Below are 71541 nucleotides of genomic sequence, written 5' to 3'. Positions count from 1 at the left end.
TCGGCTATTCCTGCTTAACGCGGCCGAGTTAAGGCCAGCCCTGAGCCCCTCGCCTTGCCGCCCAGGACAAAGCTGGCGGACAATGCCTGGTGATTCATCCTCCCTCCGGGCTCTTTGTCCGCCAGGGTTTGGCAGCCGCCCAGCAGAGGCCTTTGTCCCTGACTGATTGAGACTTGGCTTCCCAAAGCCGACCTCCTCTGCCTGTCCCCCCCACCGGCCTCTGCCCCCTCCTGCAGGCCGGCGCTGTGTCAATAAGGGTGTGTGCTCTGCCAGGTGCGCTGGGCGGGCCGGGAGCCGGTTACCTGGCGGGTGGGCGGGGCGCCCCACCTGGCTCGTGCCGGCACTGCCGCCGGGCGACCTTGAGCCCAGCTGTCTAGGTGGGGGGTGGGGTCTGCTTGAGCCCCAGCCCAGCTTCCACTCAGGCTGGGCATTTGAGGCCTACTCTGCACATGGGGACAGTGAGGTACAGGAAAGGGTAGGGACTGAGTGTGACTGCGCCGAGGCTGCTGGAACGCCAGGGTGCCCAGCCCTGGACCCCTGCAGTGGCCCGGGGTGGGGGACATAAAGCTGCCTGTTCAAGGCCATGTTTCTCCTTCCAGACGTTCATTTTCACCGACGGGGAAGATGAAGCCCTGGCCAGGCACACGGGTGAGCCCTGGACTTGGGGAGTGAGGGGCTCCATTCCTGGGAGGAACTCCTCCCTTCCACCCTTCCCTCCTGAGGGGTCAGGAGGCCACTGGCCTAGCAGGGCAGTTTACTCAACTGGTTTGCTCCATGCCCCGCCCCACTACTCGCCCCCCCCACCAATTCTCATGCTAATGAGGCCCTTTCAGCTCCCCAGGGCCCTTTGAGCTGATGTGACTGCAACAGGTGGCTGGTGCTGGGAAAAATCTGCCTGAATGGGCAGGGGCTGGCTGGGCCGCCCTGGGAGGGGTTTGTGCTGGGGGTGGGGAATCACCAGACCTTGTGTCCTGCACTGGGAGGGAGTTGGAGGGTTGAGGAGGCCTCTTAGGGGCCCAGCTTGGACCCAAGGTGCCCTGGGACAGAAAGTCATCCCCACTATCTGGCTCTGCTTTCCTTGGCACTGTGGTGTGACCCCAGGCCATTGTACCCTCTCTGAACCAGTTCCTATCCACTGAGAGCCCATTTCTCTTATTCGCAGGCAACGTGGTCAATACTAACTGCTCAGCTGCCCACAGCCGCCAGGCTCTGTCCTGCAAGATGGCTGTGGAGTACGACCGCTTCATCGAGTCAGGGAGGAAGTGAGTGTTGGCCTTCCATGGGTACCCTTCCCTCCAGGTTCAGGCCTTGGTAGTACCTCCCCCTGGTCTGCCCGCCCTGATGCCCACCTTGCTCTCAGGTGGTTCTGCCACGTGGACGATGATAACTACGTCAACGTGCGGGCTTTGCTGCGACTGCTGGCCAGCTTCCCGCACACCCAGGACGTGTACATAGGCAAGCCCAGCCTGGACAGACCCATCCAGGCCACGGAGAGAGTCAGCGAGAACAAGATGGTGAGTTCTAGTCGCAGGCCCAGAGTGGGGAGGAGGCTGAAGGCGTCCTGCTGCGGAGGGTGGTGCCTGGAAGTCTCATGACACTCCCCGTTCTTGCAGCGTCCTGTCCACTTCTGGTTTGCCACTGGCGGGGCTGGCTTCTGCATCAGCCGCGGACTGGCCCTGAAGATGAGTCCGTGGGCCAGGTGAGTGCTCCGAGGAACAGGGGAGGTAGTTGGCCTTCTGAGGTCTAGCCCTCCCCACTCCCTCTACTGTGGGGCCTGGTTTGGTCACTTTCCAAGGGCAGGTGTCCTCACCCTCACATGCAAAATTGAGGGAGGGTTGAGTTGTGGTCCCATGACTGCCTGTGTCCTGCCTACCAGGCACCAGGGGTGGTTAGCTCCCAGGCCCAGGTACCATCGGCAGGATCCCTTCCTGTACTCAGAAACCCCGACTGGCAGAGAATCATCTGGCTGGTATGAAGGAGGGTGCCTGCTGGGGCTCAGGGAGGGAGGGAGCTGCTGGGTGAACCCCATTGGGGGACACATGTGGTCTACACCCCACTCCACGAGTATGTTGGCCTCCTCTTTCTGTGCCATGTTCTGCCTGGCGGGCTCCTGCCCAGCTCCTGCCTCCGCTCACTGTCGGCCCTTCCCCTCTGCAGCGGCGGTCACTTCATGAACACGGCTGAGCGGATCCGGCTGCCGGATGACTGCACCATAGGCTACATTGTCGAGGCGCTGCTGGGTGTGCCCCTCATCCGGAGCGGTCTCTTCCACTCGCACCTGGAGAACCTGCAGCAGGTGCCTACCTCTGAGCTCCGTGAGCAGGTGTGGCTCCCTGCTGGGGAGGGAGGGACTGTAACCAGCACAGGAAGGCACAGACTCAAGTAGGGTGGGAGGAAGGGTCACTTTTAAAGCTGGATGTTGGGAAGGAAGCCCTCTCCTGTTACCCTCATCTGCTGCTACCCTCCTGAAGCCCTCTTCTGCTACCCAGATGCCCACAACCCCCTCCCCACACCCTTCCTGTCCTATCTTCATTGTGACACATCTGCTCTGTGCCTTTTGGGTCGGTAGACGCTCTCTTGCCTATAGCAAGACACTCTCTTGGCCCCAGCTGAATCTCCCACTTAGGACTTTATTCCTGGGAGGGGTGTGGGGGTGGTGGGGACCATTAGACTTTCCTCCTTGTTCCAAGGGAGGGCAAAAGGCAAGGCAGCTGCAAGTGTCCAAGAGCCACATGGCCAATCTTGGACAGAGCTGGGGGATGCATTGGGGCCCCTCCCAGCACCACTCTGCCCTCTTCTTACAGGTGACCCTGAGCTATGGCATGTTTGAAAACAAGCGGAATGCCATCCACATGAAGGGACCCTTTTCTGTGGAGGCTGACCCATCCAGGTAAATAAACTGAGGACTGGATGGGGGTGGAGCTTATGTCAGGTGCTTGGGGAGCTGGCAGTCACAAAATAGCATGACAAGCATGTCCAGCGTGGAGTAGGCCCCTTTACCGGTACTGTGGGTGCTCAGTAGCCCTAACCACATGGATTAATCCCTCACTTTGTCCCCACAGGTTCCGTTCCATCCACTGCCACCTGTACCCGGACACACCCTGGTGTCCCCGAACTGCCATCTTCTAGTAGCTGTGGCTGAGACCCTGTCTCTGGGCGCCCCTGGTATCCAAAGGGCCCAGGGACCCTGTTGTGCTGCCCTGGCCTTGGCATTCGAGGCTCCCCCAGGGCTGTGCCACGCACATGTATTTAGTGTCCCCGTCCGTGTAGCAGACTGCTGGGCAGTTCTGCTCTGCTGAGGAGCAGTCACAAGTGCCACTTGTCTGCCTTTCCTAGCTCTTCAGGTCTGCGGGCTCCAGAGCCCATGTCCGGAAGGATCTGTGCATCAGAGGTGGCTCTGAGGGCAGTTTTACTGTTATTACTTTGAGGTCTTTGGGCTGCTCTGCAGGATGTGCAGGTGTCTTTACACTCCTGCTGCTCACAGACTCTGTGCTGGGGCCCCTGCACCCTGAGATCCTGACTCTTGCCTTAGAACCCAAACCCCAAGGATAGCTGGGCCATGCTCAGTACAAGAAAAATGGGTTTTGGGGTGAGTGGCTTGGGTCTCCTTCTCCCCCTGAGCTGTAGGCTGGGCACTCTGTGGCTCTGAGTAATAGCAGCCACTGTCTGGGCCCAGGGCCCCATTAAGTCTCCAGTGGCCATGTGGCTGGGGGAATAGTGACTTCCTTCCCTGCCCTCCTGGGTCGTGGGGGGGGGGGCGGGGTGTCTTCCCTTTGTCTCCTCTTATTGGGGAGTCAGAGCTAAGCATTTTATCTCCTCTCCAAAGTAGAGAGAAAGTCACCCATAGTGGGTGTGTCTGTAAATATTGTGACAGTATTTTTTTACTGTGCTTGTTTTTCTAAAGGGGGTGGGCAAAAAGTAGGGTGTATTTGTTTTTGGGGGGTAGGGGAGGGTGTTATTTTATCTTTTCTGTGGATCAGAAAAAGCAGAAGCCAAACTTGGGATAATCTTTGTTTTTAAAGCTGATGGAAATGTCTGATACTTTATGTATTTATGTGTCCCAACATCTGGATTCTCCCTGCCCTCCTCCTGCATATTCCTGTCTCCTGGGGCCCAGTTTGCTCACCTGGCCTCCAAGCTGTGTTGTGTCTTCTGTTTTTCTTTCTGCAAATACTTAGCTAGGGAAGCAAACGATAAGGGAAAATTTCTCAGGGAATTGATGTGTGGTTGCTATGGTGACATCCTTTGCTGTGAATAAAGGTGCTTTGGGGCAACCTGGGGGTTCTGGTCTTGGTTAGATGCTGGGCCTGAGCTGCAGGTCCAAAGAAGTGTCTGCATTTGGGATGGGAGCTCAGTCCTGTTTCCCTTGCCACGGTGGGAAATGGTGCAGAACCCTCTGAGCCAACTATTATGGAAGAAAACTTGGGATCTTGCAGGTGCCTGAAAGGTGTGGTCAACCCAGGACACCTATGATGTAGTCAGGGGGTTACCAGATCCCCAGTTTCTACCCAGGAGAACAACTCCCAGACTCTGGTACCCCTGCCTGATCTGAATCTACTGCCTGGGTGTCTGTTGCTCTTTGACCTGGCCTGAAACGTCTTTTTCCTCACTCCATTCCCATCACAAACCCTCAGAGGCCACAACCTTGTCCCATTTTGCACATGGGGACACTGAGGCTCAGTGTAGGTGATCCCCAAGCCCAGGCAGCTGGGCTGGTAGGGTGGTAAAATGCTCAACCTCAGAGGATAGTCTGGCCTTGGATTCCAGCCTCCTCTCCCTCCCTTGTTTGGGGAGGTTAGGGGAGTCCCATGGGGCTGCCCCGTTGGGTCTCCAGCCCTCACCTGGATCTATCTCAGGGGTGTTGGCCAGGATTTAGACTCTCTTTTTTTTCTTCAGAAAGTAGCTTCTTTGCCCTTTCTTCTTGAAATGCAGCCTTTGGGGGGTGGGGGGCAGGGCTGCACTAGCCTCCATCTGGGGAATTCCCTCCTCACCCCGCTCCTGGCAGCTGGGGCAGCCTTCACTTCCTCTTCCTCCAAATGAGACACCTCCCTGCCCCCCTGCAGGTCCTTGCTCTGTGGCCTGAGCTCCTGGTTCCCTGTGACTGCCACACACTCCTGTCTTCCCCCAACTCTGATGCAAGCTCATCCTTATCAAAACATCAGAAGGCAGGTGGGCTTTGAGACGTATGTCCCCCCATTTGCTGAGGACAGCATGCCAGCCCTCTTCCTCCCAGACACATGCTCACATAACACCCCCAAACAGGCTGGGGAGGGTCCTTCCCTAGCCCATGCCGGTGGCTGTCCTGGCCGGGGTGGGGGTGTGTGTGTGACTGATTGGGGTCTGACCTCTTGTCATAGACAGCCCTGAGTCAGCAAGTATGGTTTCCAGAACACCCAGAAGCTTTCCAGGCAAGGCCTAGGGTGGTGGGAAGGAAGATAGCCAAACCTATACTTGGGGGTGCCCCCAGTCTCAGCACCCCCTGTGTGCCAGGTGGGTGGAGGTGGTGACTGCATGTCATTGGGCGGCACCAGGCCCTGTGCTACAGACTAGGAAACCAAAAGTGTACTTGTGTGTGGGTGTCCGAGCAGAACCGCTGCTATGCAGTAGCCTTCCCGCCTCAGTGAGTAACAGCTCCTGACTTGGCGGGTAGAGACCCAGGGCCCCAGCACTACCTCCCACAGCTGCCACAGCCTCTTGGCAGAGCTGGCACCTGGCCTGAGGGTAGAGGTGTGGCTCTGTGGCCCCCATGGGGCTATTGGTAGATCGTAGCACTTGGTCTAAACACTTGTAGGGGCTGGGGCACCAAATGGAGATGCCAGGGCAGGTGGGGAGGACCACCGTCTGAGAAATGGGGATAAATGTGGTCAGGGGCCTGGCCGCGGGCCTGGGAGGAGTCCGGAGGAGCACAGGCCCTTTCCTCTTCTAAACAAGCAGCTGAGGGAGGAAGGGAAGTTTCTCCTTCCTTAGAAGGGAAGCGGGCGCAGGAGAGGCCTTACAGGAACTGGGCAGCCTGATTTCTTCCATCCGCAGCCCTCAGGGGTGTGAGGAAGGGGCCCTCCCCTCAGAAGATGAGTCACTGTGACCTCACTTCTCCTTGAGACAAGTGTGGGGTAGTGACGGGCCCCACCCTTGGTGGCAACAATACCCCACACATTGGGTTAGTGGCTGGTGGGAGACATTCCTGGCTGGCCCACGGGGCTCCACATCCCCTAGCCTGGCTCAGTCTGGCTCCTCCCAAACTGCTGGTAGTTTGTGGACTTTCAAAGCCATAGGGGCTGTTGGGGTCTCAGTGGGGTCCAGCTCCCTGAGTGCCTGGGGAGCCCGCTAGAGCAGGGGTTTGGGAGGGGCCAGAAAGGGTGCAGGGTGGGCCCCTGCATACTCATTTGAAACAACTTCCCTTCCACTGGGGCCATGCCCAGAAGACGGACTTCCCCAGAAAAAGTGTGTCTGAGCTGGAGGAAGGCTTTGTAGAGGAAGGGTAGGGAGAGCTCCAGATATCTGACAGTTGAGGGGGAAGGTGGGGTTGGGAGTCTTTGAAAGAAGGTGCAGAAGTGGGGCACGTTCTACTGGAAGGTTGAGGGGTCAGTTGAGACTCCACAACCCTCCCCCATGGGCCCCACTAGCAGTAGGTAGCCAGGGCTTTCCATAGGCCCCTCCCAAGCGCCAGGTGTGTGTGTGTTGGGGGGTTGGGGGGTGGGGGATGGGAGTGGGGATGGGTGGGGGCGTGTTGTGGGGGGAGGCAGACTCTTGCTGTAGCGCCAGTCAATGTTGCCTCTGGGCCAAGAGTCAGAAAGGAAGTGGGTGACCTGAGTCAGCTTCATCTTTTTGTTAGATTAACTGGTAAATCCTGCTGCCACCCAGGCCTGTCTGCCATGCTGGCCTTGGAAATGTTCTTGGAGGTGACGCCCTCTCCAAACCCTTACTGACGCCAGGGCTGCACACACAGAATGTGGTACATTTCTAGGAGGGACCCAGGCACCTAGGAGCTGCGCACCCCTGACCCTGAAGGCTGCCTCGAAATCACCACACCGAGTTGGAGGCTCAGAGCAATGGCGGCTTCCTCCTTACGCCCCCTACTGCCCCAGCCAGGCCTCTCGGCCTCCTCCACCCGCTGTGGTCCTTGGGCGCCGGCTGCTGGTGAGAGCTGGTGCTTCCCGCCCCCCATTCCCCACCCCGCACAAATCCACCTTTCCCGGACCCCGCCCAGGGATGTGCGCAGGGATGCGGCACCGTCGCTGCAGCCTCGTGCTAGCTCTTTACAATTCACGTCATGGATCTTAAAGTTATTACTGAGGGTTGGTTCATGCTTTATGTATAATGTCAAGAAGCAAGCTTGAGCTGGCTGCGGCAGGCCATCCTAGGTCACCCCCACTGCTGTCCCGCCCCCTGGCCCTGGTGTGGGGCTCGACACTTCATCTCCTCAAGATCCTGCCCGGAGGATCCTCCTCAAGATCCTCCTCAAGATCCTGCGACGTCCCCGACCCCCCACTGCAGCCGAGTGACAACTCACTTCCTGCGCTAACTTTGTGGTTGCAGCCAGCCAACACTGGGAACGTGCTGGGAATGCCGATTCTGGGGCCAACTCCCCAGGCTAGGTCACCTGACTCAGCGCCCCAGTCTCTTCGTTCTCTGAGGACCCAGCGCCCCCTGCTGGGACTTGCCTTCATCTGACCCAACTTCGGGAGATGCTCTGGTTGCCACTTCTAGACCCTCTCCCTGCTGAACACCCACTCCCCCCGCCCGCGCCATGGATCACACCATCTGCTGCCCCCTGATTGTGGGGAGCCACAGGGCACCTTCTGGGGGATATTTCAACTCCTGGCTCACTGCCACTTTCTCCCACACAACTCCCGTGTCCAGTCCTGGGACTTCTGGTGTCCTTTTTTTTTTTTTTTTTTAAGATTTTATTTATGCATAGAGGAACTGGGGTACAGGCCAGAGGTGGGGGGGTAGGTGAGAGGATTCACCAGAGATAGAGTGGGGAACAGAACGGGCAGATGGACTGAAATACACTGCTGAAGGGAGGAGCGTGTAGACAGGAGGGGTCTGCTGCGCCATGTGGGTTGCTCCCTGGCCGACTGCAGATCAAACTCATTCTGCAGAGGCTGTGGATAGCTTCACAGTGCTGTGCTTAACTCCTTGTGCCACCAAGGAGGCCTTACTTTTTGTGTCTTGGCACTTCCAAAATCCTTGGCCTTCCTTCTATTTTTTCCTCACCTCCAAATTCATGGTACCTCCCCAGATCTTCCCTGCCCCAGGGCAGCAGAACCCAGGATAGTTCATTTCTTCTCTGTCCAGCTTACTGCCTCCAATTTTCTGACCTCCCCACCTTCTCACACTGCTTGAAGGCTTATTCTAACCTGACTGAAATCCCCAGTGTGTCATGCCCTTGAATTCACCCTATATAAATAATAGATATATATTATTCATGTTTCCATGGTCTCAAGTCTCAGTGCTACCCATGAGAATGCCTTTAGATGCACACAGTGTAAAGAAGAGCTTAGGGTGGCGTGGGTGCCCTGAGTGCCAGGAGCACTGGGTGATATGGGTGGAGTGATATGGTATGGGTGATATGATATGGGTGATCAGAGCAGAGGCTGATATGGGTGGAGTATTGGCCACTTGAGTCCTAACTCCCCTAGACCTCATTATTCATCTGGAAAAACAGGATGCCCCCATCCTGCCCACTTCAGAGGGCAGCTGTGGGAGATCAGTTGGGGCAGAGTCCAGCTGTTCCTTGAATAACACACATTTGGACTGCACAGGCCCACTCATCTATTGACTCAGCGTGTGCCAAATTTACTCCATCCCAGGTTCCACATGGCTAGGGTCCTCCTACCCCCATGAAACTCCTCATCTAGTTGCTAGGCAGGTGCCATATTTTCATCCTATCCTAACCCTTAATCCCTAACCCTAACACTGACTCTAGTGCCAGCATGCACAGGGCAGGTTCACTATGGATTTGGGCAGACAGATGAGTCCAGGAGTTTTCAGTGCATTTCACAGGCTTTCATGCTCTCTCAGGGAACCAAGTACACAGGTGCACCAGGCAGGGAGGCTGGCATGTAAGGAGGTAGGCACAGGTGGGTCAGGGGGTGGCTGGGAGGCAGTCAGGAAGCACCCCCCACAAGAATCTTTACACTTTTTCTGGGTTCTCTCATGGTCTCGCCTCTTCTGTAGTCATTCATCCTCCTATAGCCACCCTTTGTCTCTGAGTGACGTCGCTTTTATATTCCTGGCCTCTAGGCTCAGGTGTGCACACTTACACATGCCTGCACCCATGCTCCAGATGTCTACAATCAGGCACACGGGCCTTGCGCCCACACTCCCAAGCACCTTCTGCAGCAACACGATCAAGGCCACAGGTGATAACCATAGAGGCTAGTGATGAAAAAAACCTGATCAATCCATTTACCTTACACTGACCCTAAACCTGATCCTTCACCCCTAACCACTGAGCCTGACCCCTACCCACTAACCCTAACCCTGACCCCTAATATTGAACCAGAACCGCTAAACCTAACCTGAACCCTGAAATATAACCTTAGTTTAAGGGAATTCACCGGCTTTATTTTCCCATAGATGCATCTATTTGGAGATTTATGAAGAATGACTCCCCGAAGCTGGAGAAATGAGTATTTTTAAATTACAGGTGCAATATAGAGATCTCATTTTAGATTGAACATAACTGTGGGGCACAGAGCCCAGAGTTTGATAAAATTCTCCACTTACAGCAAAGTTTTACTAAAAGTTACTAAGTCAGTATTATGTGCTTACAAGATACCAAATTGAGTTTGCCTACTCTTCTCAAAGTGGTGGAATAAGAAAAGGGTTCTAACAGTCACCTGCAGTGACTGCTTACATCAGGCACTGGGTTTTCATTTAGAATGGAGTGAAACAAAGCAACAGAATTTTCAGAGGATTTTCTCTTTAAACAACATTAAAGGGCTGTTTTGATGAGGTGAATGCCTACTTTTCACCAGTAGGTGGCACTGGGAGTTAAAAAGTTACAGAACAAACTGGTAAATTGAAGTTTTTCCTTTTGGGGGAACATGATTTTATTTTTATTTTATTTTTATTTTGTGTATTCTTACATCATTTTTCATTTTTGCACAATGTATGCATTTTCATCTTGGTTATATTCCCCACACAATTGCACCACCTCCCCCCTTATTTTGACCCCAAACCCTCCTCTCCCCTCCCACCCTCCCCCACAGTGTGTCTCTGGTTTATAGTTGTTTGTTGATTTTGATTTTTTCTTTATTATAGTTATTCTTTTCCCCGGTCCCTTATTTAGGTTTTCTAAATTCCTGCTATGAGTGAGACCATCCGGTATTTTTCTTTTTCTTTCTGACTTACTTCGCCGAGCATGATCCCTTCCAGCTCCATCCCTGTTGCTGCAAATTGCATGTGTTTATCTTTTTTGAATGCTGAGTGATATTCCATGGTGTATATGTACCACATCTTCTTGATCCAGTCATCTATTTTTGGGCATTTGGGTTGTTTCCAAAGCTTAGCAATTGTAAATAGTGCTGCCATAAACATAGGGGTGCAGGTGCCCTTTTGAATTAATGTTTCTGTGTCCTTTGGGTAAAAACCTAGGAGTGGAATTGCTGGATCATATGGAAGCTCTATGTTTAGTAGGTTGAGGAATCTCCACACAGCTTTCCAATAGTGGTTGGACCCGTTTGCACTCCCACCAGCAGTGTAGGAGAGTTTGTTTTTCTCCACATCCTAGTCAACATTTGTTGTTGCTAGTTTTTTTAATATGTGCCATTCTCACTGGTGTAAGATGGCATCTCATTGTAGTTTTGATTTGCATTTCCCTGATTATAAGTGATGTTGAACATTTTTTCATATGCCTGTTGGCCATTTGCATTTCCTCTTTGGAGAAGTTTCTTTTTAGCTCTTCTGCCATTTTTTGACTGGATTATTTTCTTTGTTGTTGTTGAATCCATCAGCTCTTTGTAGATTTTTGTGATCAGTCCTTTATCATTAATGTTGTGTGCAAAAATGTTCTCCCAGTTGGTGGGGTTTCTCTTTGTTTGGGTTATTGTCTCTTTTGCTGTGCAGAAGCTCTTTAATTTGATGTAGTCCCAGCTGTTTATCTTTGCCTTCATTATCACTGCTTTGGGTGATGTGTCTGTAAAGATGTCTTTAATGTGCATATCATGCAGTGTTTCGCCTATATTTCCTTCTATATATTTTATGGTTTCAGGTCTTATGTTTAGTTCTTTAATCCATTTTGAGTTGGTTTTTGTGCATGGTGTGAGGTAGTAGTCAAGCTTCATTCTTTTGCATGTTGCGACCCAGTTTTCCCAGCACCACTGATTGAACAAACTTTGCTCCAGTGCATATTCTTTGCTCCTTTGTCAAAGATTAGTTGACCATAAATCTGTGGGTTTGTTTCTGGGTGGAAAATGATTTATTTTCCTTGTTAAAAACCCGCTAGTATCAGACACCTCTTGTGTCTTGCCTCACATCTTCTCAGCCCACTTTTTTTCCACCAGCCGTTGCTCAGACAGCTGGTGACAGAACTTAACTCCATCTGCTTTGCCTACCTTCATTTTTTCACTACTTTTTTTTTTCTCGTGGTGTAATGGGACACCTGTGAGAAACTGCTTATCACTTGTGGGTGCTCATAACTGCAAGTGTGGGGAATTTGACAACCATGGGTATAAACAGACTACTAGGGATGGGGAACATGGGTAATTGTTCCCCTTATATCCCTCAGGTGTAGCATAGCCTTTAAAAAATATCTAATATTCTGATCTCTAGCGCCTTAGATATATTGAATCTGTTTTTGAACTTCATGTAGTTAGAACAAAACATTAAATACTATTTTGTGCCTGACATATTTTACTCAACATTATTTCTGAGAGATTTATTCACATTGTGACATCTAGCAGTAGTTAATTTTTTTCATTGCTATATAGTGTTCAGTTGTGTGAATAGACCACGATTTATCCACTCTACTGTGGATAAACATTTGAAATGGTTCCACATTTTAGCTATTTTGAATAATGTTGCTTTGAGCATATTTACATGTCGGTTTAGAATATAGATGCTCATTTTTGGTTGATTAATAGAATTTTACTGCATTCATTGTTTTTTGTATTGAGGTAACATTGGTTTACAATATCATGTATATTTTACGAGTACTGATTCACATCTCCTCAAAAGTGTGTTATCACACCATGCGTGCCACCAAAGTACCAATAACCCTCCACTATAGTACATTGAAACCTCCCCCTGACTCCTGATAGAACAATAAAAGAATCCTGAATAAATGATTCCAGATCACTCTATTAACTTCGTTTCCATAATAGGAAAGTTTTATTATGAAAGTTTTCATAATAGGAAATTTATAGCAGGACCCTCTGTTTAAACTTCATGCTTTTTAGCATATGCTTTTATCTTAAATATAACTGCATGGATGTCTTTTCATCAAGTAAAGTAACAACACTTTCCGATGTTGAAGATCTCAATAATTTAAGCAAATGATTGGATTCTTGAACAGAATTATTTGATCATTCAAAATTATGCATTGAGCACCGAACACTTGCCAGGCACTCTCTTAGATGCTGAGGATGCAATCCAGTAGGAATATAGATATAACTGTATATAGAATATAGATATAACTACATATAGATATAACTCTCCAAGCCAACCACCGAGTCCAGATTCCAAGCAGGCAAACATCAGTTAAGGGTCTCCACTTTAGAAAATATTGTTTTAAGGGCCTCCCTGGTGGCGCAGTGGTTGAGCGCTGGGCTGCGAAGCTGCCCGCAGCCTCTGCAGCGCCAGTTCGATCCCCGGCCACCGGGCAAGGGTTCCACATGGCTCGCAGACCTCTCCTGCCGCCTGCTGCTCCCCTCAGCAGTGTATCATCAGTCTGCCTGTTCTGTTCCCGCTCTGGCTCTGGTGAATTCTCTCACCCTCCTGCTCTTCTGACTGTACCCAGTGCTTGTATAAATAAATAAATAAAATCTTAAAAAAAAAAAAGAAAATAATTGTTTTAAGCAAGCTTGTTGTTTTCTAAGGAATCTAAATAGTATAATAAAACTCACTCCACTAAGATTTATAGTTCTTGGTTAAGATAAAGTCATTTCATCATCAACTGCAGTATATTCACATGTAGAAGATACTTGGATCCACGCAGGTGCTAAGTGACTGATTATACATCAGTGAGTGATTATACATCAGTGGAAGTCAAACAGAGGAGAGTTTTCTTTATATGTTTCAACATTCCTTTAGTTTTCTTCATGACTACTGGTTCTGCCTTAAGAATAATGGAGATGGGGCCTCCCTGGTGTGCAAGGGGTTAAGTGTCAGCACTATGAAGCTATAGGCAACCACTGCAGCACGAGTTCGATCCCCAGCCAGGAAGCTACCCACATGGTGCAGCAGACCTCTCCTGTCTCGCCCACTACTCCCTTCAGCAGTGTATTTCAGTCAGTCTGCCTGTTCTGTTCTCCACTCTGTCTCTGGTGAATCTTCTCACCCTCCTGCACCTCTGGTCTCTATCTCAGTTCTTGTATGCATAAATAAATAAATCTTTAAAAAAAAAAGAGTAATGGAGATGGTAATATTTATATTAACAGTAGTAGTATATAAGAGTTATAGTAATGGTTGTAGTTTATTCTGTTACAAGGGTAATCATAGTGCGTTTTGAAAAAACAAGAGTCAGAGACATGCATGAAGGGGTGAGCACAGGTAAGGAATCAGGGCGCCACCACTGGAGCCTTTGGCTTTGTTGGGGTTCAGTGGCCCATGTGGTTCAACAGGACTGTTTTTTTCTATGTGGTACAGCTGCCTCTTTCCTGTTGTGGCCTTGACATAAGGTTGTAGGGCTTTGTATCTAGTGGCCACTTGAGTTTTTATTGTGACAGGCCTCGGCTGAGGATGGTTTTGCAACTCAAGTGGCTGTTTGTCTCGATGAGTGTCTTAGGTCAGTTTCTGACTGATTGACTGATGAGTGACTTAGGTCAGAAACTGATGGAGGAGCTGAACTCTGGTTCAGCTTCAGAGTGTGTTTAATGCAGCTCACAGAGAGTTCTGGAACTAGAAAGGTTCTTTAGAAACTTTCGGAAACCAGGTAATGGATTCTATCTTTCTCCTTTCACATTTGATGTTTGCACTCCTCAAGGAAGGGGAGTCCTCTTGGGAAAGACAGCCTTCTCTCGCTGATGGCGGGTCCTCAAGGGCCGCATTTGTACACAGAGCAGTTGGTACTCCCCAAAGTTGTGGGAATGAACGTATTTCTCCTGAATGAGGCACATTGGTGACTGGACACAGCCTCTGCTAGAGCAAGAATGTGGTTTTATGGAGTAAAGTTTTAATTTCTGGATCCTAAAGAAATGCACAGTCCTCACAAAGAAAGACAGTATTGAAAACAGACTCACAAAGTCAAAGCAAATCTTAGGAAATGTGCATGAGATTCTGTGCGCACTCACCTTCACCAAGACTGCCTCAGCAGGAATGGCTGAAGCAAAGATTCTGTTAAAAAAATCAGAGAGCTCTCAGCTATGGATTATTTAAATCATTTAGTGCTGTTTTTTTGCCTTGACTTTCAGTCAGACTAAGTGTGCAGCCTTTGGGAGGTTTCCCCCATTTGGTTCCTCTCTATATTATTTTGAACTAGTTTCACGGCCAGGAGGCCTATAAAGGAAGTAACCTGTAGAGGAGGTAACCTTGAATTCATCTGGCTAACACATACTCAAGAGACACTGCCATTATACAGTTTCATTTTGCTTACACCAGCCCTGTTACAGCCTAGATTTCTAAGGCACAAATTCTAACTTCACACATGAAGAACAGTAAGTTTTATTAATAAAAGATAAAAAAGGAGGCCTTATCTTTCTAGTAATGGTAATTACCTACTTTGCACCAATTCTCTTGTCAAAGACAACTATAAAAAAAAAAAGAGACGCATAAAATAAAGTCTGCCTCAAGGCACTGAAGAGCCACCAAGGAGAGATGAGTTACTGGGTTAATATTCAGAAGGTAGAAACTCACGGAGATGAACACTGAATTTTGGGATGCTTTTCCCCAGGGCCTCTGCTGAGTCCATGAGAGGCAGCTAAAGGGATTGAGATGCTAAGCAATACTTTCCATAGACTCATAAATCTTAAAAAATATCATTGGGTTACGATCTTTAAGGGCTATGTCCTAGGAGTAAGCGTGAAGCAGACATGGAGTGACCTTTAAAAAGACTGTTATTCAGTTTCAAAAGACTTTAGTTCCTGAAATTAGAAGGTAATTTTGTATTGCCAATGCCCCTAATTGATTCTGGAGGACTATAACAGTATCCTAAGTCCCAAATTATTTCTGTTTTTAAATGTAAATGATTGACACTTAAAAACAAGGGAAAACCAAAAGACAATCAGAAACATAAACAGGTGAAATGAACAAAAAATTTTAAGAAAAGGACAACAGAGAACAGACCCAGACTTATCAGGGATCTAGATAAAACAATTTTTTATAGAAAAGCTTTAAAACAACTAGAATTGGGGCCTCCCTGGTGGCGCAAGCAGTTAAGACACAACATATGAAGCTGTCCGAGGCCTCTGCAGCATCGTTTCGATCCCAGCCAGGCAGGGGAGCTACCCACATGGGGCAGCAGACCTCTCCTGACTTGCCCACTGCTCCCCTCAACAGTGTACTTCAGTCAATCTGCCTGTTCTGTTCCCCACTGTCTCTGGTGAAACTTCTCACGGCCCCCACCCCACAACTCTGGCCTGTACCCCAGCTCTTTAATGCATAAATAAATAAATCTTTAAAAAAAACAACTAGAATTAGCATCCTCAAAGAAATAAAAATAAGATGGAGAATTTGGGCAGAGAGATGGAAGTTATAAGAAAGAACAAATGGAAATTCTATAACAAAATATAAAATGACAGCAGTTAAAAAAAACGATGGATGGATATTGAGGCAAATCAGGCCTCACTGAAGAGAGAACTAATCGACCGGAAGACAAATTAGAATATATCCAGAATGACACCAGTGAGAATGGCACATATTAAAAAAACTAGCAACAACAAATGTTGGCGAGGGTGTGGAGAAAAAGGAACTCTTCTGCACTGTTGGTGGGAGTGCAAACTGGTCCAACCACTGTGGAAAGCTGTATGGAGATTTCTGGACCTACTAAACATAGAGCTTCCATATGATCCAGCAATTCCACTCCTAGGTATTTACCCAAAGGACACAGAAACATCAATTCCAAAGAACACCTGCACCCCTATGTTTATAGCAGCACTGTTTACAATAGCTAAGCTTTGGAAACAACCCAAATGCCCAAAAATAGATGACTGGATCAAGAAGATGTGGTACATATATACCATGGAATATTACTCAGCATTCAAAAAAGATAAACACATGCAATTTGCAGCAACATGGATGGCGCTAGAAGGGATCATGCTCAGCGAAATAAGCCAAAAAGAAAAAGAAAAATACCGGATGGTCTCACTCATAGCAGGAATCTAGAAAACTTAAATAAGGGACCAGGAAAATGAATAACTATAAGAAAGTGAAAATCAAAATCAACAAAAAACTATGAACCAGAGACACTTTTAGGGGGGCGGGGGTGGGAGGGGAGGGATTGGGGTCAGAATGGGGGGGCTGCAATTGTATGGGGAATATAACAATAAAATTTATAAAAAAAAAAAAAAGAATATATCCAGAATGAATTGTGAAGGACAAAGACTGGAAAACACAGATAAGACAAAGTATGAAACTGAGGGAGTATCATGAAAGGTCTAACAAAGTGAAACCACAGAAAAGTAAGAACTGAAAGCCAGGAAGCAGAGAAAGGAAAATATGTAAATAAAAATGAATGGGAACACAGACAAGTCAAAGAATGGGGAAGGAGATTTAGAGAATATCATTTTTCATAAATAATATTTTTCAACCCAACCTTATTACAGTGGGGGAATCTGAAACCTGGGGTGACGATGGGTACTTGTAGTAAGTGATCCATCAGGAGTCCATCACAGCTCTCTAGGATGAGGCCCTTGCCACTGATGTGGATATGAGAGGGAGGAAGATATAGAATATTATAGAGACTGAGACCTGCTGGAAGTCAGAAAGGAGAGAGAAGAACTCGAAGAAGGGCTGATGGGTAGTGAAAGATCTAGTAAAAGACAGATGGGTCTTTTACTGTGGGAGACAGTGGGTTTTCTCAAATAGGGAAGTGGGCAGAGGGCAAAGATTCTGCTGGCAGAGTGGGGGATGATAGAGTGTGAGACTGAGCAGAGCTGTCTCTGGGGGGGAAACCACCCAGTAAAGTGTACATGGGGGACAGCCAGCTAAGAGCTCAAAGGTAAGCATGAACGCCAATGGGAAGATTGGGAGCTGGGGCAGGCTGGTGACAGAGAAAGGGTCCCAGATAACCCCTGGATGGCCAGGCCCCCCTACTCATCTAATTATAGGATACCCACTCATCACAGATTATTCTGTCGGGATCATGAGTCTAGAAGGCCAATATAACACCTCTTTTCTCCCTGTTGCATTTCATATACTTTTCAGACTCTTGGATAATACTCATACTTCACTAGGCAAATAGCCTGTCAACTTCCCTTCTCACAGGCCCCACCATTTCTTCCTCCACTTTTTTTGTTGTGGTTTGAGATAGGTGAGACTTTGTAAATAAAATTGACTTACTTTGGAGTTAGAATTATTTTTCATGAAATTCATTGAAATATTTTAAGCATGAGCTCGATATGACACATTTCAAGCTTTGACTCAGAGTGCTGAATAATAGAGAGAGGGAAGGGTTTGGGCTGCAATGTTCAGCTGAGGGATTGTGGCAGAAATCTACATCATATATGATGAAAGCAGAACTAAATGTCAGTGAGGTGAGAGAAGAGGCAGATTTTACAGATGACAGGGAGAAATGATGTGGTGGCCATGGGAGTAAAGGAGAGGTAAGTACTGAGGGAAGGAGGGGTTTAGCTTTCCATTTGGATGATTGGATGGGTGTTGCCGTATCATGGGATGCCTGCAACAAGGAGGACTTTCTCTAAATGTTTTTGTTTTTTTCTCACTCCTATTTTTTCCCGTGAAAACAGGGTGAATTAGCTCATTGGTGAGACCAGGAAAGAAATGGTCTACAATATGCCCGAATGCCATTTTTCCACCCTTTACTTCTGGAGCTAAGTTGCTCTCAGAAGTGTCACTTCTGGCCTCCTCCCTGATTAATTCTCACAGCAACATACTCTCAGGTGTGGAGGCTTTGGGGTTTTCCATCAGTTCCCTGACAGAGAGAGACGATTAGTCTACTCAGGCTGCCATAACAAAATGGGTGTGTTGGGCCACAGACATTGGTTTTCCTCACAGTCCTCAAGTTCTTGAGACTTGACATCAAGGACAAAGAAGGTAGGGGAACAAGGAGTGTATTTTTATCATATCACAAAATTTAACTTCAACATGGATTTAAAAAATATATCTATGTGTGTGTATACATATTATTTTTTAACAAAGTACTATTGTTTTACATCTTGTTAATTTTTTTTTGACAGTAGAGGATTTCTCCCCTCAGGTGTGGTCACTGTGGCTTTCCCACCACCAAAGCACCTATAGTCCATCACCATGTCCATTGTGCTCTTCCCTGTACCCTACTAACCTCTTGCCTTCCTCCTCCTTCCTTCCTGGATGTCTGAGATCTATGGTTGGCTTTCAAGGGTTGGCTTTAAAGCTTGCTTTTGTCTGACCCTTTGTTTGGTTTCTCTATATTCCACATATAAGTAAAACCATCTGTTATTCATCTTTCTCCTTCTACTTGTTTTGCTTAGCATAATCCGGTCAGGCTCCACCTATGTTGCAAATTGCATGAGTTTATCTTTTTTGATTGCTGAGTAGTATTCCATTATCAGCACTGATTTTTAATGTCTCCCCATGTAGGTATCATCTTGAAAGCTGTTTTTTCTGACCACTATGTTCTAGTACCATTGTACATTACACAAAATTTAGTGCCCCAGGTATAAAAACATGCTGGTTTTCCAGGACTTTAAATCATGACACCCCAATAGCTTGGTAGTCAAAAGTCCTTTCTAGAGAACATTATTCTTAACAGACTTTTATCTGAGATTCTATACACTGAAATAACTAGCATTCAAATTCTTGGTTTAAATGTACTTTGTTCTAAATCAAAATCGACAAGCAACTATAAACCAGAGACACACTATGGGGGGGGGCAGGGAGGAGAGGAGGGATTAGGGTCAAAATAAGGGGGGTGGGAATTGTATGGGGAATATAACCAAAATAAAAGTGCATAATACATTGTGCAAAAATGAAAAACAATGTAAGAATTATATAAAATAAAATAATTTTTAAAAAGAAAAAATATATACTTTTTTCTGTAGTTTAAAACTACAGAATAATAGAGTGAATACACTGTCTAGCTCTTATTTTCACATGACTACTAAGATACTGCTTACTAAGCATGTACTCAGGTGTAGAGGCAGAGTTAAGTGGAGAAACTAGAAGATTTGAAATCTGTTAAAACAAGCAGCCCTCAGGGAAACCACGTGGTTTCTGTTCTTCATTTGTGATATGAGATGCAAGTCCAGAGGTGAGGGAACCTTTCGATGTCACTTACAAAGTTTTCCACCGCAGTGAAAGGAGGAAAAGTCGACAAGATGGAGGCAGGCGATAAGAAACACATCCGGAATCTAGACCTAGACCAGAGAGAACAACCGTAAACCAGACTGGAGGGGTGGTGAGAGATGGAAGAGGAGGTGCAAGGATGAGCAATGTGGCAGACTGCGTGGCAGTCAGGGACTGGGGGGCAGGAAGGTCTGTTGACAGAAGAAGGAAGTCAGGCTAGAGATGTTGAGGGGTAGGTTTTGCTGAGAACGGAGAAGAAGAAACACCTGCAAATGACATGCTGTCTCTGCAACTTGTGTTTCTAGCTGTTCTTTCAGGAGGTGATTTTGTAGAAGGTAAGGACAACTGTGCAGGTGGGTGGATTTGGGTCGAAGGTGGCAGCTTTTCCCAAGGTGGGTCTAGATTGTGAGGACACAGGAGGGCTTGTAACCTGAGATAACTGTCTCCAGGGCCAGTTAATGCTTCTGAAAGTGGGGAGAGGGCCTGGGACATCAGGAAAAGGTCACTGTTAAGCTAGTCTAGTTTCTCTCCCTGGTATCTTGGTCACCTTCTATCTTCTCTCCTTTCTGCTTGCCTCTTTTTTTTTTTTTTTTTAAGTATTGCAAGTATATATTTATTAAGGAGAAGAAGTGGGGTGCAGGCCAGAGGTGAGGGGGTGAGAGAATTCAACAGAGACAGAGTGGGGAACAGAGCAGGTGGATTCACTGAAGTACACTGAGGGGAGCAGCGGGAGAGACAGGAGAGGTCTGTTGCGCCATGTGGGTCACTTCCCTGGCTGGGGATCGGGTGCAGTGATGATGGTACTGAGACTTAACCCCTAGGCTTCTGGGGAGGCCCTCTGCTTCCTCTTCTTATCACTAAACTATCTGACCTTCTAGCCGTAGCACTCCAGGAACATGCCTTGTTCCATGTCATCCAGATCTCATCCTTTGTCAACCAGTCCTGGGCACAAAATCAGGGCTCAGGTTGGCTGAATGAGTTGCAGACTCATGGCTGGGAGAGCAAAACAGGCAGGATCATTTACCTGTACACTTGGTCTAAGGGCCACTTCAGCGACGAGGAGATGATGACCCTGGAACAGCTATTCCATTTCTACTTGTCTGGATTAACTCGGGATATTCAAGAGTATGCGAGGCAATTGCAGCTCATGTGTAAGTTCAGTCCACTGAGGCAAATCCTTCTGAAGTTCTTCTGTTCTGGGAAATGTTCTCCTATCTTTCTGGACCATTTTCCATTATTCCTAGCCTACCATCACAATCTCCACGCATAAACTTCTTGTGGCTTATTCCAGATGTTGACTCCTAAGCATTTCCTAGATTTTGGACTCCCTTGTTTTCTCTTGGACTTTTAATGCTTCCCCAGTGTTTTCCTTTCCATGGGTCACAAAATTGTCCCACTTTGGACTTGACTCCCTTAAAAGAGGATTTCTTCCACCACTCAACTTCTTCAGCAGTCTTTGTTCATAGTCTGACAACCATTATGACCCATTTCATGCACTCTGGAAAGCTGTACTCCCACTTTATTCACACGGATTCCCCTCCACCCCATATTCATTTCCCCCGACTCCTCAAATCAACTCCTAATTCTTAGTATGTGTCTTTTATGCCCTCTTTCACATGCCACTAATTCTTTTTTCACCTTGTTCTTGACCAAAAACATCTGGCTCATTGGCATACCCATATTAAGCCCTTTTCTTGTTCTACTGTTTTTATAAGGCCCTAGGTTCTCACATTGTTCCTACCATTTTTTTCATTAATCTTTCTTCTTCCTCTCCCCAGATCCTTTTGTAATACAGGTGACAGCTGGCTGTGAGTTGGATTCTAGGGACACCACCAAAGATTTCTTCTGGGTAGCTTATCAAGGATCAGATTTCCTGAGTTTGCAAAACATGTCATGGGTCCCTGCTCCAGAAGGTGGGAGTAGGGCTGAGAGAGTATGCAGTGTAATCAATCACTATGATGGATTCAAGGAAACAGTGGACAAGCTCGTCAGAGACATCTGCCCTCGCTTTGCTTTGGGTCTCCTTGATGCAGCGAAGCTGTATCTCCAGAGACAAGGTCAGTTCAGCAACTTCCACTAAGATCAATCTCTTCAAGTCTTGTCCCTTCCCACCATCCTCTTCCAAGTTAGGATAAGCAAGAGTTCAAGAGGGAGGGGGGGTGCTGGATAAGAGGTTCCCAGAGGAGGGTAATGTATGCATATTAACATGGCTTTTGTGTTCCTTAGCTGTGTGTTAGAACCCTCATGTAAATACATCTTCTCCCCTTTGCAGTGAGGCCAGCGGCCTGGCTGTCCAGTAGCCCCATCCTTGGGTCTACCCAACAGTTGCTGATTTGTCATGTCTCTGGCTTCTACCCAAAACCTATTTGGGTGATGTGGATGCGGGGAGATCAGGAGTTGCCAGGCACTCAGCGAGATGTCCTGCCCAATGCTGATGGGACGTGGTATCTTCGGGTGATCCTGAATGTGGATGCTGAGGAGGCAGTAGGCCTTTCTTGCCAAGTGAGGCACAGCAGTCTAGGAGGCCAGAAGATCATCCTCTATTGGGGTAAATAAGACTGGATCTGTAAGTGTGAACAGGCAAGTCTTGAACATAGAGGACAGAGAAGAGTAAAGTTTCATGATGTCAGAAACAGACGAGAGAGGGGCCTCCCTGCTGGTGCAAGGGGTTAAGCACCGCACTATGAAGCAATCTGCAGCCTCTGCAGCATGAGTTCGATCCCCAGCTGGCCAGGGAGCAACCCACATGGCGCAACAGACTTCTCTTGTCTCACCTGCTGCTCCCCTCAGCAGTGTATTTCAGTAGATCTGCCTGTTCTCCTCCCCACTCTGTCTCTAGTGAATCCTCTCACCCCCCTGTTCCTCTGGCTTGTACCTAGCTCTTATATGCATAAATAAATAAAACAAATCTTTAGAAAAAAATAAATAGATGAGAGGGATGTCAGGAAGGAATGAATACAGATTATTTCTGGAATGTAGGAATGGAACGTGAGGGCCACTCAAGTATAAGGGACTTGGGGGTGGTGTGGAACTCTACACTGAGTGGAGATGGGAATAGAGTGGATTATTGATAGGACTCACACCCAGTGCATATATTAATGTAGGGAAATCATTGGATGGAGTCATGTTAGCTGTGAGTTTAAAATGACATCTGTGTGTCTCTTTCCAATTTTTACAGGACATCACCCTTCCATGAACTTGACTCTGTTGATACTGATCATACCTTTAATGCTTCCAGTAGTCCTTGCATTATGGCTTAAGAAGCGCTGGTGAGTTCTTTGTATTTCTTCTTCTTTTCTCAGTTTCTTACTTCATATTCTATTTTTACCTCTCTTTGCTTTTATCTCCTGACTGCTTCCCTTATCCTCCAACTTATCCAGAGTTTCTCCCAATCTCTTTTCTCTCACAGCTCATATCAAGGTATCACATGAGAGTCCCACCGTGCCTCTTCCTAGTAGTGAGAACCCAGTAGCCCAGGAGCCCAGGACTACGGTGATGCTGTCTTTTTTACTCTCCATGTATCATCATCTGTTAATATAAACTTGTTTCTGTGACTCTGTACATAACGCCTTTCTTGTAATCTCCATTCATTCAATAGTACTCAACCTTCAAAGCCCGTTCCTGACATCACAAGCTTCTGAAGTTTTCCTGATCTGTGGGTGGGAAGCAGTCTCTCCCTCACCTTACCCAGACAGTTTCTTTTAGTTAAAGAAACTGCTATATATATATACGTGGTGTCTTACCTTGTGCAGCTACTCAGGGAAAATTAGACCCAAGCTATTAAGTCATCTGCAAGTTGAATTAATTCTCAGCTTGACAGTCTTTCTCATATCCATTCCTGACATCTTGCAGTATTTGAAACAGTGATGATTCTCCTTCTTGTTTAAATGGTTTTTACTTGGGCAAACAATTCCACATTCCTTGAGCTACCTCATTTCCTCCCTAAATTCTTAAAGAAAAATGCAGTGTTGCTCCTTGAAACACTTATTTCCTAAATTCAGTGAGCCAAATCAGTTAGCTTTATGTCAAACACAAAGAGAGAATATGCAGGCCATGTGGGAGGGGTAAGGAGGCAGATATGTCATTGAGTGGTTAAGAGAAAGGAGCAAAGACTGGTCCTCAGGGTTGGGGGGGATCAAGGCACAAACACACGTATAGAAGACATGCGCCTTAAAGGGTGGTGATATCCATGACACCGTTGCCTAAACTTTGATTCCTTTGTGTTCATTTGACAGTCAACTAATGTTTTTAAAGCAATAACTATGAGACAGGCCCATACAACTTGTAAGCAAGCAGAGGAGAAAACAATGAAGATTGTAACCACCTGCCTGAAATTGCTATGTTTACTTCTTCAGCCTGTCCATGTCCTTTTTACTGGTTTGATTATTTAGTTTCTTTAAATATTTTTGAATCACTTTATGGATATGTAAAATAAAGTAAAATACATCTATTTTGTGTACTCTTCCATTTATTTTGACAAATGTGTACACTCCATGGATACATTACAAATGTAAGCACAACAGTATCCCAATTAAATGCAAACATTTTCATTAGCATGTAAACATTTTCATTATCCCAGTGTTCTGCCAATTGAACATCCTTGCATCTACTGATATGCTTTGTGTTAGTTAAGCTAGATCTGTTTTTTCTCTAATTTTATTAAAATGGAATAAACTGTATGCACACTTTGTATCTGGCATTTTTTCACCTAGCATATGGTTATAAGTCAACCATGTTGCTTGTTGGTGTATCAATAACTTACCTCATTTTAGTGCTCAATAGAATTAGATATATGAAGATATAGCAACATTTTTATCCATTCACTCTTTGATGGACGCTGGTTTGATTCTAGTTTAAGGGTTTTTGAGTAAAGTCATCATTATTATTTATTTTTGTGAATTGGAAATAAAGTTATATTATAGCTAGACAAAGAGTTTACTAGATAATCAAAGTGAGGATTTAAGCCAGGAAGCACTCTGACAGACATAACTCTGTGAGAGCTATTCAATATACAAATTTGGATTTAGTTTATATAGGTAGGAACAGTGAGTCATTGATACCAAGAATGTAGTTATTTTTGATAGGAGGAGCTTGGAGTTCTAAGTGGTCCTGACCTAAAGTTTTGCCAGTGCTAGAGGAAAGCAATGCAGAATTTATTCTTTTTCTAAAGAATGCTACTGCAGAGATGCAAAAGCTAGATACCTACTGTTAAATCTTTGTCATTTGGCATCATGGTCATCAATGGGGGTGAAAAGCCTGACTTTCCTGCAAACATCAGATTTTGCATAATGGTTTCAGACATGCAGATGGTTTTGCTCTCTACAAGAGAGCAATATGTTCACATTTGTTTTACCTTATTTTTTTTGTTTCTTCTTTTTTTACTTACCTGTCTGACTAATTCTGTATATTCTGGCTGCCTGGCATTTGTAGCTACTGATGTCTCTGTTCGTTAAAAAAAGCAGAACTCTTTCCCTTTGGCTTATTTCATTGAGCGTATTTCCCTCTAGTTCCATTCACTTTGCTGTGAATGGCATGAGTTTATCTTTTTTGATTGCCAAATAATATTCCATTGTGTATGTATACCACATCTTCTTGATCCAGTCATCTATTTTTTGGGCATTTGGGTTGTTTCCAGGTTTTACCTATTGTAAATAGTGCTGCAATAAACACAGGTGTACAGGTGTTCTTTTAAATCAATGTTTCTGTGTCCTTTGGGTAGATCCCTAGGAGTGGAATTGCTAGGTCATAAGGTAGCTCCATTTTTAGTAGACTGAGGAGCCTCCAGACAGCTTTCCATAGTGATTGGACCAGTTTGTGCTCCCACCAGCAATGTAGGACAGTTCCTTTTTCATCACATCCTCGCCAACATTTGTTGTTGCTTGTTTTTTTGATATGTGCCATTCTTACTGGTGTAAGGTGGTATCTCAGTGTGGTTTTAATTTGCATTTCCATGATTATAAGGGATGTTGAACATTTTTTCATTTGGATGGTTTCACTTACAGCAGGAATATAGGGGAACCAAATAAGACATCAGTGTAAAAAATTAATAACAGTACAAAGCACAACAAAGCAAAAATGGACAATTATAAATCAGAGACATCCTGCAGGGGAAGAGGAGGGAGAGGGATCAGAAGGAGGGAGGGAGGAGCACAGGGGATTGAGATGATGGTGCAGGGTGGCATTGGGGAAGGAAACCCTATGGGAAGTACACCTGAGGGGGTGGGGGGAAGCAAATATTATTTAAGAATGAACAATGATGTAAAAAAACAAAAAAATTAATGTATAAAAAAATAACTCAAGTGAAAACAAACAAACAAAAAGAAATCATGAAATATTCATGAAACTTGATACTATAAGATTGTAGTGTTATAAAGTGGTTATGTTTTGTGATAAACAAGAAATTAATTTTTAGTTATACATTAAAATGGAATTGATGTCACAAATAAAGTCCATATCAGAAAAGATAAAAAAAAGCAGAACTTTTCTTTTTCCTGCCTTTCGTCTTCCTGCCTCCTCTCTCTCCCTGGTCCTCTTTCCTTTCCTCTCTCCATTTTCTTCTCTGTCTTTCCCGCCCCTTCTATTTTATCTTTATTACTACTTCACCCCCTTTTGCTCTTCTCCCCCACCCTTTATCCTTCCTACTTTCTCTTCCCTGGATACTTAGGAGTCACTCCTGAGTCATCAGAGTTTAATAATTGCTAATGATTAGTCATAAGTTATGTCTTAAGTCAGAAAAGATTCCACCTTTGGTTGAGGGAATCCTACGCATTGAACCACAAATTAACCATTCAAGACCTTTCCAAGTCTGCTCTGACTTCTACTTTTTCTGCAAAGTGGAAGTTTGTCCAAGGGTAAGGAGAAAACAATAGCCCCCTTTAGTGTCTCCTTAGTTTTGTGATATTTCTATTAATAAAATTCCAAGAATAAGTGGGAGATATGTAGACTACACTATGGCTGTTTCATTTCTCAGATGTCTGTTAAATTTCAGTTGGCCTCTGCCTTAATCAGTATTGAAGCCTGAGGAGATTGTAATGACCCTTGATTTTTTTTTTTTTTGACGCCAATTTCTGTTGTTTTCTAGAATCTCCCTGAGCATGGCACCTTTTTATGGACTTCTAAACTGGTGTATCCTTCTGCTGACAGCAAGGCTGCTGGTTCTAGACTATGGCATTGCCAAGTCAGAGGAGGGATGGGAGCAACCTTGGGTTAAACTGGCCCATTGCTCTGAGTTTCATGTTGTGCTTAAATAAGCATTTATCAATATGTTGTACACATTTGATCATTTTCCAGGATTCTGACATGGCTTATTTTGAAAATTTTATCCAGTATTATCATTGATGTTTAGGAAAACAGTTAGCTGAGCTCCTAACTCAGCCATTGCGAATATCCTTCACATAGACAATTTACAACATTTAAATCAGACAAACAAATGAGTTTCGCTTCCTAAAAATTGAATGCAAAATGAAACAGTGAGCATAACCACTTACCAAGTTGGTGACATACGAAAAGTCAGAGACTATTTTCAGTGATATTAAATGTAAATTTACTTATCCTTGGGGCCTGTACTCTAAGGTCAGAGAACAAATCTTAAATTGTTTTCTTTTTTTTTTTTTTTAATATTTATTTATTTATTTATACAAGCACTGGGTACAGTCAGAAGCACGGGAAGGTGAGAGAATTCACCAGAGCCAGAGCCGGGAACAGAACAGACAGACTGATGAAATACACTGCTGAGGGGAGCAGTGGGTCTGGCAGGAGAGGTCTGTTGCGCCATGTGGGACCCTCGCTGGCGGCGGGGGATCAAACCAGCACTGCAGAGGCTGTGGGCAGCTTGGCAGCCCAGAGCTCAACCGCTGTGCCACCAGGAGAGGCCCTTAAATTGTTTTCAATATTCATATTGTTGATGGTAATATTTGTGTTATCACTGTCAGACTGTCACATGTATATAGTCTAGTGGGACAAATGAAGACTACAGAGGATAATATTCAGAGGGGTTCAATGAACATGTAATTGTTTTGATTCATTGGGAACCAAGATTTTCTGTGTGGAGAAGCTGAAAGAGATAGAGAACTAAAAGTTCTGTATTCTTCATTTGAAGTATTTATCCTTAAAAATAGTATTTATCCTTTAAAAAAAAGACTCTAGCCATTTAAACAATCCAGAAATCAACACTAACCTAGTTATGGTTCCCACATGGTAGTTTCCTACAAGAGGAAACAGACTGCAAGGGAAATGTCTAGTTTCTAGTATGAGGCAGAAAATTTCTTTCTTTCTTTTTTTAAAAAAGATTTATTTTATTTATGCATAAAACAGCTGGGATTTAGGTCAGAGAAGCAGGGTGAGAGGATTCACCAGAGACACAGTGGTGAGTAAAACAGGTGGATCCACGGAAATATACTGCTGAGGGAAGCAGCAGGCAAGACAGGAGAGGACTGCTGTGCCACGTGGGTTAACCCCCTGGCCAGGGATTGAACTGGTGTTGCAGTGGCTGTGGGTATCGTCATAGTGCTGAGACTTAACCCCTTGCACCATCAGGGAAACCCTGAGGCAGAAAATTTCTTCAAAAGTCAGAAACAACCTTATCTCACCTGAAAGTAATGGAGATCTCAACAATGAAGACATGTTGAAAGAATCCAGAAGCAGCTAACTTGATAAGAATTCCACATCCCAGACAAGATAATTTGCTCTTCAGTAGAAACAATGGTGAGGAGAGGGTCTAGCATTTCAGAAATCTTGAAATTATGAATATGCAATAATGCAAAAAAATTGGTCAACAAGGTAGCTGTTTGAATCTAATGTTAATATAAAAAACTCATTTTCTTGAAAACTGCAAATCAGTGAAAAACTTGAGTATTTTATATTTGGTAATCTCTGAGTAGTGAGAGAGTTATTTGGGACAATATATCTTTTTAGAAATATTATAGCTAATAAAGTAGGCATGATATTTCTAAATATCCCACAAAGAAATAGCAGATCTAGGCCAGCGGTTCTCAAGGTATGGTCAGGGAGTTCCTGACAGGGAACTTTTTTTGAGTCCACAAGTTCAAAACTATTCTTCGTACAATACTGAGAGTTTATTATACATTTGGCATGTAATGTTGCATCAAATTGTATTTGGAAGAAGATATGAAAAAATGGCTGACTTTATTAAGTCAGATGTTAAAAAAATTTGAAAGGGTTACAAAGTCACTATTCTTACTATATTTTTGGAAAGAAAATAAGTAAAGGCATTATTTTTATACACATTCAGTTTATTTTTGTTTTAATTTAGTTGATAAATATATATTTAAAGTATATTGCCTTCCAATATGCTATTTATTTATCTATCTCAAACTATCTAAAAATATATATCATATATCTAAAGTTGCAACCCTCATACATCACTGGTGTGAATGTAAAATGATATAGCTCCTGTGAAAAAGTGTGCAAAAAGTTAAACTTAGAATTAACCATTTGACCCAGCAATTATACTTCTAGGTACATTCCCATAATAATTGAAAAGTTATGTCCAAACAAATATTTGTACAAGATGTTCATAGCATCATTGTTTACTATAGTGAATAAATAGTAAATAGGAAGAAACACCCAAATGCTCATCAATTAATATAAGTACAAAATGTGGTATAAACATTCAATGGAGTATTATTTAGTCATCAAAAAGAATGAAAGAGTGCTACAAGATACAATGTGAATATACCTCAAAAAATCATGCTAAGTAAAAGGAAATCAGATACGAAGGGCACATAGTGTATGATTCCATTTATTTGAAATATACAGAATAGGTAAGTCCACAGGTACAAAAATAAAACTATTGATTTAGAGGAGCCTGAGAAGGAGGAATGTAGGAATGTGGGGGCTGGGTTGGGGGGATGACTCTAAATGGGTATGGGATGTTTGGGGAAAAATACAAATGTTTTGCAAGTTGTTGGAACTAGTGGTTGCCAATATTGTAATATACTAAATGCCACTGAGTCATACACTTCATAATGGTTAATTTGTATTATGTTTTAATTAAATAAAAAAAGAATTAGTGAAAAATCTGCTCTATAATATGAAAGGCCCAAGTCTATGAGGTATTCCATTAGAAAAGAATGGACCAAAAGATGGGAAATCCACAAAATAAGGGGGGGGGTGCAATTGTATGGGGAATATAACCATAATGAAAATGCATATATTGTGCAAAGATGAAAAATGATGTAAGAATTATATAAAATAAAATATTAGAAAAAAAGTTGCAAAATCCTTGTCAAAAAAAATTGCCTAAAAAGTAAACACAAATAGATTGATAAAAATTTCCTCCTCATCAACAAGAGATGCAGGAAAACAATGAAATAGAATTTGATATAGAATTTGAAATGCAAGTATATTTGGACACATAAGTGTTATTTACATGTAAGGACCGTGGACCTCACTAGGCCATCATCTAGGCTAGCCAACTAGCCTAGTGAAGAGATTAGCTTTCTCACACAAAAATTCTTAAAAATTGTTCATGGCAGTGAACTTATGGATCATGTAATAAAGTCAATCTTGAGTGTTCTACCCAAAATTACAACTTAGAAAAAAGTGATGGTAATGTCAAAAGGCAAATAATGATAAGTCTTCTGTTATCTGTGACTGTTATCCAAAAAGTGGGTGAGATTACATCCTGTGTTAGATTCTGGGAATATTGCTCATACTTATTTTGGAATTGGGAGAGTTTTTCTGGACTTTCTAATTAGGAAGTGCTAATCTTGGATGAGGGTTACTCTTAGTAATACTGTTAACTATTTCTAGGAATAGAGAATGTCATGTTACTCATTTTGTGTTATCTATGTCTGTAGGATTTATTAGTGAAAACCCAATATACTTGGAATGTTTTGGTACTGCATTTCTGTTAGAGAGTAAGTCGATTGATGCACATTTGCCATTTTTTTTCCTGAAGGGATCATGCTTAGCAAAATAAGTCAGAAAGAAAAAGAAAAATACCAGATGGTCTCACTCATAGCAGGAATTTAGAAAACCTAAATAAGGGACCAGGAAAAAGACTAATTAATACAAAGTAAAAATCAAAATCAACAAGCAACTATAAACCAGAGATACACTACAGTGCAGGGATGGGGAACAGGGAGAGGAAGGATTAGGGTCAAAATAAGGGGGGGGGGTGCAATTATATGGGGAATATAATCAAAATGAAAATGCGTACATTGTACAAAAATGAAAAATGATGTAAGAATTATATAAAATAAAATATTAATAAAAATTTTTCTTGGAGAAAATTCAAGAATTCTCTTTAAAGCTAAAGATTGATTAGAGCCCAGATATTTCACTCGGTGGATGCTAAATATATTTTAAAATTTGCTAAGGACACAAAGAGATGATAGTAGATGACATCATGGGGCAAATACCTCTGAACTTGTGAAAAAAATGACTAACTCCTTGCTCCTCTAGTAATGCTTTATTTAGTGAAAGGAAAGCCCCAAATATTAAAGGTTGTGAAATATTGTAGAAGGACAAGAGATTTCTATTGCTTAGAGTTAACTCATGTTAACTCTATATTAAAGGTACCTGGGAGGTCACCCCAACATGGCAGAATAGGGGAGGTTCTGATAAACTTTTCCCCAAAATACAGCTACAGAAAAACTAAGTTTTGCTCTTAGGAGATGCCACCATTTCATCACTGGTGATGGGGAACTGAAATGTGGGTATTTTGTTCTGAAGTTGGTGACTCACTGTTAGGGTGAAAGGGGGAGAGGAGAGGTAAGGAAGTTGCAGGCAGGGAGGCAGCCATACCAGTTATTTGAGCAAACTGGAGTGTGGGCACAGAGTGGTCATATGAACTGTGCATGAGGCCTTTTTTCAGTGAGGGGAGAATGCAGGTTTGCTTATGCATGAGCACTTAGACTCTTGGTTAATTGCTGGGAACCTGGCTGCTGCAGCACAGGCAGCCCTCGCCCTTTCCCTGTTGGGACCTCTGAGAGAGACCTGTGGCCTACTGCGTGCCCTTTCCTGCAGAGAGGAGTGGCAAGGAGGGGAATATCCCTGAATTTGGGTTCTGCGAATCACTGACTAATATTTAGCTTGCAAAGCAAGGGAAAAAGAGGTAGCAAAAATCTTTCTACCTGATAACCTCCTTCTCGACTGAGACTGATACCAAGTTGTTGGCCCCACTCCTCACCTGCAGTTGCCCCCACTCCACACCTGCAACCAAGTTGAACAAAGACAAACAACAACAAAATCAAATCCACAGCATGCCACTGGAATTAACAAACAATTCAATAAACATCAGAGGAGCATCTGAACACAAGGTGGAAAGGCAGAAAGAGAAAATAGAAATTTAGAGACCTCTATAAAGGATATGGAATTTAAGGACATAACATACATTTTATTGATTTATTTTCTTTGTTGAGGTAATATAGGTTTACCACACTGTAAAGGGGCAGGACTGGACCAGTGCAGGTTTTCTGATCCCATGCAGACTGGGTAAAGGAGGAGTCAGAGTCCTTAGTGGTTTTTTGCAGGTCTTTTATTGGGGTTCACCAGGCATATGGCAGGCAGGAGTGCTGGCTGAGGGGCTGGAGGCCTGCCAGCCTCCCAGCCCCCAGCAAGTCTTTACTCTATCTGGGCTCTCTGGCATTCCTTCTGCTGCTTCTTGGCTTCTCTTTCTGCTTCTGCTGCTGCTGCTGGCGTCCCCGTGACGCCGCCCTTAAAAGCGCAGTCTTAACTCAGCTGAATCCCATCTACCTATGCCCACACCCTACTCCAGGTGCCCGCCATCAGGCATGCATTCAGGACAAGGATCCATCATCTATCCTGATGGCGGAAGGGCAGAAAAGCCTGACATTTTCTTTACCCTACACACACTCTACGTGATTTAGGGGAATAGGTTCATATCTCCACAGATGTAAGTTACCACCCCACCTTCAAAACACCATTAAGTCACTGGGCTTCTGTCTTGCTTTATTCTCACCCATACCCTTCCTTTCCTCTCTTGCAGCCTTTTTTTTTTTTTTTAAAGATTTATTTATTTATTTATACAAGCACTGGGTACAGTCAGAAGTGCGGGAGGGTGAGAGAATTCATCAGAGCCAGAGCGGGGAAGAGAACAGGCAGACTGATGAAATACACTGTTAAGGGGAGCAGCGGGTGTGGCAGGAGAGTCTGCTGCGCCATGTGGGACCCTCGCTGGCGGCCGGGGATCGAACCGGTGCTGCAGAGGCTGCAGGCAGCTTGGCAGCCCAGTGCTCAACTTCTGCGCCACCAGGGGAGGTCCTCTCTAACAGTCTTAATTATAGAGTCATACTTCTAGAGTTTGTTTTGGTTCAGATTTGTCAGTTCCTTTTCAGAAGGAGCAAGGTTAATACCAGGTGATTTCACTCTGCACATATGAGTGAAATCACCTGGTATTTATCTTTCTCCTTCTGACTTATTTCATTTACCATAATCTCCTCCAGTTCCATCCATATTGACACAAATGCCAAGACTTCATCTTTTTCTATAGCTGAGTATATATATATACACTACAATTTATTAATCTACTGTTCTCTCAATGGGCATTTAGATGGTTTCTATTATTCTGGCTATTGTAAATACTGCTGCAAATTAGTGATTTTTGTATTCTTCAGGCATATACTTATGAGTGTACTTTGTTGGAGCATATGGTAGATCTAGTTTTAATATTTTGAGACACCTCCATACTGTTTTCCATAGGGACTAGACTAGTCTTCATTCCCACCAGCATTGTGTGACTGTTCCTTTTCCTCCACATATTTGCCAGCTTTTAAAAAATTTCATTCTCACTAGAGTGAGTTGATATAACACTGTGGTTTTGGTTTGCATTTTCCTGATGATGAGTGATGTTGAACATTTTGTTTTCATCTGCCTATTGGTCACCTGCATGTCTTCTTTGGAGAAGTGTCTACTTAGCTCTACTGCCTATTTTCTGATTGGCTCTTTAGAATAACAAATTTTAAAAGACTCAGAAAGATCTTAGCAGTTCACACAAAGAAAAGCAAGGGCAGGATCTTAGGAAACAGATCTAAGAACACAAAGAGTTCTTCACTAATGAGCTTGAAGACATTTAGAAAACAGAATAAAAGAAGTTGATGAAATGAGGAAAAATAAGGAAAGCATACCAAATAAACTTTAATAGCAGAGAAGAGAATTTCAGAAATTGAAGCTAGAAATGTACAAATGAACCAAGTGACAAAAGACAGAGATAAGACTTAGGAAAAGTGAAGAAACTTTACAAAAAATCAGACTCCATTACAATAGGAAACATAAGGATAATAGATATTCCAGAAAATGAGGACAGAAGGGAGCAGAGACCCCATTCAAAGAAACAATAGCTGACAGCTCCCCAAACCTCTGTAAAGTGTTGATCATGAATGTCAAGGAAGCAGAAAGAATACCCAGATTTCTAAATGCAAAACAACCTCCACCAAGACATACCACTGCCAATTTATTTAAACGCAATGATAAATAAAACAGATTAAAAGCTTCTAAGGAGAGAGAATGTACACACAAAAAAGAGGATGTACACACAAAAAGCAGCTTGATCAGACTTTCATCAGATTTCTCAGCAGATATACTCAAGGCGATATAGATAACTCACATGCATGAAGATTTGCTACTCAATTCTCCAGTGGTCAAGAGCTACAGGAAAGAAGGTTACATACCAGTAGAAAGTGCAATTTTTAAAAAAGATTTATTTATGCATACAAGAGCTGGGGTACAGGCCAGAGATGTGGGGGGCGGTGAGAGGATTCAGCAGAGACAGAGCGGGGAACAGAAACGGCAGACGGAGGGAAATACACCACTGAGGGGAGCAGCGAGCGAGACAGGAGAGGTCTGCCAAGCCATGTGGGTAGCTCCCTGGCAGGCTGGGGATAGAACTCGTGCTTCAGAGGCTGCGGATTGCTTCATAGTGTGGTGCTTAACCCCTTATGCTACCAGGAAGGCTGAAAGTGCTATTTTCCCCCTCAAAAATTAGTAAGGTGTGACCATGGAATATTACTCAGCATTCAAAAAAGATAAACACATGCAATTTGCAGCAACATGGATGGCGCTGGAAGGGATCATGCTCAGCGAAATAAGCCAAAAAGAAAAAGAAAAATACCGGATGGTCTCACTCATAGCAGGAATCTAGAAAACTTAAATAAGGGACTAGGAAAATGAATAACTATAAGAAAGTAAAAATCAAAATCAACAAAAAACTATGAACCAGAGACACTTTTGGGGGGGTGGGGGGCGGGAGGGGAGGGATTGGGATCAGAATGGGGGGGTTGCAATTGTATGGGGAATATAAAAATAAAATTTATTATTTAAAAGAAAAAAGAAAAAAATTAGTAAGGTGTGAAATCGTTTTGCTGAGATTATAGATAGCAGTGTTTATCATATTTGAGTGTGGGATTTGGATCTGTAGTGCGATAATGCACGCAATGTTTTAAATGCTCTGCCTCCTGCAAATGACTGTCAACACACTTGCCCAGAAGCAGGCATGTCTCACACACATACAGAAACAAGAAAGGGGCTGGAGTGTGTAGGGTGTAGGGTGGGGGAGTGGGTTAAGAAGAACAAAAAAGGGGTGACGAGATAAGAAAGAGGAGAGCAGTGTCAGCGATGCAGAGGGCAGGTCCTCTATTGATTCAGGCAAACGGGTAAAGGAGGCCCCAGAGCCCTCAGTGGCTTTTTCAGGCTTTAATGATCTTTCTACGCCAATTATAGTGCAACAACCAGGTGCAGGGCAGGCAGGGAGATGGGGGCAGGGAGCCCAGGAGGCTGGCAGGCCTCCCAGCCCTGGGTGAATCTTCACTCTCTTCGGTGTTCTCCAGTGGTCTCTTCCTCTCGTAGCTGTTCTCCGCCGCACGCTGTCCTCCGAACGTGCTGCCCTTACACCCTCAGCCTCCAGGCTCAGGTGTGTGTGCCCACTTACTCATGCCCACACCATACTCCAGGTGTCTACCTCCAGATATGAGTCTCGTACCCTGAGCCCATCCTCCCAAGCGCCTTGGGAGGCCGCAAGGTGATAACTGCAGGTGATAGCCACAGAGGCCAAAGGTGCAAAAGCCTGACCATCACATGCCCTCCTAGGAGCCATGGAAAACTTTGGAGAGAGGGGAAATGGAGTGCCAGAAAAGAGGGCTGTGGGCAGGAAGGCGATGTGGAAGGATAAAGCAAAGAATCCCAGGTTGAAGCAGGCTGTGCACAGGACCACTGTTTAATATCACCCTTTATTTAACAAGCAAGGACATGAAAGATTGAGGAGGTGAAATAAACTTTCAAAAGCACATGTAGGAAGTTGAGGCCAGAGTGAGAAGCTGGAAGCTAGGGAAGTATGAAAATAAATTGTCAGAGCAGAGTGGAAATGAGAGCCAGGGTGGATGCCCAGAGGTGTGGGAGGTCCAGTTTTTCTCTGATGTGCCATGTGGATGAGGAAGAGACTTGGCAGCTGGAAGGGAGAGGAAGTCACTATAGCCTGCTATGAAAGGGGCTTACTGAAGTCAGAGATCAAATCCAGCAGAGTCAGAAGATTTATCTCCCAGGAAATGCTGCCTCTGTCACTTCTGCTGCTGGCAGCTGGCTTCCCAGGTGGCGGCAGTGAGGATGGTAAGAGCAGCCCCCTGAGGGCGGGGGTCTGGATGGAAGCACCCCGCTCTCACCACCAAGGGCTGGTCCCCCGACCTCCAGCTGTCTCCCCTTTCTGGAGGTTGGATGTGGAACCGCTGGCGCGCTCTGGACCAGGTTCTTTTTCTTAGGATCGCTTCAATTTTCATTCTTTCTCAATCCCGCCTGAGAATACCTTCCCTCTGGCTCCCTTTCCTCCCCCCCCCTTTTTTTTTGTTAAATTTGAAATTTAGAATTTATATGTGATATTGCTACTCTAAGAAAACAAGACACCATTTGCTCCTCACGTTCTTATCCTTCCCCCACGCACAGCCATCCAGGGGCAGACGTCTTTCCGGCTCATCCAGATCTCGTCCTTTGTCAATAGCACCTCTGTCCAAAACCAGGGCTCAGGCTGGCTGGACGATCTGCAGATCCATGGCTGGGACAGTGACAAGGGCACTGCCATCTTCCTGAAGCCCTGGTCGAAGGGCAACTTCAGTGATGTGGAGTTAACTGAGTTGGAGGACCTATTCCGAGTGTACTTCATCGGATTCTCTCAGGAAGTGCAGGACCGTGTCAGTGAATTCCACTTTGAATGTGAGTCCAGATGTCTGATCTGGGGACACGCTTCATGGCCTCTTCCTCTGTCTTGGTTCTGATCATTGTTCCTTCTGACATTTCTCCCCTCCTTCATGCCTTCCCCACCTGCAGGCACACACTTCTCTGGAGCAATCTCCCGCTCCAACTCTATCCCTCCTCAAGGGTTCCAGGTCCGACTTGGTTCCTGCACTCCTGACCTTGTGACCATCTCCCGGGGTGTTTGTTACAACTTTCTGCTCTCAACCCTGGAGCAAGAAGCCCTTCCTTTCAACTTGTGCCTGAGAGAACTGACATGGGCTTTTCCCCACTAAGGGTGAGGTCTCAGCCCTTCTTCAAGCTGAGACCTCACCCCTCCTCTCATGTGGCCTCCCCCCCAGCCCCCCTAACCCGTTCACTTGGAACCTGGTACTTCTGAGCCTTCAGTCTGTTCCTCAAGCTTTCCCCTCTTACCCACCACATAGCCTGACACAGCCCTTCTTCCTACATAGGAGGTGCACACCAATCCCCAACGCTCTTCAAAGAAATCTCCAGATTGTGTAGTTTGTTTTTGCCTCATCATTTAATCTCTCAGACCTTCCTCTTGCCCCCAAATCCAAAATTCTAGGTCCTTCACTCAGCCCTTTCATTCTTACTTGTTTTTTATTTTTTAAAAAAAATAAAAAAAATATTTATTTATTCATGCATACAAGAACAGGCCAGATGTGTGGGAGGGTGAAAGGATTCACCAGAGACAGAGCGAGGAACAGAACAGGCAGACTGACTGAAACACACTGCTGAGGGGAGCAGCGGGCGAGACAGGAGAGGTCTGACGCTCTATGTGGGTATCTCTCCGGCAGGTGGGGATCAAACCCGTGCTGCGGAAAGTGCGGACAGCTTCACAGCACTGCGCTCAACCACCTGCATCACCAGGGAGGCCTTTACTTGCTTTTTAATAACCCTTTCTTTTTTCCTTCTACCCAGACCCCTTTGAGGTCCAGAGCTCAGTAGGCTGTAGCCTGCGTTCTGGGGAGCCCATAGTAAACTTCATGAAGGCAGCTATAGATGGACAGGATTTCCTGAGCTTCCAAAACAATATCTTTGTGCCTGCCCCCGAGGGCGGCAGCATCGCAGAGCAGGTGTGCACGCTCATCAATCAGTACCAAGGCATTCGTGACACCATTACGAAGCTCCTTCTAGAAACCTGCCCTCAATTTCTCTTGGGTGTCCTTGATGCAGGCAAAGCGGAACTGCAGAGGCAAGGTTAGTCCGGTTCTCTCCCCAAGACTTTGCTATTTCACCTCTTACCACCTTCTTGTAAGCCCAAGGGGAGGAGGTATCTAAGAAGAGAGGGGCTCATACGAGTTTGGTTCCCAAGGGAGTGGAGGGGGTGACCGTCCACACTCGTGCGTGGCTGAGTCCCTATGCTCTAGGTTACAGGCGGGATCTGACGCTCTGCCCTTCTCTCTCCAGAGAAACCTGAGGCCTGGCTGGCTAAAGGCCCCAGTCCTGGGCCGGGCCGTTTGCGACTCGTGTGCCATGTCTCTGGCTTCTTCCCGAAGGCTGTGTGGGTGATGTGGATTCGGGGAGAGCAGGAGGAGCAGGGCACTCAGCGAGGTGACGTCCTGCCCAACGCCGATGGCACGTGGTACCTCCACGCCACCCTGGATGTGGCATCTGGGGAGGTGGCCGGCCTGGCTTGCAGAGTGAGGCACAGCAGCCTCGGCGGCCGGGACATCGTCCTCCCCTGGGGTGAGAAGGAGCAGGGCTCGGGGTGGAGGTGAGGAGCTGGAGGTGACAAGCACAGAAGCGGAGACTTATGTGGGGGTCAGGCTTTAAGGGAGAGGCAGGGGGAGAGAGGCAGAGAGATTTTGATTCTATTTCTGGGATTCTAGTCCCAACAGGAATAAAAATAGATGTTCTGAGGTGTAGCACATCTGTGGTAGGAATGAAAGACCTACGGGTTGACTGAGGTGAGGCAAGGCGGGGACAGAGAGCTCTGGGTCTGTGGCAGGAGGAGAGGCACACACATCAGAAGCAGGTGGGGAGGAAGCGCGGGTGGGCAAAGGAAGGCCAGGAGAATCAGCCAGGGGGGTTTAAAGTAATGCCCTGTGTCTTCTCCCGATTGCCAGAACATTCCACCTCCATCGGCTTGATAGTTTTGGGGCTCCTGGTGCCCCTTTTGGTCCTTTGCATAGGTCTCGCATTATGGTTTTTGAGGCGCTGGTGAGTTTTTTAAATCTTTTCTCCTACTCTTTCCCACCATTTAATCTATTTTCATCACTTTTCCCTCAATCTTTCCACCAGATCCTTTCTGTCTTTCCAGCTCCCCTCCCATCTTCTTCCTTGGGTAAACCTATTTTTAAACTGGTGGTAAAGTCACATGATATAAAACTTAACCATCTTAGCCATTTCTAAGCACACAGCTTAGTGGTATCGAGCACACATGGTTGGCCAATACCTAGAGAAAACCCAAGCTCTGTACCCACTGACCTCACCTCCCCATGCCCCGCTCCTCCAGGCCCTGGCCATTCTGTTCTCTCCCTCTGAATTTGGCTGCTGTAGGGACCTGGTTTAAGTGGGGTCATCAGTATCTGTCCTTTTGGGACTGACTTATTTCTCTCAGCATGATATTCTCAAGGTGCACGCATGTGTAGCATCTGTTAGAATTTCTTTCTTTTGATGGCTGAATAATATTCTATTAAATGTGTAGAGCACATTTGCTTGTCCATATCTGTCAATGGACCTTGACTTTGGGTTGATCCCGCCTTTGGGCTATTGTGAATAATGCTGGGTCATATAATAGCTCTTATGTAGAGTGATTTTTTTTTTCTTGTGTTCTGAACAGGGCATATCAGAATATCCCATGAGTCCTCACCATATTTCCTTTTCCGTTTGGAATAAGCACTCAGAAGTCCAGAAATTCAAGTTGTAACTCCACAAGTCAATACCATCATATTTCATTAAATGTCACCATCTTTGATCAAATCAGAGCTTCTATCAGTTGTAAGATAAACCATAATTTATATACTGTCACAAAAATTAAACACTGTGATTTATCGTGAGAGTATCAATTGGGGGATCCTCCCACATTTCACAGATGTGAGGTGTGAGAAAACATGTGTCTCAGAATAAATGAAATATAGTATACAATTTAGTTGTGACATCTTTTCGTGTTCCTATCTTAAAACTTTTGTTCTGCTTCTGCTGAAATATCATTTGTCAAAGTAAGCTAACTACACATACGCTGGGATAATTGTATCTGCAGTGGTGCTGAATTTTTTTTTTTTTTGCATCATTTGTCAGTTTCTGCCTGGATAACTCCCTAACCCTGGAGGCCCAGCTGAGCTGTTTCTTCCTCCAGGAAGCCTTCCCTAGCGCTACAATAGAAGTAATTTCCCTTATCTGGTGTCATGCAGAGATCCATTTTACTGTATACCCATGACTCAGCAGTTATTTTTTTCTTACCCTTCTACTGGTAAAAATCTCATAAAAAAAAATCCAAACTCATTTTAATTAAAACAGTAGGGGAAGGAGGGCAGTATTTGAGTATATCTTTATAGGATTTGAGGAGAGATTGGAGCAAGCAGGTACTGGAATTTCTCTCACCTGGGAATTTTAGGGTAATATGCACTTAAGGATTCGGAGAGGGTAGGAATGACTGACATGCAGCTTTCTCTCCTCTCTAGTAGTATAGCTAGGAGGCATTAAACTCCATCTCTTCTTGTGGAGCAGAGTTGCTGTAGTGTGCTTCATGTACCCCCAGTTATAGCCCTGGTCCCTCATTAATCTGTTCCTTGGAGTATAGACTATGAAGCAGCAGCAGCAGCAGCAGTAATACTCGTGAACTTGTTAGAAAGGGATTTTTACCCTACACTCAGTTAATTTGCTAGAGTTGCTCACAAAAGACAGAGAAACACTTTACTTCTATATAAAGGATAGACCTTAGGAACAGGCAGATGAAAGAGATGCACAGGGCAAGGAATGAACAAAGGGGAAAGAGCATCCATGTTCTTTCTAAGTAAGAGTATCACCCCCCCGAATCTTAGCCTGTTCCCTAGCCTGGAAGTGCTTTGAACCCAATTCTTTTTTTTTTAATGGAGACCTTATTACAGAAGTATGATTGATTAGACCCTTAGCTATTGGTAACAGATCCAATTTCTGGACTTTTCCCTCCCTGGAGGTCAGGGGGTTGGGACTGAAAGTTCCAGCCTTCTCCACTAGCAGCCAGGCCCATCCTGAGGTTACGTAGGGACTTCACAAAAGCCACCGCATTAACAAAAGACACCTTGATTGCTCTCAACACTTAGGGAATTCCAACCGGGTTAGGAACTCTGTGCCAGAAATGGGCTTGAAGAACAAATATTTATTTCTTATCACATTATATTTCTAATTTCTCGATATGGAGGCTTAAACAATTTATATTCAGCTATTATTTTCTCATGTGCTTTTGGGCTAAAACTTTCCTGTAGGCATGACTTTAGCTGCAGATCAGAGAGTGTGTTATGTTACTTTGCCTTTGTTAGAGCAATAGATTTTCCAATGACCATTTTTGGCCCAGTAGTTATTTACAACTTGTATTTCTAAATTTCCATACATGGAAAAATTTCTGGTTGTATTTTCATCTTTGATTTTTAGTTTAATTCCACTTGCCAGAAAAACCATTTTGTATGGTTTTAAAAAAATATTAAAAAAAAATTTTCACATTTCATTAATTTAAAAAATTATTCACATTGCTTTATAGACAGACATATCATCATTCCTTTTTTAAGTTTTATGAAAATTTCACACATTTAATGTGTACCCTTTGAGGAGTTCGGATATGTACACACACCTGTGATACCATCTCTACAACGAAAATCTTAACCATATTCATCACCTCCAAAAATTTCTTCTTGTTCCCTTATGTATGTGTTTGGTTGAGAACACAACTGAACTCTATCCTCTTAGTGTATTTTAAAATTATGATACCATATTGCTAACTATAGATACTATATACACCAGATCTCTAGAAATTATTCATTTTGCTTTAACAGAAATTTTATATCCATTAAGAAATAATTCCCCATTTTCCTCTTCCCCAGTCCCTGTCAATTGCCGTTCTCTGTTCTATGGGTTTGGCTATTTAAGATACATCATGTAAGTGGAATTGTCCTTCACTTAGCATTATGTCTTCTAGGTTCATCCATGTTGTTGCAAACTGCAAGATTTCCTTCTGTTTTTTAAGGCTGAATAATATTCCATTATATGTATATACCGCATTTGCTTTATCCATTAATACAAATAAACAATTTATGTGAACTTAAAAGCAATATGTATTATTATATCGGCAAAATTTGAAATTTTAAATATATCAGTTTAGTCTTATTTATTAATCATGTAGTTCAGCTATTACACTACTTGTTAATTTGCATTTTCTATTGCTCAGAGAGGTACATTAAAAAAATCTTCACCAATACTAAACTCTTCAATAAAAAGACACAGAGTTGCAGCCTGGATTAAGAAACAAAACCCAACCTTTTGCTGTCTCCAGGAAACACATTTAGCTACAAAAGATAAAAATAGGCTCAAAGTTAAAGGATGGAAAACAATCCTACAAGCAAATGGACCAAAAAAGAAAGCAGGAACAGCTATACTTATATCAGATAAAACAGATTTCAAACTCAAAAAGATAAAAAGAGACCCCAATGGTCACTACATTATGATCAAGGGGACAATACTTCAAGAAGAAATAACACTCATTAACATATACTCACCAAACGAAGGAGCACCAAAATATATCAGACAACTGTTGTCCTCTCTGAAAACAGACATCAGAGAAAACACATACGTAGTGGGAGACTTCAACACACCACTATCAACAATGGATAGATCAACAAGACAAAAAATAAGTAAAGAAACCAAAGCTCTAAATAAAGACCTAGAGCAATTGGGCTTAACAGACATCTATAGAACACTAAACCCCAAAAAAACGGAGTACACATTTTTCTCAAGCGCACACGGATCATTCTCCAGGATCGATCACATACTGGGGCACAAGACAAACATCAACAGATACACCAAGATTGAAATCATATCAACCATCTTTTCTGACCATGAAGGCATCAAACTAGAAATAAACCATAAAAAGAAGGCAAGGAACTTTCCTACCTCATGGAGATTAAAAACCACACTACTGGAAGACCATTGGACTAATGAGGAGATCAAAGAAGAAATTAAAAAATTTTTTGAATTGAACGACAAGGAGGACACCAATATCCTAAATGTATGGGATGCAGCAAAAGCAGTAATAAGAGGAAAATATATAGCAATAGAAGCTCACATCAAGAAACAAGAAAGAACGCAAAGAAACAACCTAATCTCGAAGCTCAAAGATCTAGAAAAAGAACAACAAGAAAACCCCAAAACCAGTAGAAGAAAAGAAATAATAAAAACCAAAGCAGAAATAAATGAAATTGAAACTAAAAAAACAATCCAAAAGATCAATGAAACCAAGAGCTGGTTCTTTGAAAAAATCAATAAAATAGACAAACCCCTAGCCAGGCTCACAAAGGAAAAAAGGGAGAAAGCACAAATAAACAGGATCATCAATGAAAGAGGAGAAATCACAACGGACACAGCAGAAATCAAAAGAATAATCAGTAACTACTATGAACAGTTATATGGAAACAAGTTTAACAATCTAGAGGAGATGGACAAATTCCTACAACTCTACAATCACCCAAAGCTAGATAAAGAAGAAATAGAACACCTAAACAGACCAATTACAATTAGCGAAATTGAAATGGTAATCAAAAACCTCCCCAAAAACAAAAGCCCAGGACCTGATGGATTTACAAATGAATTCTACCAAACATTCAGAGACGAATTAGTGCCTATCCTTCACAAACTCTTCCAAAAAATTGAGAAGGAAGGGACAATACCAAACACGTTCTATGAAGCCAACATTACACTAATACCAAAACCGAACAAGGACAACACAAAAAAGGAAAACTACAGGCCAATCTCCCTAATGAACACTGATGCAAAAATCCTCAATAAAATTTTAGCTATCAGAATCCAACAATGTATCCATAAGATAATTCACCACGACCAAGTTGGATTCATTCCAGGGGCACAAGGATGGTTTAACATCCGAAAATCAATCAACGTTATCCAACACATCAACAAAAAGAAATATAAAAACCATATGATAATATCAATAGATGCTGAGAAAGCTTTCGACAAAGTGCAACACCCATTCATGATAAAAGCCCTTGAAGTTCTTGGGATACAAGGAACATACCTCAACATCATAAAGGCCATCTATGACAAGCCAACAGCCAGTATCATTCTCAATGGTGAAAAGCTGAAAGCAATTCCATTAAGATCTGGAACAAGACAAGGATGTCCACTCTCACCATTGCTTTTCAATATAATACTGGAAGTCCTAGCCAGGGCAATAAGACAAGAGAAAGACATCCAAGGAATCCAAATAGGAAAAGAAGAAGTCAAACTATCACTATTTGCAGACGATATGATATTATACATAGAGAACCCCAAAAACTCCACAGAAAAGCTAATTCAACTCATCAATCAGTTCAGTAAAGTGGCAGGATACAAAATCAACACGCAAAAGTCAGTAGCCTTCCTATACACAAACAATAAATCTGAAGAAGAAGAAATCAAAAAGACCATCCCTTTTGTTATTGAAACAAAAAAAATCAAATATTTGGGAATAAATCTAACAAAAGAGGTAAAGGACCTATACAAAGAAAACTATAAAACACTGTTAAAAGAAATAGAAGAAGACACAAAGAAATGGAGAGACATCCCCTGCTCATGGATTGGAAGAATAAACATTATTAAAATGGCCATCCTTCCAAAAGCAATATACAGATTCAATGCTATTCCAATCAAAATTTCAATGTCATTCTTCAAAGAAATAGAACAATTATTGATGAAATTCATATGGAATCACAAAAAACCCCGAATAGCCAAAGCTCTCCTGAAAAAAAAAGAAGGGAATGGAGGCATCAGACTCCCAGACTTCAAACTATACTACAAAGCCATAATCATCAAAACTGCATGGTATTGGAACAAGAACAGACATACAGACCAATGGAATCGAATAGAAAATCCAGAAATAAACCCACAGATTTATGGTCAACTAATCTTTGACAAAGGAGCAAAGACTATGCATTGGAGCAAAGAAAGTTTGTTCAATAAATGGTGCTGGGAAAACTGGGTCGCTACATGCAAAAGAATGAAGCTTGACCACCACCTCACACCATACACAAAAATCAACTCAAAATGGATTAAAGAACTAGACATAAGACCTGAAACCATAAAATATATAGAAGGAAATATAGGCGAAACACTACGTGATTTGCACATCAAAGACATCTTTACAGACACATCACCCAAAGCAGTGATAGTGAAGGCAAAGATAAACAGCTGGGACTATATCAAATTAAAGAGCTTTTGCACAGCAAAAGAGATAATAACAAAAACAAAGAGAAACCCCACCAACTGGGAGAACATTTTTGCACCCAACACTAATGATAAAGGACTGATCACAAAAATCTGCAAAGAGCTGATGAGACTCAACAACAACAAAGAAAATAATCCAGTCAAAAAATGGGCAGAAGAGCTTAAAAGAAACTTCTCTGAAGAGGAAATGCAAATGGCCAACAGGCATATGAAAAAATGTTCAACATCACTTGTCATCAGGGAAATGCAAATCAAAACTACCATGAGATACCATCTTACACCAGTGAGAATGGCACATATTAAAAAAACTAGCAACAACAAATGTTGGCGAGGGTGTGGAGAAAAAGGAACTCTTCTGCACTGTTGGTGGGAGTGCAAACTGGTCCAACCACTGTGGAAAGCTGTGTGGAGATTTCTGGACCTACTAAACATAGAGCTTCCATATGACCCAGCAATTCCACTCCTAGGTATTTACCCAAAGGACACAGAAACATCAATTCCAAAGAACACCTGCACCCCTATGTTTATAGCAGCACTGTTTACAATAGCTAAGCTTTGGAAACAACCCAAATGCCCAAAAATAGATGACTGGATCAAGAAGATGTGGTACATATATACCATGGAATATTACTCAGCATTCAAAAAAGATAAACACATGCAATTTGCTGCAACATGGATGGCGCTGGAAGGGATCATGCTCAGCGAAATAAGCCAAAAAGAAAAAGAAAAATACCGGATGGTCTCACTCATAGCAGGAATCTAGAAAACTTAAATAATGGACCTGGAAAATGAATAACTATAAGAAAGTGAAAATCAAAATCAACAAAAAACTATGAACCAGAGACACTTTTAGGGGGGCGGGGGCGGGAGGGGAGGGATTGGGGTCAGAATGGGGGGCTGCAATTGTATGGGGAATATAACAATAAAATTTATAAAAAAAAAAAAATAAAAAAAATAAAAAGAGACAAAAAAAAAAAATCTTCACCATTATACATTTAAAAAAAATATCTTCCAACAAGTTCTGCTTAATAACTATGAGAATATTCCTTTGTGCATAAATGTTTAGAAATGTTGTATCTTCTTGGTGATTCATTTTCTCTTTTATGTCCAATAATGTTTCCTTGCTGGTAAAGCCACTTTGTCATAAATTAGCACAGCTGTACCAGCTTCCTTTTGGCTAGTATTTTTATAGTATGTCCCTTCCATTTTTTTATTTTTAAATATTCAGTTTACTTACTTGTATGATCTTTCTATTGTAAGCTTAATGTTAAATTGCTCTCTATTTAGTTTGACAATCCTTTTTTAAAAAATCACTGTTCTACTTATCTTCACTATAATTGCGGATATTTTGGCCTTAAATTTACCATCCATTTTGCCATTGCTTTTTATTTCCCTGTTTCTTTCATATTCTTTTTCTTCTCTCTTTGTCTGCTTTTTGGATTAAGTATTTTTAATTATACAAATTTTCCATTTATTAGTTTGTTGGTTTCATGGTCTTTGATTATTCTTCTATTGATTGTCCTAGGAATTTTTACATGCATCCCAAACTTATTATTTCTAGCATACATTAGTATTTTACCACTTCATGGTAGTGCAGTGATCCTAGAACACTTTATTTGTTTATTTAAAAAATTATTTATTTATACAAGCACTGGGTGCAGTCAGAAGCGCGCAGAAGGGTGAGAGAATTCACCACAGTCAGAGCGGGGAGCAGAGCAGGCAGAAAGACCGAGGTACACTGCTGAGGGGAGCAGCGGGCGGCAGGAGAGGTCTGCGCGCCATGTGGGACCTTCCTCTGGTGGCCGGGGAGCAGCCAGGAATCGAACCAGCACTGCAGAAGCGGCGGGCAGCTTCGCAACCCAGCACTCAACTGCTGAGCCTCCGGGGAGGCCTGATCCTAGAACACTTTAATCCCATTTATTCAGCCCCTCAGCTAATCTTAATTTTATAGACAGATTTCTAGGATTTGTTATTGGTTCGGTTTGACTGACCTTTTGTTTTGTTACTTAAGGAGATTAATTTGCCTAAAGCCATATTGTAATGTTTCCAGTGAATTTTTCAATTTTGGCAAGGTTGGCAAAAGGGGATCTGTGACCATGACTGTGGGGCAGCCCCAGAAAAATGCTGGGATGGGTGGGGGTGTTTCTTCTTAAAAGAGACCTAGCCACAAACAGAAGTACTTTTCCTCAAGACTGTGGTTAGGCACTAAATAAATTTGTAAGCAAAGAGGAAATACTTTTACTGTATTATGTAGCAAAAGTTAAAATTAATGTTAGTTATCTTTTCCTTTGAAATTTAATTTCTGCATGATTTTAATTTGGAAGGAATTCCATTAATGATTTTGCTAATTATTACTGGATTAACCAGAAATATATTTCTGCTTTGCTCAGTTCACTGTCGTCACTTTTGCATTTGGTAATCTCAAAATTGAAAAATGCATGTGGTCATTTTCACCACATGATTTCTTGTAGAATAATGACATTTTCTTCTTTCACTTAGTTTTTGCTGTATTTTTTAAATTATTCTAAAATTCTTCAAATTACTACATTCAACTCATTGATGTTTGGCATGTTATTCCAATACTTTATGTACATAGCTTGTCTTTTTGTAGGTCAGTATATACTCTCTTCAATATCTATCTTTGTCTACAATCCATAATGGTATCATGAAACCGGTGTAGATTTACAGAGCAATTTATAGATTTAGCTATATTTATCAAGGAGAAAAAATATTGAAAATAAATAACTAGAATTCAATTATGAAGCAAGTGAAAAAACATAAAATGAAATTAAAAAGCATGGAAGACATAAAAATAATTATAAAGGCTGTATTATTAAAATAGAATAACTATAAGAAAGTGAAAATCAAAATCAACAAAAAACTATGAACCAGAGACACTTTTTGGGGGGTGGGGGGCGGGAGGGGAGGGATTGGGGTCAGAATGGGGGGGGTTGCAATTGTATGGGGAATATAAAAATAAAATTAATTATAAAAAAATAAAATAAAATAGAAATGAAGAAAATCATGTAATAGAAGTTATCAAATTAACCACAGACTTAAAACCACTAATAACATGAAAAAGTAAATTCTAGAAGGATTGATAAAAAATGCACAAATGAACAACTGGAATGTGATTTTCCCATTAAAATTTTAAAAGTGGGTGTCAATGAATGTACTAAAGAGTAAAAATTAATAAAAGAAGACTGCAATTTCATTTGAGGTGGTTTGAAATCAAATGAGATAGGAAATTTTACTGAAAATTATAAATGTCTAAATACGACCCAAAGAAAGAAGAAACCTTAATATAAACAAATATTTCAATAATAAATAAATAATAATTGACCCCAATCACAAAGTTACAACTAACTCAAAAAGTTCTAGGCTCATTTCTGATGGTCTGTTTCAGTATATATAAGAAGATGGGAAAAATTAGGTCATTTTATGAGGCTATAATATCATAATGCAGAAACTCAGCAACTTGACAAGAATATGTGAAAATAAGCAAATAAAAAAAAAGGAATAGAATGAACACAAGTTATGTTAAAGTTCCTTTTTTTGAAGATCTTATGCACTAGAGTTTGTTTTGTCTTGATGCAGCCAATGGAGCCGCATGACTGAAGGTCCCAGGGTGCCCCTCATTCTGTCTGCTAGCAGAACCACTAAAGATCCTGAATAGCCAGAATGATCCTGACAAAAAAGAGGAATAGTGGTAGTATCACACACTCAGACTTCAGCCTATACTACAAAGCTATAGTCATCAAAACAGTATGGTACCAGGAAAATACAGACATATAAACAAATGGAATAGAATTGAGAACTCAGAAATAAACCCACATATTTGTGAGCAGTTAATTTACAACAAAGAAGCCAAGAGTATACACTGGAGAAAGGAGAGTCTCTTCAACAATGGTGTTGAAAAAACTGGCCAGCCACATCTAAAAAAGAATGAAACTAGATCACCATCTTACACCTTACATAAAAAATTAACTCAAAATGGATTAAAAACATTGAGGTGAAAGAGGAAGAGGCTGTCATTCTGATAGCAGTGGATGGTCTGCAAATAGGAAACTGGTAGCTCGAAGGATTGATAGAACATTGGGCTTGGACTCACCCATTACTGAATTTGAGGTTTGCAGATGCCACAGGCTACTATGAATGGACTGTGTCATTTCCAGCTCTCAACCTCCTGAATATGTTGGCTAGATGTAAACAGGTACAACTCTGTTACTTGAATAGGTTGTGGAATCCAGTGCATAATAATCATGTCCAAAATCCCTTTTTATTTTAAGAAAATATACAATTAAGTCAGAGAAGCAGATTTTAGTGATATTGAGAAGATTTGTGTTATGAAATCATACTAATTATGGCCTCTTTCAGTTCCTTAGATGATATAGACACCCTTATTTATAGGATCTTTGCATATGCTATGTTCTCCTTTCCAGATTAACTCCTACTCTTCCTTCTGGGAGTCTTTGATCTGCCTGATTTGGTTCATTCCTCTCATCATTTGTCAGCATAGCCCTTTGTACTTCAAAAATTCAGTGTTTATGACAGTTGTATATATTCTCTTGCATGAATCTTTTAATTCACACTAAATGCCACCAAGGACAAGAACTATGTACCTTCTCACTTACTCCTAATTTGCTCTATATCCCCAGCTCTTAGTAAATGCTTGGCACATAGTAAGTGCTCAAGACATTCATTTAATGAATGAAAGACTAAGTGAACAAACTTTGAGAGACTTCAATATTTCCTATGATACAGCTAATGATATTTAGTAAACTTATCTTCAATGTATCATTTGAAGGAATGCACAGATATATGTATGGAGGGCTCCATGTTTGTGGCACCACCAGCTCAGCTGTCCAAAGCACCCATTTGCAACAACCCGTAAGCTCTGGACCGCCTCAGTTTCAAGATGGCCCAAACTGAACTATGCACCCGACTACCATCTGTCCTGAACCCCTTCCTGAATGGCACCACTTCATCTCCTTTTGGCTGTGCTTCTAACTTGTTTCCACTCCTTTCCATTCTCATGGCCACAGGCTTTGTTCAGTCACCTGCTGGCTCGGTCTCATCACTGTGATATATTCTCCAGTGAATCTCCTTGGGACTAGGGAATTTTTTCAAATGCCATTTTAATCATGTCACTCTCATGAATAAAATTCTTCACTTGCTTGAACACCAAGGCAATTCTTCAGTCTGGTACACACAATGAGGCTGACCAACCCTGCCTGCCTTGCCACTTTTCATTGGTACCTAAACCTCTTTGCCTACTTCTCTCATATAATGGTTCTATATGTCTCCCACCTGTTTTAACACTAACTTTTCGTATCTTTTATTGTGTGGTAAGGGAAATGCTCCTTTCATTTTAGCCAAAACAAAATGGATCTTATACTTTCATTTTTTCAGATAAAATAGGTATGCCACATCAACCTGAACTTTCTGTAGTTCTAGGAGGCTGCTACTTACAATCCACCCTCCTTCTCCCCTCTGACCCCAGCCACTTCACTGCACAGGTGATGCACTTGTTCTTGTGGTTTCTGGCAGGAGCAAAGTGATTGCTGGTGGGAGTTCAGTTGTCTGAGTCCCTGGTCTGTCTCTAGTAAATACAGTGCCGGTTTTCAGCTGGTAATTTGAAATTTAATTCTATTTCTTTTTGAAGTAACACTGCATTGTTACATTGTATAATAATGTATAAATTCTGGTGTTCATCTTTAAGAATCAACATATGCTCGGGAGGGGGAAAATAAATATTGTTTAAAAATGAACAATGATGTAAAAAATAAATTAAAAAAATAGAGGATTCCTTTAGGGGGGAAATTATCCCCTACCCCGCAAAAAAAAAAAAAAAAGAATCAACATGTGTGTATTCTACATTAAATTCAGCACTAAAAGTCCAAATCTATACTTACCATTTACCCACCTCCCTCCCTCTTCTCTTTCTGTTAACCACTAATAGGTCTTAGAGCCTAAAACTTTTATTTTGTGTTATCTAGGGCATCTGTTTGTTTGTTTCCTCTGTATACCACATGTGAGTGAAATCATAGAGTTTGTCTTTCTCTGTGTGCCTTATCTCACTAAGCATAATTCCCTCTGGTTCCATCCATAGTGTTGCAAATGGCAGGATTTTCATCTATTTTTTTAAAAAAATTGAATAGTATTCCATTGTGTATATATACCCCATCTTCATTATTCATTTGTCAATCAATAAATGGCCATTTGGTTTTGGGGACTCAATTCCAAGCATAAAAGAAACAAAAGGAAAAACAAAAAAACAAAAAACCAACAACAAAAAACCAAACAAATGGCACCACATCAAAATGAAATGCTTCTGTATGGTGAAAGAAACACCTCAAAATGAAAAGATATTCTATGGAGTGGGAGAAAGATTTAAAAGCAATACCTGGATAAAACTGAGTAGTAAATTCTAATCACTACCTTGTGATTCCTCTCTATAATAAAGATAGAGGCTTTAGGTTTTTTTCCTTCTGTTTTCTTCACAGGACTTCTATTTTTGAAAACTTAGTGTTTCTTGGAACTTGGCAAGTTTCTTACACTACGTGGGCTCTGTCTAAATGTCAGTTGACACCAGTGAGAATGGCACATATTAAAAAAACTAGCAACAACAAATGCTGGCGAGGGTGTGGAGAAAAAGGAACTCTTCTGCACTGTTGGTGGGAGTGCAAACTGGTCCAACCACTGTGGAGAGCTGTGTGGAGATTTCTGGACCTACTAAACATAGAGCTTCCATATGATCCAGCAATTCCACTCCTAGGTATTTACCCAAAGGACACAGAAACATCAATTCCAAAGAACACCTGCACCCCTATGTTTATAGCAGCACTGTTTACAATAGCTAAGCTTCGGAAACAACCCAAATGCCCACAAATAGATGACTGGATCAAGAAGATGTGGTACATATACACCATGGAATATTACTCAGCATTCAAAAAAGATAAACACATGCAATTTGCAGCAACATGGATGGCGCTGGAAGGGATCATGCTCAGCGAAATAAGCCAAAAAGAAAAAGAAAAATACTGGATGGTCTCACTCATAGCAGGAATCTAGAAAACTTAAATAAGGGACCAGGAAAATGAATAACTATAAGAAAGTGAAAATCAAAATCAACAAAAAACTATGAACCAGAGACACTTTTAGGGGGGCGGGGGTGGGAGGGGAGGGATTGGGGTCAGAATGGGGGGGCTGCAATTGTATGGGGAATATAACAATAAAATTTATAAAAAAAAATAAAAATAAAAATAAAAATCTCAATCATCGGGCCTCCCCTGGTGGCTCAGCGGTTGAGCGCTGGGTTGTGTAGCTGCCCACAGCCTCTGCAGCGCCAGTTCAATCCCCGCCACCAGATGAGGGTCCAACATGGTGCGCAGACCTCTCCTGCCACCCGCTGCTCCCCCTCAGCAGTGTACTTCCTCAGTCTGCCTGTTCTGCTCCCCGCTCTGGCTCTGGTGAATTCTCTCACCCTCCCATGCTTCTGACTGTACCCAGTACTTGTATAAATAAATAAATAAATCTTTAAAAAAAAAAATGTCAGTTGAATGAATATATGAAAACCAAACAAAGGAATGCCATTTCAATTGTTTTCAGGTCGTCATAGCGAGCAGTAATGAAAGGAAGAAAAATAGGGACAAACACAGTAATGAATTCTCCTGTTGACACTTTAACCCAAGGGGCACCTCCGACCTCCAGTGAAAGTCCTATCTAATCAGATGGACAAGCAGGTGCTTGTGCTCTTACTCCATGAACTTTCCAGGGAAAGCGCCGGCTCCCCCTTCATGGGTTACCCCTTCATGGGCTCACCATTCATCTCCACCATGAATCTTGCCTACCCACCTGTCCACACCAGCACATTGGGGTCAGAGCAGGGATTCAAGGGGTGTTCCCTTCAGAATCACCTGTACAGCCTGAGTGGAAATCACCTGCTGAAAATCACTGGCTCAGTCATGAACCCTCCAACAGTGACAACTGGTCTGTTGGGGAAACTGAGCAGTAAAGCATTTTCTAGATTATCTGATCCACCTGCATTGCTGCCACTGCTCCTTTTCCAGCACGGATTATGAGGACTGTGGACTACACAGCTGTGCTCACCATGTCTAGTGTCTTGGGGTAATTATTTTGAGATGAGCAGAATGAAGAGACAGAAGGGAGCAGAGGGTCGGGAGCACAAGAAGCATGTTGAGATGAGTGGAAGCCTGCAAAAGAGGCAAAAATAATGTGTGAGCACAGAAAGATGGAAGACCAAGAAGAGGCAGAAAAGAGACCATGCAGCAGACAGGAAGAGGCCAGCAGTGAGGGTGGGAGATGGCTGGGCAAGCCTGGGCACCACGAGCCCACCCACTGCTCCTTTTTTGTGGACAAGGACATTGACAGCCCAAGTGCACATTTGATTTCCCCTGAGGCCAAGCATGACTAAATTCTCACAGCCTTTGTCCTAAGCCAGGAGTTCTTTAGCAGTAGCCGGTGCAATAGGGGACATCAGGAGTTCCCAGAGAGGGGCAGGAGGAAGACATGGAAGCCAGAGAGTGGGAGAGATGGAGGGGAAGTGAGAGGCTGTGTGGGAGGGTAGGGCTGCAGGAGGCCCTAGAGTGTCTCTGACGGGGAAGTGGCAAAGGGAGGGTCTGTGTGTGTCGTGTGGGTAGGGAAGTCAGGTGACAGAGCAGGAGGGATGGGAAGGGGGCGGATATCTGAGGTCTGAGGGCATCTGTGCTGTCAGCATCCTTTGCCTCACAGAATGCCAATGCTGCTCCTGCTGCCCCTGCTCTTCAGGGGACTCCTCTGCCATGGGGCAAGCCAGGGGGGTAAGGAGAAGGTGGGAAGGGGCCTGTGGCAGGCACGGGGGTGGGGAAGATCTGGGAAGGAGCTGGGAAGGGAGCAGAGCTCTTGCAGGGTGCCCTTGGAGTTTCATGCAGGCCTAGTTCCAGGCCAAGTATGCTTGCCGCAGCCTCAGTTTCTTCTTTTGAATTTGGCGAGCACAAGTCTGGCCCAGGTGGAGGGGGTATTAGAATATGCTGCCCCTCTGCTCACGTCCTCTCACACTTACCACTGTCATCTTTTCTCTCAGCTCCCCAGGTTCCAGGACCCCACACTCCAGCAGTGGAAGAGCCCCCCTCTTTCCGCATGCTCCAGACCTCCTTCTTTGCCAACCACAGCTGGGCGCAGAGCCAGGGGTCAGGTTGGGTGGGTGACCTGCAGACTCATGCCTGGGATGACACCTTGAGTACCATCCGCTTTCTGTGGCCCTGGTCCCGGGGCAACGACAGCGAGAAGGAGCTGCATAACTTCCAGGCACTTCTGCAGTTGTACTTCCACGGTTTCCCCCGGGAAGTGCGGGCCTATGCCAGTCAGTTCCAGTTTGAATGTGAGTTCCTGTCCTGAGCTGATTGTTCTGCCTGAGGGCCCGATCTCTCAAAGGGAAGATGGCATTTGGATTCGGACCACTGTCCCACTCTCTAACCTTAGCCCCTGTCCCTGGTTGACTCTCCTTTCTCCTCTGCTTCTCCGTTGCCGCCAGCCCCGCCATACCTGCTTCCCCATCACACACACAACAGGCTTACGTGGACACGCTCTTCACAGCCCTGAGCAGGGGAGTTATGCTATGTCTCCTCTTGATTGTCTTTTCTTGGACAGTGTCTCCTCTTGATTGTCTCCCCACCACCCCACGTCTTAAACTCAGACTCTCCAACCAGAACCCTGGGCTCCTTGTCCCGGGCCTGAGCACCTGCCTGCCTGACCTGCACCTCGCCGCGTCCCAGTGAGCTCTTCCAGACCAGTGTCCTGCTTTCCTGACAGCATTCCTCTCACCCTTCCACACGATTTCAAAATGCCTTAACTATTTATCTGCAGAGCTTCCTGAAAATTTCCTTCCCCTTTCCCACCCCACCTTTAGTCTGCAAGTGACTCCCCAGCAAATTTTCCCTCCCCTAATCTCTTTATTTCTAGGTTGTTGACTTTCCCCTCCTGCAATTCTTTCCATACTGATTCTCTCTTCCTTGTTCACTTCCAGACCCCTTTGAGCTCCAGATATCCCTGGGTTGTAGACTGCATCCTGGGGAGGCCTCAGAAAGCTTTTTAAATGGAGCGTATAGAGGATCAGATCTCCTGAGTTTCCAAGGAGACTCCTGGCAGCCTTCTCCAGGAGCAGGCAGCCGGGCCCAGAATGTCTGTCAGGTGCTCAGTCGCTACCGAGAAGTTAAAGAAATAGTGCAGAACATTCTCAGAAAGTCCTGCCCCAGGTTTCTGGCCAGCCTCCTTGAAGCAGGAAAGTCAGAATTGGAGCGCCAAGGTGAGCCCAGCTCTCTCTCCTGCTATTTTGAGTGCTTGCACTCTTGAATTTGCATTTGTATTTCTACTCTTTAGCATCTTTTGGAAGCACAGGATAAAAGCAAGAGGGTGGGATGCATGGGTTTAGGACTGTTTCCTAGACAAGCGAAAAAGGTGATTTCTCAAACTGCTAAGCCACCCCCATCATGATCTCTGGCCGAGCGCACCTCCTAAATTCCATTTTCCCTCATCTCCTCTCCCCCAGAGAAGCCCGAGGCCTGGCTGTCTAAAGGCCCCAGTCCTGGGCCGGGCCGTCTGCGACTCGTGTGCCATGTCTCTGGCTTCCTCCCGAAGGCCGTGTGGGTGATGTGGATGCGGGGAGAGCAGGAGGAGCGGGGCACTCAGCGAGGTGACATCCTGCCCAACGCCGATGGCACGTGGTACCTCCGCGCCACCCTGGATGTGGCATCTGGGGAGGCGGCCGGCCTGGCTTGCAGAGTGAGGCACAGCAGCCTCGGCGGCCGGGACATCATCCTCCCCTGGGGTGAGAAAGAACTGGGGCCCAGATGGGAAATGATAGCCCTTCCCCAGTCCTAGTGCTGATGTGCCAGGAGCTGGAGGAATAGGTAACAAAAGTGGAAGGCTCCGATAAAGAATGACAGAAGATAGCTTTCAGGAAAATGGAGGCAGCAGATTAGAGCAGAGAGTGGGACCTAGAGATCTGGTGGGAGAGAGAGGGAGGCCAGATCAGGGACATGGGCCCAGGAAGAACTGCAGGGAGGATTCTAGAAAATACAGGTGTAATCTCCAGGATGGCCCCACCCTTGTGAAAGAGAAGCATTAACTGCTTTGTAGATTGTCACCCTTATTTTTATCCCAACCAGGTGGATACTCCATCTTCCTGATACTGATCTATTTGACTGTAATAGTCACCCTGGTCTTGTTGGTTGTAGTTGGTTCATGGTTTAAAAAGCAGAGGTGAGCCTTTTCTTGTTCAATTTCCTCAACTTCTTACCCACTCACTCTCCTTTCTTTGATCTTTGTTGTTCCTTCTCCTTTTTTCTCTGATTTACCTTTTTTGATAACAAGATGTCTTTCTCCCACAGCTCCCAGCAGAATGTCTTCTCTTCCCATGCACTCAGCCCTGCCTTTCCCACAGGGGCCAGTACCCAGGGCCCCAGGAGTGTAGGTTACCAGCTCTACTGGGGACAGAAATTGTGGATTAAAAACATATTGTTGATGAAATGGAAAACGAGCCTAAAACAACTTTGGTAACTTTAGTTTTATCTTATGTATAAAATCCTTGCCTGCTTCTCCTCGAACCTGCATAGCTATAAACATTAAGCATGCTTTCAGTGAAACAGCTTGCTGTGGCAGATTCTGATCCCTTTGGAAATCTGTTGTTACCTCCCCTAGCCTCTCCCCATTCCAGCAGTATCTTTTCTGCTTTGGCCACATGTGCCTCACTATTGATCATTCAAACTCTAAATCAGATGTCTCTTTCTTCTGGTAACTTCCTTGGATTGCTCAATTGAGAACTCTTCTATACTCTGCAAATTGGACTTACCTTCCTAAATATACTGATCTCTTCCTGCTTTTACCAGGAGTTAGGCTTTTGTTCTTTCTGCTCTTCATTGCTTAAAAGCAAAATTTAGGTTTTGTACTTTTATCCTTGACCAAAGACTTTGCCTGGATTCAGGACCAACATCATGAGCATATGACCTATGCAGTTGTCATTCTGAAATTCTTGAACAAGAAAATGACATTTCCATTTTATAGTCAGACAAATTATAATTTGAACTGAATGTGCTATATCTCAATAAATGCTGACCAGATAAATGTATTGTCAAATTAAGTGATGTTGTGTTAATCTATCCCCTCTTTGGAATCTCTGCATCATTTGGTTGTATGCTTATTAAAGCTCTTTCTCCTTATGTCTCTCACCAGAGGTAAAGGAGGCAGGTAAGTGCTCAGACTTCATCATGATTGGGGGGCTTGTGCTTCTTTAGACATATTTAATGAAAATAAGAACACCTGATGTGTCTCCTGTCAAACTGAGGACAGGACTGGCATGCCACTCCTGCTTCTGGAGATTGTCTGTGTCTATGTGGATGCTCATATTCAGGGGAGAAACTCATATTCATTCTCAAATATACACAGCTGACTATCCTGATTCATATTTTAATTCTTAGTCATTTTCTGTTTTTTTTTTTAATTGTAGGAGATAATATAAGCATTTTAAAACTACTCCTTTGCTAAAGGAGAAATACACAAACATGCATATATGATTTACATAAACTCCTAACTAATCTTCCTCTAGGATTTGACTTCCTAATGTTTCATTGCCTACTAATTTCGTATATTCTAGATTTTATAATCAGTTGTATATTTAATGTGTAAATATACAGAAAGATTGTGGATTATGTTATATTTGAAGGGATAATTCGACATATTCATGTTGCTAGTAAAATGGCATTAAGCAAGCACACATTTTAGTGAGCTTGCCCAGACATACATAAAAAGTTTTATTAGATAATAAAATACGTATCAACAGATTGAAATTTAAATTTAGTGTGAGGAAGTGACAAGGAACAGATGTGGCTCCATCCCTCAAAGTCATCTTCTCGCCTGCAAATTACTTTCTGGAGGAGTGGTTAAAAAAATGAGCCCTGGAGGGCCTCCCTGGTGGTGCAAGGGGTTAAGCACCACACTGTGAAGCAATCTGCAGCCTCTGTAGCCAGAGTTTGATCTTGCCAGCCAGGGAGCCACCCACATGGTGCAGCATACCTCTCCTGACTTGCCTGCTGCTCCCCTCAGCAGTGTACTTCAGTCAATCTGCCTGTTCTGTTGCCCACTCTGTTTCTGGTGAATCCTCTCACCCCCTGCATCTCTGGCCTATACCCAGCTCTTGTATGCATAAATAAATAAATCTTTAAAAAAAAAACCCCAAAACAACAAGGGTCACCTTAAAAAAAAAATGAGTCCTGGAAGAGGGAGTCTCCAGCTAACTTATCATCTGGTAGGTCACTCTGAGACTTACTCCTTTTCTTTGAATTGAATGGGAATCATTCTGACATGCGAATAGATAGGATCTGATTTGTTTTTTTAAAGGACTATTCTGACTGCTTTGTTAAGAATAGCCTTCCGGACAGGTCAAGGGTGGAAGTAGAAGACTGATTTCAAACTGTCTGCAATAATTCAAAAAGACAATGAGAACAGTAAGCCATGGAGTTTGAGGTGGTGAAAAGATATTTGAAAGTGTGTTGTGAAAACAGAGTCAATAGGCTCTGATGATCCTTTCTATCTGCCATCTCAAAAACGGAGTCAAGAATAACTGCAAACTTTTGTTTTGAGTAGTTGGAATTCCTACTGATTTTTTAAACAGGAAGTCTAGCAGAGGATGTGACTTGCCAGGTATGCAGACTTTAGGTCTGAATTAAAAACATAAATGGAACACATAATAAAGATACAACTTTGTCTAACGTTGAAATAACATGTTTTTACTCCCCAACAACTAACACAAAAGCATAAAACTGTCAAGTTCTGACTATAAACATTGCCAGAGGGGTTTTCTCCTAAGCTGTGGTCTGCTGATGACACAGTTCACCCCTCTCTTACTTTACGGGAATATATATACATATATATATATATATATTTTTTTTTTGACACACAGAAAAATTATTGGTAAGGATGAGCTATAATATTTTCATTTTAGAAAGATAACTGGGCCTACAATGTAGAGGATGCATTTAAAGAATCAACCAAGAGACAGTTTTTAGTAGTTATGTAGACTGAAAGATCTTTCCTAAAGCAATAAGTGATAATTCATCTTGACTACACAATGGACCATTGAAAAAGAATGCCAGTTTGTATTAAGACAAAGAAGGACAAAGAAAGATTACTGTCTTGGGACTTTACCTTCACTGTTCCTTTTTTTGGTAAGATTTATTTATTTATGAATACAAGAATTGGGGTATAGGCCCGAGGTGTGGGTGTGGGTGGTGAGAGGATTCACCAGAGACAGAGTGGGGAACAGAACAGGCAGACTGACAGAAATACACTGCTGAGGGGAGCAGTGGGCACGACAGGAGAGGTCTGCTGCACCAGATGGGTAGCTCCCTGGCTGGCCAGGGATCGAAATGGAAACTTGTTGCAGAGACTACATATAGCTTCATAGTGCTGTGCTTAACCCTTTGCGCCACCAGGGTTTACTTTTACTTTTACTCTTCCTTAAGACTTGATTGAACTCATGTAAACAATGATGATATGGTCCCAGCCCTCACTGTGATGGAAGACTCTGGGCTCAGGCCCACGGTGCGCCATGTGTTTCGGCCATCTTAATAGGAATAGCACCATTGCAGGGAAATTTGTCTTAAGGAGCCCCAAGATAACAGACTTGAAAGTATCAATAGAAGCAACAGAGAATTAAAGATGACTTGATATTTTGCTCTGGCCAAAGAAAAAAGACGAGGGTGGGAGGAGTGAAGGCTGGGGAAGTGTTGAAGATAATTTTCCAATGACTTGAGCGTAAGTATTGCCTGTGATAAAAATGATGGCCCTGATTCTCTACTAAACTAGGAGCATTGTCATTAGAAAACTGAAAACATTTAGTAGATGAGCACTTAGAAATAAGTGTGCTGGGAAAAAATGGAAAAAGAATCAAAGGCATTTTAAGTACTTTGGAAAAAATTAAGGAAATATAACACATGAGAATAGAACTATTCATATTCATGATAAATATCTATCTACCAAAAATATGAGAACAATTTTGCTTTTTTCAGGAAAAAGTCTATATCCCCCAGTCAGCAGTTTGCTTCACCAGGAAATGGATTTTTAGTGTCTGCATTAACTGAGCAATCACATGGAGCTTTCTTCCAAATGAAATTTCAGTTCACGGAAAGTTGTCCATCAAACTTAAAGCTGAAAACATAATTCTAATTTCTCTGTTTAGCCAAATTTACCTGAAATTTATTGTTTCTGTCATGACCCATGCCACAAAGTGGACTTAGATAAAGGATGTATCTAGTTTGACAGCATTGTTGAGGTTGCTTAATTTGGAATTTTGGAAGAGAGATTCTCAACTTTTCTTTTAAACATCAAAACCCAAAACCACTTCACTTTTGATACAGACCACGAGGATGTATGAATATGCAGTATTTGTGTTTGACGAAGCCATGGACTTCTCCTTAGAGACAAGATTTTGGGTTAAGCTCAGATAAGTCAGTTATTGTTTGTGGCTGGATGCTGATGAAAATGGTTGCATGGAGAACATCAGAAGAAACTTTTTTTAAAAGATTTATTTATTTATTTATTTATTTATTTATTTATTTATTTATTTATTTATTTATTTATTTATACAAGCACTGGGTACAGTCAGAAGCGCAGGAGGGTGAGAGAATTCACCAGAGTCAGAGCGGGGAGCAGAGCAGGCAGCAGGACTGAAGTACACTGCTGAGGGGAGCAGCGGGCGGCAGGAGAGGTCTGCGGCCATGTGGGACCCTCCTCCGGTGGCCGGGGAGCAGCCGGCATCGAACCGCGAGCAGCTTCGCAACCCAGTGCTCAACCGCTGCGCCCCTGGGGAGGCCCAGAAGAAACATTTGAGACCTTAAAGACTTGAACCACACTATCAACCAGCTTGACCTAGTTAACATAAATACTCCACCTCACATTAGCAGAAAGCACACTCTTCTCAACAGCACAGGAGCGTTCATCAAGAAAGATCAAATTATGGCCTATTAAGGAAACCTTTTGATATTGAAAAGGATTGAAATCATATGCAGGATGTTCTATGATCATAATGTGATTCAGTAAGAAAAGAACAATAGAAAAAATTTCTGGAAATTTTCCATTTATTTGATAATAAGCAATACTTCTACATAATCCATGGATCAGAGCAAATACTTTTAAGTATTCCATGGGGAATCCTAGGTGAGGGGTCTCCAGCACCCCATTGGTGGTTTCTACAAAGTGGTTAGTAGGATTTGGGTCTCTTTGATGCTCTCTGGGGGGTCCTGGGCACTCTTCTTTCAGCCTCTCCTGAACCCCAGGCATGCAGCATACCCCAGTACATTGGTTGAGGTAGCAAAGAAGTTGATATTTTTGGCAGCTGGAAAGGGGGGTGTCCACACATGTTCTCACTTCTCCTTGTGGGTACATCATGGCTAAGAAGTACTTTCTTGTCACTGAATAGTGCCTAGGGGTACCTTGGGGAAAGGGTGAGAAAGGTGAAGTAAAATTGTTCCTGTACCCCACTTCAATGCATACAATGCTAGATTTTTCTTTCCAGTGGAATTCTGGAACTTTTCTACTGGACTTCCCCAAAGAATGATGGTGAAATCATTGTCCTTTGGGAGGAAGACATAGAAACCCTCATTCTGCCATTTTGCTAATACTGCTTCAGTCAATTATCATCATTGTTGTCATGAACATCTTTCTAAAATGAAGATCTCCTCAATAATGGCCCCAATTATAAGCAAATCAATAGCTCCAAGGAGATTTGAAGGTAAATCTTTCCCCACTTAAGTTCAAATTCCTACCAAAGTACTTGTTATTACAAATGGTGCTTTGTTCTACAAATTCTTATTTTGTGTGTATCATTCCATATTTTCCTGAAATTTATTCTTTTTGGTTATTTGACTATGTACTATTCAGCTATTAAAAACTTTCTTCAGGGCCTCCCTGGTGGCCTAGGGTTTAAGTCTCAGTGCTATCACCACTATGACCTGAGTTCAATACCGGCCAGGGGGCAACCCTCATGGTGCAGGAAACCTCTTCTGTCTTGCCCGCTGCTCAAGTAGATCTGCCTGTTCTGTTCCCTACTCCGTCTCTGGTGAATCCTCTCACTCTCAAACTCCTGCATGTCTGGCCTACGCTGAGTCCTTCTATGAAAAAAAAAAAAAACAACAAAAACCCCACGACTTTCTTTAAGCACAACCTCAGCTAAGGATTATTGCCCTTTACCACCTCATTCCTAATTCTCCTCTATAAGCTCTTACAGTGACAGGACCTCTCACGTGTACCTGTCCCACACCCCCTCAGGGTACACTGCAGGCAGTGCTACCTCTCTCTGCTCCATTGGGACTTACAAAGGGGGATGATCCTTATTTGGGTCCGAGTCACCTTAACATAACATTTCATGATAGAAGTTAAATGAAATATATCCTTTTAGAAGAAATAAATATGTAGATAGTGTCTCTGCATGCAACCACTGAGTACTCTCACACTATATTGCACTCTTGTATTTGTTTTTTGCTCTATAATTGCTGGATCTATGCCAGTACATTGCTTGGTTTTCTCCCTTTCTTTGAAATAGAGGTTAGAGCGCAGGATGGAGAAGTACAAGGAATTTTTCCCTTCAACCAGAGTGTGTTCAGTAAGAACTGCAGGAAGAAGACATGGGAGGGGGTTACCAGGTCTTTTCTGCTGACAGTATCCAGGAGTCTCTAAATTTTGAATGATTCACCTACTAGGTAGCCAAAAATAGGAAACTAATAATTCCCCTAGTCTATTGTGTGATTTCTTTTTGGCAAGAGAGCCTTGTGGTCCAGTTCCCCCTTGGATCCTAGTTGCTAATTGAGAGTAAGCAGGTCATACATGAGGGGCCTTGTGGTAATAGCACTCTAGGGTGCAGGGTAATGAAATTGCCAAGCAAGGGATTTACACTAATGCTGATAACCAGAAAAATGACTATTGGTGACATTCATTAGAGTCGTAGTTGGGCCGTGTCATACAGAAGAGGCACCATGAGCTCTGTTCTGGGTAGTGAGGTGAGTCTTTGTCATTGGTGTGAAAAGCTGTAAGATAATGGGAGGAAGATGAGGAAGATGTGTAATACTCTAGGAATGGTGCAATTTGTAGCCAGTTGCTTGACTGTTTTCTTATAGGTCCTGGGCTAAGATCAGGTTGCAGGATGCCTACATTCCTTTGTATGTTAGAACTCAGATTTTGGGGAATGTGAAACTCTTTCACATTGATGACTTGGTCTTTCTTATTTCATAGAGAGCTTGAAGGAAATGACTCACTATATTGTCCAAACTCTTGTAATGTATTTATGCCATCTCATAGAAAATTATTTAATAAACATTTCATCTTATGGTCAATTCAGATATTGCTGAGAGCTCTACAAAACTGACTATGTGTGCATGACTGTAAAGCATTGGGGTGGCAGAGGGACAGTAGATGGATGGGAGACAAGGTGATGCTCAGGATGAGAGTTTAGGGTTAGGGGAAAAGGAAAGCAATAGAGAAACTGCAGAATGGTGAGAGAAGGTGTGTATTGTCTCAGTCTCAGGCTGCCAGTAGCCAATAAGGCAGGATAGGCCCACAGCAATATTATGATTGTAAGATGCCCTGAGAAAGAACTATCAGGGAACTTTGAAAAAAATATAAAGGTTGATTGCTCATAGCTTCTGGAAATTACACCTCATGCTTAGGGTCACACAGGGAGATTTTGTGTGTGTGTGTGAGGGAGAGAGAGAGAGAGAGAGAGAGAGAGAGAAAGATCCTGTTTGTATTGGGGTAGAGGTGGGAGCTTCAGGTTTCAAGGGCTCACTCAGTCTTCGTCATTGAACTTAAAATCTAAGAGCAAAATTAACACCAGGGAGGGGAAGAAAAAATAGTAACCCACCTGATCAGTTATTGAAATCAGCCAGATCTCTTCCAACAAAAGTGCCTGGGGGAAGCAGGAAGCCTGATTCTCTATCTAGAGTCTGTGGCTGGCAATGTGTACATTTCAGAGAGCCCTCTTTGAAGTGGCTGTCTCTTTGTAAAGGGTGCCTTGGCCATCCAAGCTTAAGTCTCACACTGGCATTACAAAACAGAAAAGGCACTTTTATACTACATGGTATCCATAGCATTGGTTTTAAGGAAGGGAGAACATATTTGATTAGGGCATCTTATGTGTACTTGGGGCTTTGTTTTTTGCTTGTGCTGTCTTTAATCCTCAGAGTACCCCAAACTTCAGAGGGGAAAACTAAGACTGAGGAAAATTAAGTTATACATTCAAAGACAACGTTGAAACAAGACTGTGAGTTCATTTCTTTTAATTCCACATCTAGCAGTTTCTTCACAATCTAAACGAGTCTCTAACTTCCATGCTCATTTAATACCTTTACCAGTTATATGGCAAATGGCCACAGGCCAGTTGCAGTGACTTATTTGTGTATTAACTTGTTTAGCATTGATTTTCTCACATAGATTTTGAATACTTGCTGTTTGCTAGGAACTCTGGTGCTGATGGGTTTAGAGATGTGTGAATACATGGATTCCTGTCATGTAAACTCATCAAGTGAACACCAACATGATCTCTGTGTTCTAAGAACTCCAACTGTGCTGAGAAAGAGAGATCATGATGTAGAATTATGTGAAATGGAGAAGTTCTAGAATGTATGTTCCATGAGGGCAGGCATCTCTACTCTGGTTGATTTAGCCTGTACCCTATAAATGTGTGCTGAATTGCAAGAAATGCTGCAGGGGTGGTATTTGAATTGCAAGAAATGCTGCAGGGGTGGTATTTGATAGTGGATGATTTACTCTCTCTTGAGAGATTAGAGGATCTGCCCACACAGGAAATAGCACTGCATGGCCAGTGAGTGGCATGGATTTCTTGCAATTAAGATATTGGGGTAAAATATGTGAACTGGAAAAGATTAATTTGGAGCGTAGTGAGAAACTAACTTTTAACAGCTCCCCCTCTTCATTTTCCTAAGGAGTTATGTTATAAGGTTTGCTTAAGTTATACTGCTCTGGCATCACAACAAACACACTTCAATGAACATTTTTCTTATCCTTTTCCATTGGACCTTCGCTCCTGTTGTAGGCTGTAGCCCTCTGTTTATCTCTCAGGGGTTATTGTTTTTGTTAGTTGTGAATGTGTGGAGGAGGCAGGCTGTGGTCTTCTCTCTGCCGCCTTTTTTTTTTTAAGATTTATTAATTTATGGATACAAGAGGTGGGGTACAGGCCTGAGATGCAGGGGGTGAGAGGATTCACCAGAGACAGAGTGGGAAACAGAACAGGCAGACCGACTGAAAAACACTGCTGAGGGGAGCAATGGGTGAGACAGGAGAGGTCTGCTTTGCCATGTGGGTCTCTCTCTGGCCTGCTGGGGATCGAACTTATCCTGCAGAGGCTACAGACCGCCTCATAGTGTGGTGCTTAACCCCTTGTGCCACCAGGGAGACCCTCTGCTGCTATCTTGCTGGACTCCACCCTCAGTGTATTGTATGTATATTTTTTCCTAATCTGAATATTGTGTACTTTTTTTTTTTATAATTTACCATTTGTTGTTTTCTTTCTAATGTTTCTAATTGTATTTTTGTTGCAAGTATATGTTATTTGAAATGAATTGCTCTTACTTGCTACTATGATACTTAGACTTAATTTTCCATTTTTATCCTTCAAGCAACCTTGTTTCTTAATCCTTTAATTTTCTTGCAATATGTCTATGCATTTCCCCAAAGTCACCTTAAAATAGGTTAATATATCATAAAGTTCACTCAGCTTAATTCTGCGTATTGGTAGAGTTATATAATCACCACCAAAATCCAGTTTTAGAACATTTTACTCCTTCCTCCAATGCTTCTTACCTCTTTGCAGTCAAACCACATTCTACCCTCATTCCAAGCTTGCAACTCATCTGCTCTCCACATGTGTAGATTTTTCTTTCTTGAACACTTTATATAGCTAAGATTGGCAATGTGTACTCTTTTGCATTCAGCTACTTTCACTTACAATGTTTTCAAAGATAATTTATATTATGCTACAAACCAATAGTTCATTTCTTTTTAATGCTGAGTAGTATACAACTTTATGGTTATAACAAATTTTGTTTATCTGTTCATAAATTAATAAATGATTGTGTAGTTTCCCTCCTTGGGCTATTTTAATATGCAAGTAGGGAGATTCATTAAAAAATCTTTGTGTGAATAGCATTCATTTCTCTTTTGTATAGTCCTAGGGATGAAATTGCTGTGTTTTAATCTGTTTACTTTTACTATTAAAAAAAACTCCCAAAGGTTTATAAAATGACTGCATATTTTTACATCTCCACCAGCACTACATGATAGTTTCATATTGTTCACATCCTTCTTCTGGTGTCTATTATTATAATTATTATAATAATAATTATTATTGTTTTAAGATATACTTTTTAAAAGAGCATTGAAGATTCACAGCAAAATTAAGTGGAAAATTCAGAGTTCCCATACATCTGCTGCCCCACCCCAGATTCTTTCCACAAATGTACCTGGGGGTACACTTTTTACAGCTGACAAACATTTCCAGTTTTTATTGGCCAGTTTCTACAGGGATACATCATTATCACCCAAAGTCCAGACTTCCCATTAAGTTTCATTCTTGATTTTGCACACTGTATGGGAATTGACAAATGTATGACGTGTATCCACTATTACAATATCACACCGAACAATTCCATGGCTTTAAAAGTGTGTGTGTTGCTCATTCACCTCTTTCTCCCACATAGCACATGTGGTGTCTGTTACTTAGTTATAGTCTAGTGCATGTGAACATTATCCCATAGCCTTTGAATTTGCATTTCTCTACTGACTAATGTTATTGATTATAGTTTCACATACCTGTTAGCCGCTGCCAGACTGGTGATATCTTATTTGCAGTGTTTGCTCATTTTTTAACTGGCTGTTTATCTTATTTTTTTTTGCTGAATAATTAAGATTTTATTTTTTTTAAATATACATTTTCTTTATTTATTTCCAGTTGAAACCTAAATAACCTTTTTATTTTATGTATTTTTACGTCATTTTTCATTTTTGCACAATGTATGCATTTTCATATTTATCTTATTACTTATGTAAGAGTTATATTTATTTTGGCTACATGTCCCTTATCAGATATGTATTTTGCAAATATATTTTTCTCTGGGTGTGGTGTGTCTTCATTTTCTTAACAGACTTAGAAGGTTTTGGTTTTAGACTCCCAATGCTGTCCACTCATATATGTAACTATATGCCAGCACCACACTATCTTGATAATTGTACATTTAGAGTGAGTTTTGAAATGAGAAAGTTAAATTTTTATCTATACTGTTCCTTTTCACAAAATATTTGACTATTCTGGTTCCTTTCTATGTAATTTTTTGATCATTTCTTAGTTTTTACAAGATTCCTGCTGGGGATTGATAGGATTTACAGATCAGTTTTTTCAGAATTGCCTCTTAATAATTCTGATTCTTCTAAGCATGAACATAGATATCTCTTGTTTTAAATCTTCTTAATTCTCTTGACAATGTTTGGTAGTTTTCTGTGTATATGTAATTATTTTCTTTATTTCAGTTTTGGATAGTGTACCGCTAGTTGTAGTATTTAGGATAATGGCACCTCCAAAGATATTCTTGTTTCTAATTCCTGGAACTGTGAATATGTAAAATTATATAAAAAAAGGTGGACTAAGTTTGCAGATAGAATTAAAGTTACTAATATGCTGACCTTCAGATAGAAAGATTATCCTGTAATAGTCAGGTGTGTCCAGTGCAAACAAAAGTCTCTTAAAAGTAGAAATGAGAATCAGAGAGTCAGAGAAAGAGATGTACCTTTATCACCTTTGAAGATGGATGGGGGAGACCATGAATCAATGAAATATGAGAGGCCAGTAAAACTGGAAAAGGCAAGTAAAAGGCAAGAATCTTCCAAGCACCTCCAGAAAGGATCACAGCTTTACACTTGCCAGACTCTTATATCCATGTACCTGAATGTGTCTACATCTTCCCTTCTTTCTTCAGGTCTTTGCAGAAAACCTGACCTTTGTCACCGAATTCCTGTTGCTGGGTTTTTCCAGCCTTGGTGAAATCCAGCTTGTCCTCTTTGTAGTTTTTCTTTTTCTGTATCTAGTCATTCTCAGTGGTAATGCCACCATTATCAGTGTCATTCGCCTGGATCAAAGCCTCCACACACCAATGTACTTCTTCCTGGGCATCCTCTCAACATCGGAGACCTTTTATACCTTTGTCATTCTACCCAAGATGCTCATCAATCTCCTGTCTGTGGCCAGGACCATCTCTTTTATCTGTTGTGCTACTCAAATGTACTTCTTCCTCGGTTTTGCTATTACCAACTGCCTGCTCCTGGGAGTGATGGGCTATGATCGCTATGCTGCCATCTGCCACCCTCTGCATTATCCCATCCTCATGAGTTGGCAGATGTGCAGGAGACTGGCAGCTGCCTGCGGGACTGGAGGCTTCTTAGCCTCACTCATAGTAGTAAATCTAGTTTTCAGCCTTCCTTTCTGTAGTGCCAACAAGGTGAACCATTACTTTTGTGACATCTCCCCAGTCATTCGCCTGGCTTGCACCAGTACAGATGCTCATGAATTTGTCATATTCATCTGTGGGGTTCTTGTACTCGTGGTACCATTTTCATTCATCTGTGTTTCTTACTTCTGCATTCTAAGGACTATCTTGAAGATCCCCTCTGCTGAAGGCAAACGGAAAGCCTTTTCTACCTGTGCCTCTCATCTTACCGTTGTCATTATTCACTATGGCTGTGCTTCCTACATCTATCTGAGGCCAACGGCAAACCTCGTGTCCAACAAGGACAGGCTGGTAACAGTGACATATACCATTGTCACCCCATTACTAAACCCCATGGTGTACAGTCTCAGGAACAAGGATGTCCAAGTGGCTATCAGAAAATTTCTGGGAAAGAAAGAATCTCTAAAATTATATAACTGAAACATTAAATTTTAGATGTTATAGAAAGTAATGACCTCCTCATTACATTGCAGATTATATCAGTAACTGACTTTTTGAAATTAAAGAACTATAAGATGCATATCTTGAAAAATGTTTTTCTCCTCACAAACTCTTTAAAGCCAATTCAGAGTAGTCTTTTTTCAGTTTTTTCAGATGGACTCTCAGGGAGCTCCTCAAATATAAACTCTTGATATCATAATAACTAAAAGTCTAAATTTCACTTAAAGGTAAAACTTTCCTCTTTCCCTGGTACTGGTCTTCTTTAACTCATGCAGATACATAGGGGAGGGTGGGGGCTGACATATAATAGCTCTGCCAGTCACCCCTTCTCTCTCTACTAACCTCAACGACTGATCCTCAAAGAGTTCACTGGGGCGGGAGAAGGAGCACATGGAAGAAAGTTCTCACCTGACTGCCCTGTGGAGCTCCATCAAGCTCTCAGGCTTTGCACTTGTGGGCACTGAGCCTTTCTCATGTGGGGAGAATTTATGGGGTTCTAAAAGGATTCTCAACTTTGAGCTTTCACTCCTTTTCTCGTGATAGGTTTGTAGTCACATCTGGTTGACAGGTTATGCATTTGTCTCCTAATTCTGAAAGTCCTTCACTTTTCTGGGTCACGTCTCTCCTGGAGGTCATGCTGGATTATGTCCATTTTAAGTGATTTCAGATTGACTTTTTCTCCCAATTGAGTCAAATCATTGGAATTGCAGTCATTTTTCCTCTCTTCTCTAATACTTGAAATCACTGCCTCAGACTCCTACATCAACTCTCTCAGGTCAAGTCAGATACCAATGACCTTGTTTCTTTTTCTCCAGGGACAATATCTAATCTTGAAGCAATTCTTTCCTTTTTTTTTGAGGGGGGGGGAGATAAAATACCTAGAACTCCAGTAGCTTCTTCCAAAAATGCATTTCCATTCATTTTTAATAAAACATTTAAATTTTGAATGGTTGGCACATTTTCTTCCCTCAGCTTTTGAGCCTCAAATGAAACCAAGAAACACTCTCCTTTTTACATTATGTAAAGTTAGTTTTGTTTTTCCTCTAGAATAAAATTTTGAAGGGTTTCTTGGTAAATAAGGGGTCTAAAGGTTATTTTGTACACAAAGAGTCAGAAATTTGACCTGACCGGGTCTATGGTTATGATTAATCACTTTAATCACTCCGGTTTATCTATTGCAACACTTTGACAATCTGTTAAAAGCAATGTGTCCAATATATGAAATTACCCTTATATACACAGAAGGAGGAAAGTTGTTTTCAGTTTAAAATTTACAGAGTATCTAGGGCCATTATAGGCCCAGTTCGGTTCATGACCAATGTCATCTAAATCAGCTTGCTCTATTTTTACCATGTTCCTTTTTACTGGTTTGAGAAATTGCTTGTATCCATTGTTACAGATTCTATATACTTTGTAATTTGGTTGTTATGGTAAGATAAATGAATTGGAATTCCTGCAGCTATATACTAGACTTATTTAGTGGATTTAACTTTTCCTTCAGTGTTGTTTTTCATGAAAACTAACCATGGTAAACAGAGAAGTTATCCTGATTATGTGGGCACATGCCGTGAACTCCAGCAGTGCTCCTCTATTATGTACATTCCTTACAAAATTAGGAGGTGCTATGTACAGTCTAGAATCTAAAGTTTATGAATTTAAAGTATGTGAACATTAGGAAAACCAAAAAATTTTGTACTATAGAAGTAGCAGTCATTAAGTAGGAGGCTCCAGAAGTGGACATTATACTTCACACCTTCATCAACTTTAATTAAAAGTGACTGTTTTGTGTCCAGCGCTAATGCATAGAGTATTTTCTCCAGAAGTCTAACAAGAATGCCACTAAAAAATATTTTAATCTGTCTTACTTCATGGATATAATTTACTTTTGTTTTCTTCATGTATGGGTCTCTTGAGGAACTTTTAAATTTAACCTTTGTGTTTTCCTCAGTCTTTCTATAGTGGACTGCTTTCAAAGAGAGCTACACTGTCCTTTTCTGGAGATAGATAACCATATAAATGGTTGTTTGCTATAACAAAGCAAAATTGATGCCAGACAATGCTAAACATTCCAAGAAGGATTTTGTTGAAGGCTATTGCAATAGAGGAGAAAGACCAGACTCAGCCTAAACCCAACAACTCTGCTATAACAAGGGGTGATCATGAATAAGGCTGCTATGAACATCTAAGTGACTCCAATTAGCACAATGCCCTCAAGATCCATCCATGTGGTTGCAGTGACAGGTTGTTTTAGTTTTTTTCTACCTTTTTATAGCTAGACAAATGCAGTTTGGTGTCAGAT

At 42.7% G+C, this 71541-nt stretch overlaps 5 protein-coding genes across 5 annotated transcripts in view; all 5 read left to right on the top strand.

Annotated features, from left to right (window-relative positions):
* Positions 1-3129, top strand: part of LFNG (LFNG O-fucosylpeptide 3-beta-N-acetylglucosaminyltransferase) — a gene marked incomplete at both ends in the record, with an annotated part of 7323 nt that extends 4194 nt beyond the window's left edge. Inside the window, 7 exons of the mRNA XM_084249114.1 lie at positions 600-648; positions 1163-1262; positions 1361-1514; positions 1614-1699; positions 2158-2323; positions 2805-2890; positions 3063-3129. Of these exons, the coding sequence (XP_084105240.1) occupies positions 600-648; positions 1163-1262; positions 1361-1514; positions 1614-1699; positions 2158-2323; positions 2805-2890; positions 3063-3129 (708 nt within the window). The remainder of the gene's footprint in view (positions 1-599; positions 649-1162; positions 1263-1360; positions 1515-1613; positions 1700-2157; positions 2324-2804; positions 2891-3062) is intronic.
* Positions 3130-19827: 16698 nt separating this feature from the next.
* Positions 19828-22161, top strand: LOC311181683 (T-cell surface glycoprotein CD1c-like; the record flags this gene model as incomplete). Its single annotated transcript, XM_084250125.1, has 4 exons — positions 19828-19837; positions 20484-20756; positions 21384-21662; positions 21878-22161. The coding sequence occupies 4 exons, from the start codon at positions 19828-19830 to the stop codon at positions 22159-22161; spliced, it is 846 nt and encodes a 281-aa protein (XP_084106251.1).
* A 13874-nt stretch (positions 22162-36035) lies between these two features.
* LOC311182218 (T-cell surface glycoprotein CD1b-like) lies at positions 36036-38995 on the top strand (the record flags this gene model as incomplete). Its single annotated transcript, XM_084250868.1, has 5 exons — positions 36036-36189; positions 36520-36786; positions 37750-38028; positions 38239-38517; positions 38898-38995. Exons 1-5 carry the CDS (start codon positions 36129-36131, stop codon positions 38993-38995), a joined length of 984 nt encoding a protein of 327 aa, XP_084106994.1. The 5' UTR covers positions 36036-36128.
* Positions 38996-53998: 15003 nt separating this feature from the next.
* CD1E (CD1e molecule) lies at positions 53999-56503 on the top strand (the record flags this gene model as incomplete). The annotated part of the gene is made up of 5 exons (XM_084250124.1): positions 53999-54059; positions 54323-54619; positions 55265-55543; positions 55787-56065; positions 56406-56503. The coding sequence occupies 5 exons, from the start codon at positions 53999-54001 to the stop codon at positions 56501-56503; spliced, it is 1014 nt and encodes a 337-aa protein (XP_084106250.1).
* Positions 56504-68243: 11740 nt separating this feature from the next.
* On the top strand, positions 68244-69221 carry LOC311181681 (olfactory receptor 10R2; the record flags this gene model as incomplete). The annotated part of the gene is made up of 1 exon (XM_084250123.1): positions 68244-69221. The coding sequence occupies one exon, from the start codon at positions 68244-68246 to the stop codon at positions 69219-69221; it is 978 nt and encodes a 325-aa protein (XP_084106249.1).
* Between the last annotated feature and the right edge of the window lie 2320 nt (positions 69222-71541).

The sequence above is a fragment of the Talpa europaea genome (genome assembly GCF_964194135.1).
Source record: "Talpa europaea genome assembly, chromosome: 12".
Lineage (NCBI taxonomy): Eukaryota > Metazoa > Chordata > Mammalia > Eulipotyphla > Talpidae > Talpa > Talpa europaea.
This window is presented reverse-complemented; position numbering and strand designations above follow the sequence as displayed.